The sequence below is a fragment of the Lactuca sativa genome, chromosome 7 (assembly GCF_002870075.4).
Source record: "Lactuca sativa cultivar Salinas chromosome 7, Lsat_Salinas_v11, whole genome shotgun sequence".
Classification (NCBI taxonomy): Eukaryota; Viridiplantae; Streptophyta; class Magnoliopsida; order Asterales; family Asteraceae; genus Lactuca; species Lactuca sativa.
The window spans coordinates 109,447,587-109,519,675 of NC_056629.2; the positions used below are offsets into that span (position 1 = coordinate 109,447,587).

General features: G+C 39.1%; 4 protein-coding genes across 4 annotated transcripts; 2 read left to right on the plus strand and 2 right to left on the minus strand.

The window, feature by feature from the left end:
• The first annotated feature begins 2,548 nt into the window (after nucleotides 1-2,548).
• LOC111887901 (uncharacterized) lies at nucleotides 2,549-5,029 on the plus strand. Its single transcript, XM_023884038.3, has 5 exons — nucleotides 2,549-2,818; nucleotides 3,441-3,716; nucleotides 3,870-4,106; nucleotides 4,189-4,406; nucleotides 4,574-5,029. The coding sequence occupies exons 2-5, from the start codon at nucleotides 3,453-3,455 to the stop codon at nucleotides 4,839-4,841; spliced, it is 987 nt and encodes a 328-aa protein (XP_023739806.1). The 5' UTR covers nucleotides 2,549-2,818; nucleotides 3,441-3,452; the 3' UTR covers nucleotides 4,842-5,029.
• Nucleotides 5,030-12,912: 7,883 nt separating this feature from the next.
• On the minus strand, nucleotides 12,913-13,845 carry LOC111887895 (uncharacterized). Its single transcript, XM_023884033.3, has 2 exons — nucleotides 13,748-13,845; nucleotides 12,913-13,657 (listed from the first exon to the last, which is right to left on the minus strand). The coding sequence occupies exons 1-2, from the start codon at nucleotides 13,839-13,841 to the stop codon at nucleotides 13,104-13,106; spliced, it is 648 nt and encodes a 215-aa protein (XP_023739801.3). The 5' UTR covers nucleotides 13,842-13,845; the 3' UTR covers nucleotides 12,913-13,103.
• A 13-nt stretch (nucleotides 13,846-13,858) lies between these two features.
• On the minus strand, nucleotides 13,859-14,819 carry LOC111887896 (uncharacterized). The gene is made up of 2 exons (XM_052765765.1): nucleotides 13,973-14,819; nucleotides 13,859-13,866 (listed from the first exon to the last, which is right to left on the minus strand). The coding sequence occupies exons 1-2, from the start codon at nucleotides 14,817-14,819 to the stop codon at nucleotides 13,859-13,861; spliced, it is 855 nt and encodes a 284-aa protein (XP_052621725.1).
• A 4,012-nt stretch (nucleotides 14,820-18,831) lies between these two features.
• On the plus strand, nucleotides 18,832-34,884 carry LOC111887894 (uncharacterized). Its single transcript, XM_023884031.3, has 21 exons — nucleotides 18,832-19,284; nucleotides 19,364-19,448; nucleotides 20,932-20,971; nucleotides 21,059-21,307; nucleotides 21,570-21,669; nucleotides 21,752-21,826; nucleotides 23,706-23,804; nucleotides 24,761-24,877; nucleotides 24,989-25,104; nucleotides 25,518-25,617; nucleotides 26,677-27,041; nucleotides 27,542-27,866; nucleotides 28,516-28,730; nucleotides 29,689-29,907; nucleotides 30,278-30,464; nucleotides 31,499-31,752; nucleotides 31,963-32,055; nucleotides 32,126-32,227; nucleotides 32,479-32,851; nucleotides 33,686-33,823; nucleotides 33,970-34,884. Exons 1-21 carry the CDS (start codon nucleotides 19,153-19,155, stop codon nucleotides 34,666-34,668), a joined length of 4,083 nt encoding a protein of 1,360 aa, XP_023739799.1. The 5' UTR covers nucleotides 18,832-19,152; the 3' UTR covers nucleotides 34,669-34,884.
• The last annotated feature ends 37,205 nt before the right edge of the window (nucleotides 34,885-72,089 follow it).

Genomic DNA, 72,089 nt, shown 5'->3' on the forward strand with positions numbered 1-72,089 from the left:
GTTTGGCGGATATTATTTAAAATATTCCAACGGGATTAAATCCGGCTAAAAATGTTTTGGGATAAATTTGGCTAATTTTTGAAGTGCTTATTACGGAGTTAAAACAAACGGAAATTTCGGGTTGTCACACATAGATATAGTGTTGGTTGTTTTATGGAGCTTTTTGAGTCCCAAGGTGCTAGATCTTGAATATGGCAGGTTCCTGACCTTTGAGTTGTCTTTTAGACCCTAGAAGGGCTCTTAAGTCATAAAAATGTGTTCCAAGTGGTTAGTTTTGCTACATGCCTTGTAGAATGTCCTAATGGAATAAGACATTATGTTAAGCAATTATTGGACATGCTAGGTTATAAGGTTGGAGACTTTATGACTCCTAAGAGTATTTCGGCCATTGATCTGAAGTTTAGATGTAAGAGCTTAAGCCATTAAGATCTTAAAATGGATTTTGGGCTTGCGAGGGTACGCTCCACGTACGAGGTCAACCACCCCGATGGTGGTCGACTGCGAAGTTGCGTGTACGCCCATCGTACCTACAGAGTACGCCCCACGTACGCAGTTTATCTTGACTCGGTCGAGTTGGCTCAGTTGGGTTGACTCGACTGGGTTGACTCAGTTGACTTATGGACTTTGACCAAGTTTGACCTCAACTGTATTTTGGGTATTTTGGTATTCTATGATTTTGATGGATATTTGTCACTTGGATGGATAGGTGATTGGTTGGAGCTGAGATTTGGAGTTGGGACCTCATCAACTATGGATCAGATCGAGAGGTGAGTTTTTCGCACTGTACTTTTGGGTCGAAGGCACCAAGGCCGACCCATTGGATTATTATCCTAGTTTATCGTATGCTGGTATGTTGTAGTGATATGTTAGATCTGTATCTTGGTATATAGGATGATGCTATGCTTAGTGATCTGTAAGATCTGTCTAATTTTCTGTTGACTAGTTATATGTCTATATGCGTATATGTCGACGTATTGTGGCTGGGTTGAGATTGTATTACTTAAAGCTGCCAGTCAACAAACCCGGTAATGTTTGTATCAATATGATGTTATGTTATGGTAAGTGTGGATATGTGTTGGTTGTTGGGTTCGGGCGGACCAACTAGGACTAAAGGCAAGAGACCCAGGGTGTCCCAAATAGACTACAGGCCTGAGGGGTGTACTAGTCAGACAGAAGGCCCGGAGAACGTTCCAGATAGGCTGAAGGCCCAGTGAGGCGTTCCAGTCATGTTGAAGGTTCTGTGAGCGTTCCAGATAGTTTGTAGACCAGGGAGGCGTTCCATTCATGCTGAGGGCTATGCGAGCATTCTAGATAATATGTAGGCCAATGCAGCGTTCCAGTCAGGCTAAAGGCTCTATATGCATGTTGTTGTTTGTTATTATGTTTATGTGATGATATTTGGGGGAACTCAAAAAGCCTTGTGCTTACAGTTTTGGTTTTCAGTGGACCATGGTAAGGCGAAGACGTGACCATACACATCCTTGGTTTTCAACTGATTTGATCTTGGGAGACTATGATTTTAAATAATGTTTTAAAAACAATGGTTTTCTAACACTTCTATTAGTAAAAGGGTTATTTTAAAAAGCTTTAAATTTGTTGAATTTTTGGGTTGTTACATAGATCAATCGAAATACATTAAAATAACATATAAGCATAAGTTTTAGTGTTTTACATCAATGCATATACGTCAAATGAAAATATGATATAATACCGTAATAAAATGTAGTTTTAGATGAATACAAATACATCAAAAAACTTTATAACATTTACCATATATTTTTATTTTGAAAAAACTAAGTAAATTTGAAAAAAATCAACAAAATTTATTATGCAAATGGTTATTTCCCATGTGTTTTTATTCGGTTTAACCGGTTTATTTTGATCGGTTCAACCGGATTTTATCTAACAACCAGTCGGTTCAATCCGGTTCAAAAATCGACATAAACCGGTGATAGTTAAACCGTTTTCAACCTTAATTCCCGATCCAACTGGTTCGTCAGTTCAAACCAGTTTTTAAAACATTGATTTTGTTGGAACTTCAAGGAAATCTGAACCAGTTAAAAAGAAATTCCCTCAAAAAAGTGTTGAAACTTCCGTTGGATTACCAAAGAAATTGAAAGAAATCATAATTTGTTTTTTTTTTTTTTTTTTTAAATTAATAGTTAACCGAGAAAATCAAAGCCAGGTAAAATCATTTGTTAATATGTAGAAAGGTCCGAAGAATTTCTGACAAGATGTATATTAAATGCATTTTACTCATTTTCTAAGAATTCCCTCGTAAATACGTAGGATCTTTGGATAAAAAAATATTCCTAAGAAAACTTTTTAGGAACACACATATTTTTCTAGTAGTGAATTAGATAACAATAAAAAAAACCAAAATCAAATAACTAATCCTATGAGTTTAATAATAGTGTATGTAGCATGTAGGACCGTTCCTCTATTATATTCCAATGGTACATGGACAAAACGGTGATGCCGAGAATATTAAAATCCATAAAAGATTTATATTGACGATTATTAGGACTATCGAACGAATACAATTAAATACATATCCTAGGTTCCTAACAACCTAAGTGATGAGTTGTAAAATCAAATTTAAGAATATATTCATCCACGGATTTCATGGGCAGATGTCATTTATAACCAATGCCTGAATTTTTTGTTAGTAACGGCCACAAAAACTGTGTTTATCTGCCATCATCATCCCCAATCATAAATGATTTCTGCAAACCCAAAAAGTAAGCGGAAAGAGAGAGAGGTGAACGTTGCCGGTGTTGATCTCAGGCGACGTTTTCCAATCTCCTGCTGACCGACTGTATGTATCATCAAAACCCTAATCATTTCATTATTTTGCCCAATATATCTTCCCTGAATGTTCTACATTTTTCTTTTTTAACAATTTAATCGAGTCTTTCGTTCAAACATTTGAATTGTTCCATTTCCATCTTTAGCTTTTATTTGTACGTATTTAGCTCCTTTTGTTGTTTGATGATGCTAGACAACAATAGGGTCCCAGTATTATGTCAATTACAAGCTAATTCTTCGGGCCGATATGATTAGCTTTTGTTTCTTCATAGATAAACCATTTGTACAATGCTTATTGCTTTTGTAATCATATTCGTGAAGTTATTAACGGATGTTCCAGAATTGCTTTAGGTCCATGATATATAGGTTCTTGGCCTAACATTCATGTGTAAATGATAAGCCGAGCTAATCACCTTCAAACATAAAAGAATACCAAAATTGTTATCTGCAAGCTGTAGACCATTGATATCAATCAGTTACCCTGTCTATTATCGAATTTGTGCAAGTTGAACTGTAGTATAACGATTTAAACTAGTGAAATCTAATAATTCGTGCAGGGAGTTGTTTTACTGCAATTGAAGATGTTGCACTTTCAATCTGTTAGTTGACCATATATAGGTGATAAATTTCAGGTTCTATTAGCGATGACGCTAGCCTCTGGAGAGATTGCAAAACATGTTGCAAATACTGAGACTGAGCATGTTGCTAGAGAAGACAGTGAATATGAGAGACTGGTTGTATCTAGTGAAGAGAATGTTGAAGGCGATGACATACACCCTCAGCAAATAGAAAGGGAAAGGTGTGGCAGGTCTTGGAAATGGTGGATTAAGGTTATATCATTGTCCATTGTTACTATTGTAGTTTCAATCGTTTCAGTGAAATGGGGAATGCCAATTGTATTTGAGAAGGTAAAATTAAAGCAATCAAACAATTCACTGATAATACTACGTACTATTGTCTATATTTGATTAGAAGTTATACAAAACTAGCTAATACGTATTTACATAATCATAAAAGTACTGTAGCACAATGTAATTTTTCTGATGTTGGTGTAAGTACAGCTTCTAATCCCAATGATGGAATGGGAAGCCACAGAATTTGGTCGTCCAACACTTGCTCTCATACTTGTAGCCTCCTTGGCACTTTTCCCAATCGTCTTCTTGCCATCTGGTCCTTCTATGTGGCTTGCAGGGATGATATTTGGATATGGACTGGGATTTGTAATAATCATGGTTGGAACAACAATCGGAATGGTTTTGCCATATCTGATTGGCCTATGCTTTCGTGATCTCATCCATGTGAGTACCAACGACAGATATTATATAATTTAATTTATAGCTTAAATATTAAGTTGTTAATTTAAAATTAATTAATTTGTAGCAATGGTTGAAGAAATGGCCACGGACAGCTGCAATGATTAGAATGGCTGGAGAAGGAGACTCGTTCCAGCAGTTTCGAGTGGTTGCACTCTTTAGGATTTCACCATTTCCGTACACCATATTCAACTATGCAATAGTAGTGACCAGCATCATGTTCTGGCCCTATTTATTTGGATCCATCGCCGGAATGATTCCTGAAGCCTTCATCTATATTTACAGGTAAGGCCTTCCCATTAATGAAACTCTATATATGTTTACATATTTGCATTCCTGAATTTACTCAATTTAGTTTCATGCTAATATGAATATAGGAAATCATATATATCTTGATTTTTTTAAGAATTGAACATATCTTGTAGCTTTAATGATAATTACTTGTTGTGCAGTGGGAAGTTGTTAAGGACATTTGCGAATGTACAGTATGGAAATCATGAAATGAGTCCACTGGAAATTATATACAATGTTATTTCCTTCATCGTAGCAGCTGTGATGACTGTATGTTTCACAGTTTACGGGAAAAAAGGTCTAACAACACTTGAACATGAAGAGAAGTGTGGGGTCACTGTAGTTCACTTAGGGCATATACAGTTGGATAGACTTTCATTGGAGAGACCAAACCAACATGGCCTTCATCACAGCTTGAGGTCGCCGTAGGTTTAATTTTATAGCTAACCATTGTAGGAAAAACCAGCAGACAGAATAAGGACAAATGAGTTGAGTATTCCAGTAACCATTGTTTATTTTGTAGATGAAGAAGGTTCCTGTACATAAAAACTACAACACCTAATTTCTGGAACTTGTCTGTTCTATATATCAAATGATAGATTTGCCAGCTTCGTTTATTCCATTCTTTATGCATGATTGTCTCGTATATTATTTATGCGTGTTATATTGATTTATCAATCATTCATCCAGTGTTAGTATTATATATCATTTTCATCATTAATGAAAATGTTGATTTTAATTTGATACGACATATGTTGGAAAATTAGTTTTATTAATTTCCGAAAATGAGATTTTTTATCATTTTTGAGCATGAATTTTGGACTCTAAATGTAATCAAAACGGACTATTGGTTATATATCCGTGTTCTCCTCTGTGATATCTTTGTTTTGATATATCACATGTCTAAAACGGATTAAAAATAAATGAGAAATTACTTGTTAAAATATGGTAATTCACTACTAGAAAAATTGGTTTTAACTACCAAAAATTCCGATAAATATATTTTGTTAGTAATTCCCTTCAAATTTCCAACAAATATTCAACAAATGTGGAATCTAACGAAATTCCAACAAAAGACTCGCGAATATAGAAATGACAGAGATTTTGTTGGAAAAACGTCAGAATTTTCCTACAAAAAACCGACAGATTATTAATTAATATTTAAAATTGTAATTTGGTAGGAAAAACGTTGGACACATAAAGAGCCAGGAAAATGAAAATTTTAATAAATCTATTCCCCAATTTTTTGGGCTAGGTTTTAGATTCCCTATATTTTCTCTATTTATAGATCCTTACATCGCTCCTCTTCTCCTTTTATCATGTCGCCTCTCCGCCCGCTCTTCCATATCTATCATCGATTATGTAGTGCCATGTCCATCAACATCATAGATCTGTCATTTTCGTCATGTCGATTTATCAACATAAACCCTAATCACCATCATAGAAGGTAACACTGTTTTCAAGTTGTTGATTTCTTTTACATGTTTTCAAGTTTTCTAAGACAATAAAAGCATGATATCAAGATTTGATTGTTTTTCAGTGCAAAGTAACATTGGATGTCATCGCTAGTCATATCCCTTCCTTACCATTTATCGCCATTTGCTCACATATCACTAATTAACACAAAAGACGTCGCTGCCACCCATTCATCTCATTCCACCACCACAACCACCGACTTTAAACCCCTCTCCTAATTTCGTTTTTTAGGTATAAACCCTAACTCTTTTGTTGGAATAGTTTCATAGCCTTTTTGTTAGATTTTTGTCTTTAGGGTTTGAAATACTGATGAAACCAGCGATTATAAAAATTGGAATTGTTTATTATCTCTTGTGCAGGTTCCTATCTTTTGTGTGTGTGTATATATATATATATATATATATATATATATATATATATATATATATATATATATATAGTACAGGAAGATGGTTCTTTTGCAAGTAGTAATTGTGATTCCTTTGATTTTCATAGAACTAATGGACAATCAAGAGTGTGTGTTTTATAAACCAATAATCAAACAAGTAAGACCCTCAAAATGATCTGGTACAATTCAATATTCATAGATGAAAACAGATGCTAAATGGACTTTCAAATAAGTCCAGTGGATCAAGAAGTTTACCTAATACATTGTATGAAGCACCATTAGTGAATATGATACTCATCTTTGTTATAATTAAGTATTGTTATTATATGTTTTAGTTCAATAAAATAGCTAACTTGTTTTTTTCAACACTTTTCAAACTCAAGGCCTAGAATCCAATGCAGCTAAACTTTATGCTATGTGTATATAAAGAAGTAAGCAAGACAAGTTTTTTATTTGGATTTTCATTTTTGACAATTAATGGGCTAGGTAAATGTAATGAAATTTGTATTTTTATAGGTTAAATGTATTAAATTTGTATTATTATAGGTTTAATGTATTGAATTTTTTTCTTCAATATGGGCAGAGAAAGAATTGGATTTATTAAAACTTTTACTATTTTTTTGTTTTTTTTAATTAAATTGAACATTCCATCGGAAATAGGTTGGAAACTTGTTCTGTTGGTATTTTGTAGGAAAATAGCATGTCAGTACATTTTGTTGGAAAAGTGTTGGAAGTTTCCTACGGAAAAATCCATTGGAAATTTATCAGAAATTTTGTTGGAAGTTTGTAGCAACCATGTTTCCCATGACCCTTTTTCCAACAAACTAATTGCATCGAACTTTGTTGGTAAATGTTGTTTCCTACTAAATACCAACCACATAGCTTGTAGGAAGCCTTCCAATTTTCTTGTAGTGATTGAAGGAGAATAATAAATGAGTCAAGTGGGTTTTAACTCATCCCATATTGGTGGGTAGGCTTGTCGAAAAAACCCGAAACCCATTCTACCCACCCGACCCGTTTCGAATTCGGGTAGAATGGGTTGGGTAGAACGGGTAACGGGTATGAACATTCGGGTAATAGGTTAACCCGATAATAATATAGGTCGGGTTTTAGGTATGAATATTTATTTTCAGGTATACCCGAATACCCGAATTCATTTTTTAAATAATACCAAATATACAATGCAGTCACGTACGCACACTTCAAATAAAATAAAACCCTTTGTTTTCTTCTTATGAACTATGGCTCGACAGTCAACGCAAACTTGCAAAAGGAATACAACGTTGAAGCTGAAGTCCTGAACCGTCATCATAATTCTCAGTTTCTCACTATCGCACGGAATGAAATTAAAAAAGTACATAACATATTATAATGATTTGTATTCTTATTATAAATGTACTTGTTAATTGTATGAAGTATTTTCTGTAACGACCAAAAATTTCAAAACAATTAAAACTTTTCAAAAACAACCCATTTTAATAACGTTGTTACAAAAAGGTTTTCAATACATTATTTAACAGAGTATTTCCCAGGTCCATTTCATAAAACACCAACGCGAGGAACGATACGATCAAGCCTTTGCCTTGCCACAGTCTCCTGAGAACCTGAAAACATAAAACCACAACTGTAAGCCCGAAAGCTTAGTGAGATACCCCCAAAAATACCAACCACATATACGCCCTTCCAGGCCACGACCTTCCGGTCCAAAACACATTGCCTTCCGGCCCATAACATATTGCCTTCCGGCCCATAACACATCGCCTTCCGGCCCATAACATATCGCCTTCCGGCCCTTAACATAAAATGCCCACATAACATAACAGATCATAGAACAGCCATACATACCGGGTCAAACCCCGGACCAAGCAACTGTGCACATAACATATAATCATATAACAGTTCACAGTCAGCGAATCGATCAACCGATCACATAGCATATCATTACCCTAACCAAGATACCAGCCTAGCCGATTACTAGCAAAACTTCACCCTACGTCTTAGCCAAAATACTACTACTTACGCACATACGCCTTTCCAGGCCATGACCTTCCGGTCCACATAATATATAATGCCTTCCGGCCCATATCATAATGCCTTCCGGCCCATATAATAATGCCTTCCGGCCCATATCAAGCAATACCATAACAGACAACTATCCGGATTTCCATCCGATAAAGGGTCGGCCTTGGTGCCGTAGACCCTGTCGATATAGTGAGGATAACTCACCTCGAAACTGCCGACTGAACAGATAACCCAAGCTGCTCCGATCACTGATACGATCTCCACCTCTGGACCGCCACCAATGCACTGAACTCGAACAATAATCAACAATTACCAAAATACCCCTGGAAACCACTAGTCAACCCTTGGTCAAGGACAAGGTCAAAGTCAACCCCTGACTGACCCTACTCGCCGAGTCAACCCGATGACTCGCCGAGTTCCCATACTCAGAGCTCACTCAATCCGCGACCTAACTCGCCGAGTCACCCCGAGACTCGCCGAGTCCCACAACTTCTGAGTCCTCTCGCACACAACTCACCGACACCGAGTCATCCCTTGACTCACCGATTCTCGACTCAACCAGAGAATATTGGAACTCTTCGACAAGACTCGCTGAGTCCAAGAACAGACTCGCCGAGTCTATGGCTATCTTCAACCTACTCGCCGAGTTGTTCATACAACTCGCCGAGTTCCAGGCCATCTTCATCCAACTCGCCGAGTTGTTCTTCCAACTCGTCGAGTCCCAGCTCATCTTCAAACAACTCGTCGAGTACACCCATGTGACTCGTCGAGTACCACCGGCCTGAATCCATTCAGAAGCATTCCAAGCCATGCAATTGCTCCAAAACATAGATCTAGCCTCCTACCACTCATCCATCACGTAAAGTGGCAAACTTTACGTGAATCCTAAGAGATCTAGGCCAATTGCACATTGGTTTAGGGTTTGGGACATGTAAGCTTCACTAAACACTCCAACACAGGGACTTTCATGCTCTCTGATTCTTCTCCATTCCAGATCTGAGGTAGCAACCTCAGATCTAACCTCTAGACTTCCAATTACATCCATAGACAAGTTCCCACAACCCCAAAATGAAGAAACAACATAAAATCAGTCCAAGAACGAGATATTACCTCCAATGGACGCCCCAACTGCAATGTAATTCGAATCCAAGCAAAGCCCCTTGCTCCAAGCCTTCAATCTCTTAAAATTCCTTCAATAATCATCTCCTTCAAGCTCCCAATTGAGATATGATCACTCACACACGAAGGCTAAGGGTTTCTGGACTTGGAGATGAATAAAGAGGCTGAGAGTGGGCTGTTATGTTCTTTATATAGGGCTCGACCCCGGGAATTAGGGTTTTCTCCACTCAGCGCCTACTCGTCGAGTCCTCCTTACTGACTCGCCGAGTCGGCTACTTAACACGCGACCCAGTCGCGACTCTACTCGCCGAGTCCATCCATGGACTCACCGAGTCACTCTTCCACAACTTACTCTTTTAGCCCTTCAACTCTACTCTTGATATTTCGGGATGTTACATTTTCCTACCCGATTCTTTATTAAACCAACCAACATGTAAAAAAATGATCAATAAGTGTCATTTAAAAAATTCTCGGGTATACCCGATAATTACCCAACCCGACCTCAAACCCGAATACCCGAAACCCGAAAACCCGAATTACAATATAGGTCGGGTATCGGGTATTATTTTCTTAAGGAAATACCCGTTCTACCCGAAACCCGAAAATTTTACCCGTTCAACACCCCTATTGGTGGGAGAATGAAAAGGAAATTTGTTTATAGCTACAAAGACTAGTTACTATTGTAAGATTAATAGAAACCAATGTTTTCTCTTTTGCTTGCACGCAGGGGGGGTGCAAATGCAAGCTAATATGGCTTCGGGTCACTAAACTTGTGTGCAAGCGCGCGTCTTGTGGGTACAAATGCACCACCGGTCGACCAGAAAAGTTTGAGAACATTTTTTCAATTATTTTCTTTTTGGTTTACAGTTACAGACCCGAATTAAAGATTATTCATAAGCGATTTCGGTTTTGATCTACCAATTAATCATGCCATTTAATTGATTGTTACGTTTTGATGTATAATGACATCAGTTACGATTTACACTATAAATAGAGCATCTCCTTGTTTGTTTAGATTGCACCGAATGAATCAAAAACAGTCTCATCTTTCTCTTTTGCGTTTCTGCTTCTTCCATCTTTTGTTGCAACCAAGGTATAATTCGTGCCAAGTGAGGGTTCGGGCAATCTAGAAAAATTGCTTCCTATTGTTGTATCCTGGGAAACAAAGACCCATATAGGGTGAAGTTGTTTTAGGGAAACTGTGTCAAACACAGCCGAGTAGGGTCGCGGATGTTCATCCGGGTTTACGTCCGGCGAGTCCATTAGTGGACTCAGGGAGTCCACGCTGTTTAATGAAACCCTAATCCCCCGGGTTTGGAGCCTATTTAAGGGCACTTATAGCCTCCCATTGCGGCTACCAGTCCCTTGAGAGAACCTTAAGTGAGCTAAATCGTTGTGAGGGAGAAAAAGTCACTTTTGATCCTTGTACCTTTGGTGTGGCAAGAAGGAGGTGACCAAAAGCAAAGAGGAGGTGTGATCCTAGCAATTCCAGAGTTCAGATACTTCATTTTGAGGTAATAGTTCGAACCTCCTTCAGTTTTGGTGTTGATCATTAGAGTTAGGGTTTTCTAACCCCTTTGGAGAGTGATTATGTGGAGCAAATGGTCCCTCTTCAAGTTTGTGCCTTGGATCTGGACTCAAAGAGGTTCAGAGACCTTAACCCTTGGAGCTTTATGGACCAGTTTGGGGTTATTGGACTTAGGTTGCCATTTTTGGGACTAAATCTCCTTTTTATGCCTTGTTGTTGTTATACAAGCATCAAGTTTCGGACTTTACATGACATTCATGCTTGGGGAGGCCAGATCTATGGTTTGGGGAAACAGATCTGACCTCAGGAGGTCAGTAGAGATTGTGCATGGCATGAACTCGTCGAGTTGTTCTTGAGACTCGGCGAGTAGGGTTAGGGTTTCACGTAAATTGCTCAGTGAGTAGACTTACTGAGTTGGGGGAGGACTCAGTGAGTCAGGAAGGGGTTAGAGGACTGGAGTTCTAGGCGGTACTCGCCGAGTTGTTCTTGAGACTCGGAGAGTTGAGTCGGGGTGGCCCCACGATTCATGCCTGGTATGACTCGTCGAGCATAGGGAGGGACTCAGTGTGCCAAGCGGGACAAAGAGTTAGAGGACATGTGTGAACTCGCCGAGTTACCAAGGTACACTCGGCGAGTAGGGTCAAAGTGTGACCATTGACTTTTGTTGACTTTTAGGGTTTGGTCAACAATGGAGTACTTGTGTCAAGAGGGGGGTAAAATAGTCTTTTACCCTTCTAAGGGTGCCAATGGCAGGTTGAGTCTAGTCTCGAGGGTTATATTTATAAGAGTATCTATTTATGTGAATAGGCGAAAGCCAGGCAATATTTTCTACCGAGTCATAGATTTACCGAGACGCCTGAGGTGAGTCTTCTCACTATACTTTACCTAGTGTGGTAACAGAGTTATAGAGTACTATAGAGTTATATGCCAGTGTATTTGCATGTTTTTTATGTGTTGTGATTTATTGTGATATGTGATATGCATGATTTAGAGTTACAGAGTTGGGACTTTCGGGTCCATAGAGTTAAGGCCAGAGGGCCCACAGAGAGTTGGGGCTGGAGGGCCCCACTGAGACACATTGACCAGAGGGTCGACAGAGTTACAGCCTCGAGTGGCTATTATGTGTTAGAGTGGTATTTTGGGGAACTCACTAAGCTTATGCTTACAGTGTTACGTGTTATGTGTTTTAGGTACCAGTGATGACCGCGGGAAGGCGCCGACTTGATTCGTACACACACATGGGATTTTATGTATTTTGATCTTGGGAGATGTTTTGTGAAACAAAGACATGATACTATGACATTTTATGAATGAATGAGTTTGTAAGAATGTGTTTGAAAATGCGAAAAGTTGTTTTAATTTTTACGGTGTTACAGTATGATTTGGTGTTCTTGATTAGAAATTTATGATTGAAAGTTACTTGCCCTTTATTAATGTTTGTGTGTCCTAAAAATCCATTTGAAATTTGATGATTATTTATTTATCTCACTATAATTGTGTTTTGTAAATTGTTAGAAAGAACGATTTATGTTTTCTATCATAATATAAATCTTTGAACCATTTTTGATGATCTGCTTTTTTATTTCACTCATCTTCTATTGTCACTCTTTCTCTCTCTCAAATTTTTAGGCATGGTTAAAAATTGGTGGTTGCGTTTTTTTGGGTGTGAAGAGGATTATCGGTAGCATTTGGAGAACATGACGATAAGAAGTAAATGACGACAGTAGGAGTAGTTGAATTTCATGGAAAACATTCTTTAAGAATATCATTATCATAGAATGTCATTCCCACGTATTCTACAAGAATGATTTAGATTATAGGCAAGGTTTAAAAGTACGGAATCGCGCCTTGAGGCGTTTTCCCTCCGCCTCATGAGGCGTAAGCCTCGAGGCGGAGTGAGGCGTAACCCCGAGGCGGAATACAATATATATATATATATATATATATATATATATATATATATATATATATATATATATATATATATATATATATATATACTAAACATGTCCTTTTAAGCTAATTTCACCATCAAATCCATTAATTATAAAAAAACACATTCAAAAACATAAAATAAGTCTAGAACATCAAAGTCTAAAACTCCAAAACAACAGGCACTTAAGAAACACACACAAAAAAGCACAAGTTAGTGAAAAGTTCAAATAAAATAATCAGCATCATTCGCATCATTTTCAAACCGGTCACCCTCGTCATCGTCAATCAAATTCACTTCATCCCCGTCATCCTCGTCAATCAAATTCACTTGAACATTTTTCCTTTTCCTAGTTCCACTCCCTTCCCCAATTGTCCCGCCACCTATAGGTCTTCCAATAGCCCTGCCAGCTCTAGCACTTCCAATTACCCCACCATCTTCCTCCCCTAATATCCCGCCACCTCCAATGTCATCTTCCTCACCATCACTTGGGGCGGCTATCCACTCATCATCCGACAATACATGATCAACAACTAAGGGGTCATCTTCTTTTAATTTAGTCCTCTTAATGAACTTTTGCTTCAACTTTTTATTGTACATGATGTAAACCAAGTTGTTCATTCTTTCGGTGTTTAACCGGTTGCGTCTCTTGGTATGGACTTGATTGAACGTACTCCAATTACGTTCACAAGCCGAAGCAGAACATGTAAGACCCAAAACCTTTATTGCAAAGGACTTGAGCTCTGGAGCATCGTCTCCATATTCACCCCACCATGTAACTATATATGTTTATAAATAACTTAATAAGTAATGTAATTTATATAAAATAAAAACTATAACTATAATAACAAAACTACTTAATAATATACCCGGTGGACGTGTCAGATATGTCGATAAAGAACCTCTATATCCAAATAATCCTCTTTTTTCTTTGTAAGCAACGAGTTGATCTTCAATCTTCATATAAACTGCCGTATCCTTCACGAGCCTTTCCATGACATCATACAATCCTCGCTTAATCTCCGGATGCTCGGAAACATTGGGACTCCAACGATATTGTGGATTTAAGTAGTAGGCAGCAGCATGCAAATCACGATGCATTTGCAACTCCCATTTCTTATCGATAATGTCCCAAATTTCTTTATAAGAAGCGAGGTTGTTATCCAAGTTCTTTGCTATTTTTTCTTTGCATTCGTCCATCGCCCCGTAAATAAATCCCATTGCTGGTGTTTGCTCCCCATCAACGAGCCTTAAAACTTGAACAAGTGGCATTGTGGTTTTCATGGAATAAACCACACTAGGCCAAAAATTTCTTTCATCCATAATTATTTTTTTTATCTCTCTACCATCGGGTTTCTTAGCCCAAGAAGATGCCCCCCATTCGTTTGAAACAAACATTTGTTGTAAGTTTTGTTTCGATTCATAAATGCTTTGTATAGTCAGAAAAGCCGTGGCGAATCTCGTGGCGGCCGGTCGAAGTAGATCTTTCTTTAGAATCTTCCGGGATAAACTTAACACCCACTGATGGTTGTAGATGAAATTGCTAATCTTTCTTGCTTTAAGCAAAGCATTTTTATGTTGAGTCAAATCACCGATTTTTTCAAGCATTAAATCGATGCAGTGAGCTGCACACGGGGTCCAATACAAGTTTTTTCTCTTCTCCATTAACAATGCTCCAGCAGCTTTGTATGCACTAGCATTGTCGGTCACCACTTGAACAACAATATCTTCCCCGATCTCTTCAACAACTTCATCAAGCAACTCAAATATTTTTTGAGCATTTTTTATGCAATCTGATGCATCAATAGTCCTCAAAAATACAGTTCCATATTGATTGTTGACCAAAAAGTTGATCAAACTTCGGTTTCTCATGTCGGACCAACCATCTGATAACAATGACACCCCGGTTGTCTTCCAAGTTGCTTTAATGTCATCTACCATTGTTGTTGTTGTTTTAACTTCTTCTTGAAGGATCCAAGTTCTTAATTCATGCATTGAAGGGGGTTTCAATCCGCGTCCATAGTTTCCAATAGAATGTACCATATTAGTAAATGATGGACTATTGGATACATTGAACGGGATTCCATTCTCATAAAAGAACCTCCCAATATCCAAACAAACTTGGTTTCGATGCTCTTTAGTATTGGATGGGGTAATTTTTATAGGTCCTGGACCATCTATTTCATCCTCCTGTCCACCCACCATCCATCTATCTATTGGTCCTCTAACACCCCTAGAGCTACCAGTTGTAAATGATGGATCAACACTTCCACCTCTGTTGTAGTATGCCCCACTTGCTACGTTTTCTTCGAAGGCTGTTCGAGAAGCTAATTTAGTAGCCTGAAATGCTTTCAAAAACTGAAGCATTTCCTCTTTCACTATCTCTGGAACATTAGGACAAGGCTCTACATCTTGGTGTGTACAAGCAAGATGCTGTTTCACTCTCTGAACCCCTCCCTTAATGATTTTGCTACAATACTTACATTTTAGATATTTGTATGCCTTTTTTTGACCCTCTGCCTCTACCATTACTTCCTCACTGTGACCCCAAGCAGGGTCCGACCTTCCACCTTTACTGGACATCCTCACTGTAAATAGAATGCAGCAAAATCAGATCAGAAGAAGTGCAGAAGAAGTGCAGAACCTAAGTTACACAATTGATAGTCCCAAAGAAATCATTTGCTGAACAAAATAATAATAATAATAATAATAATTACAAAGTGCTTTTGATAGAAGATTAAGAAAATTAACCTTTGAATATTAGCAGACCTTCGATCAGAAGAAGTGCAGGTGAGATGCGATTTTGAGATGAAGAGATGAGCGGCGATTTATATTGAGCGAATGAGGTGATTAGGTCAATATATGAAACGGGTTTTCAGTTTTATTAAAAAACCGGTCAATAAAACAAAGGTATAAACAAAGTCGACGTAAAAAAGTCAAAATAGTCAAACAAAAATTGAAGGCGTACGCATCTGGAAAGCGTTCCGCCTCAATCGAATCGTATGCGCTTCACTGGTATGAGGCGTGCGTACCAAATCTTACCACTGAGGCGGCGCCTCTAGATCGATCAACCTGCGATTCGCCTCAAGGCGCGCCTCAGAGCGTGCGTTTCTCACGTTTTTTTAAACGATGATTATAGGTTTGTTTGTTGAAAATATGTTTATCATTAATGCTCCTGTACACTCTCATAGAATGCAGTTTTCCTTTTTTATATTTTAACATTGAAGCATGTATACATTCTCATAGAATGCAGTTTTCATTTTTTATATTTTAATATTGAAGCATGTATACATATTCCTAGAAGAATTGCATCCTTATTTGTATTACTTTTTATATAATTCTTAAGTGAATATGTGAATATAGCAATAAAAATGATTTTAATATACAAATTGTTATTCCTGATGATATATGTTATAATACATTATATTCTTAAAGAATGTACAAACAATAATCAACAGAACGAAGCAAAAGAATAATGGTAACAAGAATTCTCAAAGAATATAATCTATTGATGATGTTAATTAATTTAATCATGTCAAAAGATAAACATATTAGTAAAGAATTTCAAATATGTAGAATATATCATATCATATTCTTACATAATGAAAAACCAGTAATCATTTATTTAAAAAAATGTAGTAGATAAAAATCGATTACAATAATCATCTTAATGTTATTTAACTAAAATGTAAAAAAAAACTAATTTTGTTATTAAAAATCGAAATTAAATAAAATTCTTTAATACTCTTACTTTCCATAATTTGTAGTTAGCGAATTTGACAAATTTATCCTTACTGTTTATTTTAAAATAGAAAACAATTAATTTTATTCAACTTAATTACAATTATGTCATCCTCATCTTAACTACACATTCTTTAAATCTAATAATCTAGTGGATCAGAATTGGTCATACAATCACACTATATTTGTGATTCATATTTAATCCTAACCCTATATATATATATATATATATATATATATATATATATATAGAGAGAGAGAGAGAGAGAGAGAGAGAGAGAGAGAGAGAGAGAGAGATGAAAAATATAACATATGTATGAGTTTTAATTAATTATCTTTTTGAAACGGTACAATTACAAAACAAAAAAACATATTTAAAATATTTAATTAAATATTTTCGACATCACCCTATATAACATATGATCAATATATTAACGATTAAACCACAATATACAACGACTGTATTACAATAATCCAAAAACGAAGAAAATATAAAAACGAATTAGTATAACAAATTTACAAATTAAAAGCTCTAATATAGTAGCATATCTCCAAAAGTGTATTACATTAATCAAAAAACGAAGAAAATATAAAAACGAATTAGTATAACAAACTTACAAATTAAAAGCTCTAATATAATAGCATATCTCCAAAAGTGGTCATAAGACCTCAACCCAACATAAAAACCTTTAAGTTTGTTTTCTTTCTGAAATTTGTATATGATTTGTATGCATGTATTCCCAAAAGATTGACATTTTTATAGTAAACTTTTCACTAAATGCTAATTAAACATAATATAAGTTATAAAACTTTTGAGTGTTAAATCATAATTAAGTTTTGAGTTGCATTAGTTAAAAAAAAAAGAGTTTCAAATGAATGTGGTTTGAGGAAGTTAAAAAATGAGGTTTCAAATGCATGAGATTTAAGAAAAAATGCTAGTTTTATAAGTATGTATGATGTATGATATATATATTATAAAACATATTAGTCATATCTTGAATTTTAAGAAGTATAAGTTACAAAACTTTTTTTACAAATCAATTATGTATAAATAATTTATTAATACTTGTCAAAAGTTTGAAGATTTAAATGAATGAAAGTACTTAAGAAATTCAATTTGGAACAAGATGAAAATTTTAAAATATTAACTTAATATCTATAAATTAATTTACATTTCTTAAACTAAACATCAATATTAATTAATTCACATCAATAGTATATATAGACAATATAAACATAAGGTATGGACATAAATATTTTATTTAAAAGTGGTAATCTTTTATTACATAATAACTAATAATAAAATCTAATAATTATTTCCTCGTTAGAAACTATTCGCCAAAAAAAGCGATTGATCACTGTCGCTTTGCGCGGGCACACATATACTATACACATATGGCTGAGTTATTGCGAGAACTAAAAAAAATGTGTGGACTTGCGAACTCATAATCAAGTCATTATTTTTCAAAAACCAAAAACACCATTTTTCTTCAAATAGTGCGTCTAAGCCATATCTAGACTAAAAAAAGATTTGATAATATGCGTCAAAGCCATATCTAGACTAAAAAAAAAGATATGACAATTATTATTATTATTATTTTCGAAATTTGTATGTATGTACAATCAGCAGTCATATGGAATGCGAATACGCACAATCAACAACCATATAGACTGCTAAAAGATTTGTAAAAACTCATAATCAACTCATCATTTTTCAACACCAAAAACATGAATTTTTCTCAAAATTGTGCGTCTAAGCTATATCTATGTTCAAAAAAGGATTTGAGGATTTCTTTTTTGATTTTTGTATAGCTGCTGATTGTGTTCATCAACGGTCCATAATTATGCATACATGCAAATTTCGAAAAAAAATAAAAAAAATTGTCAAATCTTTTTGTTGAACTAGATATGACTTAGACGCACATTTAAAAAAGATTGATGTTTTTAGTTTTGAAAAATAATAATTTGATTATGAGTTTCTAATTTCACACGTTTTTTTTAGTTCTCACGGTAACTCATATGTTAGATTTTAAACAATATTTTCTAAAATTGCTTGCATATAAGCCTCGAAGGTTTTCGAGCTTGAGCTTTTTATTTTTAAAACCAAGATAAAATATTAGTAAATCGCTATGAAGTTATAAAAATACTGACATGTTTGGTATGTCCTTTTAAGGCCTTCTACTTTATTTTATTACATATTCGCCACAAATATTGTGATCCAACACACTTATGTCAAGGTGTCACTAACCGAAGGGAAAACTACATCTCGTCGGGCTTTACAGCATACAGTCGCCGTTGATTCACACGGCCATCCAATCGACCAATTTCTCCACAATTTGACCTTCTCTGGAGCCGGGGAGTTCCACGACTTAGTCGCAATTCAGAACCAGACCAAATAATAATCAACAAATTTCATGATCTTATGAGAAACGTGAGTGTTAATCGACAAGAAGGAGCCCTAGATTTTATTTGTTTCTGCTTCTAATTATCAGATCCATAGCTCCAGTGATTCGCAAGTGCAAAGAGGGGTAAAATGCTACGTCTGAAAGCATTTCGGCCTACGAATGACAAGATCGTGAAGATCCAATTGCACCCTACTCATCCGTGGCTTGTCACAGCTGATGCATCGGATCACGTCTCAGTTTGGAACTGGGAGCACCGCCAGGTGATTAGCTTGTCGGCATTTAATTTCATTTAAAATTTTTTAATTTTTTTTTGTTAATTTATACAATTTGAACTGTTAGGTGATATATGAGTTGAAAGCTGGTGGTGTTGATGAACGGCGTTTGGTTGGTGCCAAGTTGGAGAAACTTGCAGAGGGTGAATCAGGTTGGTTTACTATAATTGCGACCTTAGCATACTCATGAACATTCCAATTGAGTTCATATGTCTAATGAGAAATGATTCTACAGTTAACAACTGATGGCGTCTTTCTTTACTACTAAGTAGAAATTAAAGTATCTGAGGAGTTTGAATTTTCTTTTCTGCTGTTTCAAATTTTGAGATGCTCTGTTACATAATGAATTGTTATAGGACATTAGATCCACACGTAATACCAAGTGATTCATTGAGCTTAGATGCTAATAGGATGATAGTTCTGATGTAATGGAGAGAGGCAAGATAGAAAACTTATCTGAGATTTTTGAATATAAAGCCCTGGAGTTGGACTTTAATTAAAATTTTGTAACTAGCAGTAACTAACTGTATTTGAACCCCGACTACTGTAGTGAAGACAGCATTGCCTAGGGATTGATAAGATGCATGTTTCTTATATCTCTATAGCTGGTTATGAAGACCCATTCTATAGTGACACATGTCACATTACTTATTGTTACTATTAGGCATTAGTCTCTAGGGGTCAACCGGAGGCCAGTGACTAGTTGGCTTACCTAAGTTGTAAAGCAATTAATATTAGCAAAATTAGATATGACCAATATCCATAGGAGGACAAGGTTTGATACACATTTTTAAGACATGTTTTTTATGAGATACACATTTTTAAGAACAGCTATATTGTACACTCGTTTTCAATTACAAAAGTCAGATATATCATATTGGAAAAAGTTAATACCAAGTGAAAATTATTATCAAAATTCAGATATAGATATATAAATAGAGAGGTTGGGCATATATCTTAAAAGTCAGTAGTCGCTAGATGCTAGTCGGTCCACCTGTTGGGGACTAGTCGACCACTGGGTACAGTACAGGTGTCATTTTGTGGCTAAAAGTAAAGAATCTTGTTCTTATTTAATAATCCATGAATCATGAAATGAATAGTATATTAACTTAATTTGTTTTGTATAGATGTGACATAGTAAGCAAGAATAATTATAAGAAATTGTATATGTGTAAATGTGGATATTGATAAGTCATAAGTTTTTGATGAATAAACTCTACAATGATGCCTACAAGCAATTTCTAACTTAGTTAAACATATCTATAGAATCATCCTAGTGTACAGGGCTAGTTTGTAGATGAGATGGCGATTTAAGCTTGATTCCAGTTTGAGAATGTGACATGATGAACATTTGTTTCGTGAACCAAACGAAGCCGTATGATGTTGATCATATGATATGATGTCAACCAGTGTGTTAGTAAATTGAATAACAGTGAACCAACCTATTATTATCTCTTTGTGAGTGATCTGTTAGAAAATTTTGCTTGGTGTATATTCTCCTTGCATAATAAATAGGCGTGATTCTAGTTGTGAAAGCCTGAGCTGAAATTATTTAGTTGGGTATAGATAATAGATGTTAGTTGGTTTTTGATTAAACGAAGAAGATGAATCTAGTGTTTTTTTTTTATGTGACAGAGTCTAAAGGGAAACCAACAGAAGCCCTACGTGGAGGGAGGTAAGGGATTTGTGTTTGATTTAGGATTTATGAAATTTGAAGCTAGAAATAGTGAAAAAGTAATAGATATTATGTATGTGATTTCAGTGTACGGCAGGTTAGCTTTTATGATGATGATGTAAGGTATTGGCAGTTGTGGCGTAACCGGTCTGCTGCTGCTGAACCACCATCAGCAGTGAATCAGTTGACTTCAGCCTTCAATTCTCCGGCTCCATCAACAAAAGGAAGACATTTTCTTGTCATCTGCTGTGAAAACAAGGCCATCTTTTTGGATTTGGTCACAATGCGTGGTCGAGATGTGCCAAAGCAGGATCTTGACAACCGCTCACTTGTCTGGCAAGTCACTACTACATCTCTAATGCTTCTTGTATCCTTTTATATAAAACACCAAGGAATTTTTATCGTTCTTATGTATATTCTAGATTTTTTTAGACTTAAATTTAAAACAAATGAAATCCTTTGCATCTCCAAAGTCTTTTTTTTCAAAGGTGGTACTGGTATCTTATATGAGAAGAAGGATTTCATGTGCTTTTGCTGGTTATTAGGAGGCAGGAGATTCAGATATATTAACACATTCTGTTTTGTCTTGCTCTTGCAGTATGGAGTTCCTCTCTAAATCTGGTGGTGGGGATGGCCCTCTCGTGGCTTTCGGTTCATCAGATGGTGTGATTAGAGTCCTTTCAATGATAACATGGAAGGTTTGCTTTGCAACTAAGATCTCTCCTCCCATTGTCTATGATTCTAAACTCTATTTACTTATATACTCCTTCTTGGATGCAGCTTGTAAGAAGGTACACGGGTGGTCACAAAGGTTCCATAGCTTGCTTGATGACCTTCATGGCTTCTTCAGGAGAGGTATGTTTTTATTCAAACTAAAGCATGCTGATGCTGTTTCTTAATTAAATCTTGTAATTGTGTAGATTAAACATAGTTAGTTATATGGATGAGATTCTATCCTTGTCATCCTCCAAAGAAACAGGAAGGGTATGTTGTTTTGTTTTTGTTTTTGTTGGTAATAAATACAACATGGAACCAGTTAGGGTAGTGTTTGGTATGATGGAATCAAGGAACGAATGGAATGGTTCCTTTGTTAATTTTTGTTCCTTAACCTGGGGTATTTTTCATTCATCATGGAATGGAATGAAAAATTGCAATATAACCAATTTTTATTTATGTAACTTTAAGTGACATAGTTTTTTTTTTTTTTTTTTTTTTTTTTAAAATTTTTTTTTTCATTATAATTAATACATTTTTATATTTTTAGAATAAAATAAGATACTATTTTGACCATAATTTATTTGGGCTTAAGTTTTAATGAGCTTATATTATGTTAAACTTTTTATTTCTGTAAACAGTAGTTTGTTAATTGTTACACTTGTCAGTAAGAGGAAATGGGCTGACTGGGGGTATTTGTGTCATATTCTAGTTTGGTCGGTGCTAATCCTAGTATAAACAAGAGGTTGTGGAAAGTTAGTTAGCACTCTGTTCTAGGAAGACAGATGGTCACTTGTAACCTTTTGATTACATATACAGTTAAATCATTCAACTTTAAGTAAGCAACTCTGTTCTAAATACCCAGACTACAACATAATTATATTTAATATAGAGTTGATATAAAAAAATCCATTCCGTTACTATAGGCTAGCCAAACATGATCATACCAATCCTTATTCCTTGGAGACATTTTATTCCACCCAAACAAACGGACTGTCTAAATTCTAATTTAGAACTAAGCCTAATTCATTGTTTACACACACTGTGGAGGCTTCCTAGATATTGCCAATGTGAGTCTTGAACATTAGTGCCAATTATTTCTAGCAGCATTACATGGAAATGAGAGAGAGATTCTTGATTCTTCTCTTCTTCTCTTTGGTTTATATCATATTCAACTCTATGTGAATGTTCGTGTAGCAAACTTGAAATGTGTCACTTGTAATCATTGCCAGAGATATTTTTTAGAGTAAATTACACGAATGGTCCCTAACTTATTTTTTTAACTTGGAAGGTCCCTACAGTTTGTTTTTGTTGTGCGCTTGGTCCCTGTCTTACCTAAAAAGACTATTTTGCCCTTCATTTTTTAAATTTATTTAAATAAGGTGGGTTAGGTAAGGTAAGGTAAGGTGAGGTAGAAGTGGGGTTGGGGGTGTGTTTATTTAAATAAATTAAAAAATCAAGGGCAAAATAGTCTTTTTAGGTAAGACAGGGACCAAACGCGCAACAAAAACAAACAGTAGGGACCTTCCAAGCTAAAAAAATAAGTTAGGGACCAAACGTCCAAATTACCCTAAACCATAGGGACCATTCGTGTAATTTACTCATATTTTTTAAGATTATGTAATTCTACTGAGAGTTTAAGCACAAAAAAGAAAAACAACATTCAAATAGACGCAGCAACATTGGTCACGTGACGTGCTGTTCACAACAAGTCATTCATGTTATGGTGGTACTGTTTTCACATGACAAACAGAGTTTAGAAAATCTGTAAACTAGGGATCATGTTTTCTTCCAGGGATTTGGATTCTTGAACTACCCAGCTTACCCTGTAGTATATATATATTTTTTCTGTCTTTGATTATAGATATAAACGTAGTACTCTTTAAGAACATATTTTTTCTTAGGCTAGCAGTTAGCATGGATAATTTTATTTACAATTGCATCATTTTGTATGATGGTAAATAATTAATATAGTTAAAAGTTTTGTTCTTAATCACCATGCACTTATCTTTGTATACAGGCTCTACTGGTCTCTGGTGGTAGTGATGGTGCACTTGTACTTTGGAGTGCAGACCATGGTCAAGATTCACGAGAACTTGTGCCTAAGCTGAGTTTCAAGGTAACCATACCATGCCAATTTTATTTCTGTCACAAGTCATACAAAAATACTCGAGTAATCCTTAAAGTTATACATGAGTAAAATCGTATTCCTACTTTTATAGACTAAATGCAAGAAACAGCAATGTCCTTTCAACAATTGTTTTAATATAGCGTTGTACTGTCATTTCTTCTTATTACAACATTGTACATTAAAAATCCACCTAATCAGAGCAATGAGGTATCCTGTTTAAAAGGTAGCAAGCTACCTATTACTATAATCGGGCAGATTTTTCAAAGTACAATGTCCTAATAATAAATAATTTAAAGTACAATGCTATAATAAAAAAGGTTTGGAAAAGTATTGCTACTTCTTGCCAAAATGGTTCAAGTATTAAGATTATGGTATGTAATTGGTTTTCAAAGGGTTAATGTTGTTTAATTGTTACATTTAATGTTTTTCCAAATGTTGAAAATTTTGGACTTGTTGAATGTGATTTTTTATTTTTAATTCTTTTTTGTTGTGGAAGTAGCCTAATGGGTAAGAATATGCAAGTGAAAACTGAAAACATAATACTTAGTCTAAAAGTCTGCACCTAGTTTCTTATAACATAGATAACAATCAATGTGCAAGACAAGATGTACTGATATTCTAAACGCAGACATAACAACAAAATCAATTATTGGCGACTTATAGGATAATACTTTGATTTCTTTCTACTACAACATGTTTATTTTGTTATTAGTTTCAACTTTTTTCTTATTAGGACATTAAATTGGCAGTGAAAAGAAAAAAAATTGGTTTGTATCTTTGACTTTTGAGGACATTGAATTGCTATAATTGGGTAGATTTACCAAGGTACAATGATGTAATAGGAAGAATTGAAACAAATTTATGGAAGTTTGGCTTGCATTGAACCCTATTCTAAAAGAAAAGGCTAACTGCTAACATCTGAGATACCATTATTACCATTGAAGGCACATGACGGTGGTGTTGTGGCTGTTGAGTTATCCAGAGTGAGTGGAAGTGCACCTCAGCTCATAACAATAGGTGCGGATAAGACTTTAGCCATCTGGGATACAATGTCATTCAAGGTACACACTGACACTGCACTACTCCTTGGTATTTGGAAGATTGAAAAAACCAATCTCTACTTTTCAACTGATTGATTGATTGGTCTTGTCATCTATGTCATGTGTTTGCAGGAATTACGGCGTATTAAGCCTGTCCCTAAAATGGCTTGTCATAGTGTGGCATCTTGGTGCCATCCTCGAGCACCCAACCTTGATATATTAACTTGTGTCAAAGATTCACACATATGGTATTTATTATCTCTTCTCTTTTACTACTAGATCTGTGGAAGTATCAGATATTTTAGGACTCCACACCAATTGGCTAGGGTTAGGGTTAAATATTTCCAGTGATCTGCTTATTATAATAGATTTTTGAAAAATCCACCCAATTATAGCAATGTCATCCGAATTCAAAACAATTTTCACTGGATATATTTCTGTAATACGAAATTTTTTTGAAGTACAATGCCTTAATAATAAAGAACATGGTAAACCACACCATCTGAGCCGCCCAAGGCCCACATGGAACAAAAAAAAGTCAAGTATAATAATGCTGCCTGCACAAATAAATGAAAGTAGATTGCTATTTCTTGCATATAGCTCTTAATATTTTGCTGCTTTCTGGTTAAGTAATTATTTTTCTCTTTGTAAAAATTTGCAGGGCAATTGAGCACCCCACTTATTCTGCTCTAACAAGGCCATTATGTGAACTTTCTTCTCTTGTTCCTCCACAAGTACTTGCGTCTCATAAAAAGCTTAGGGTATGTATGTATGTGGCTTTTGTAAATTTTGCTTGTTGAAAGCTTAGCTTAATGAGAAGCTATATTTACATTGATGCATGTGTTGCTAAACAAATGGCCAAATTGTGGGGAATAGCAATGTGCTTTGTTCTTGTTAGTGTATTTTATTTTTTACCCATAATAGCAACATATAACCTGAAAGTTGTAAAAGGCTTACAAGCTTCATTGTTACATACATATTGCTATTAGCAGTAAAGTAGTGTAAGCATGTTGCTGTTATGGGTAAAAAGTGTAGTTCATTTCTAAGTTTCAGGTTACATATTGCTGCTATGGGTAAAGAAATATGTAAGCACGTATTTTTGTTATTGGTACACCTTGTGTTCATTATTTCATAAATGTGTGCATACACTAAAGACATGAAATTAAACACAAGTTACACATAAAATGACACAAGCAACATAAAATGAAAAACTAGGTGACCTTTTTATATCCTTCTAAGCTCAAAATTCACATTGAACTCTTTGTTTAGGGATTAACATAAACTCATACAAAGCCTCAAATAACCTCTAAACACTGCATTCATTGTCCCTACCCAGCCTCATCTGTCTGATTGTGAGAGAGAGGTGTCCAAATACAGTGATAAGGAAACTAGGTGTCAAATCAAGGGATGAATATGATACTGAGCGATATATGCAAGAATAGCAACGTACTTCTGTTGACTTGCTTGTTAAAGCACCCTTCTTCCTTTTTTATTACATCATTGCACTTTGAAAATCCATCCAATTATAGCAATATCATCCAAAAAAAGCATTTTTCACTGCTATGAATAGGTAGATTTTCCAAAGAAAAAACATTTTTCAAAATCCAATGGCTTAATAAGAGATAGGTTAGAGGTACAATGCTGTAAGTGTAACATAAAGAAAGGAAAATGGGATGCTGTATAAAACAAATAAATGAATGTTCGTTGCTATTTCTTGCATTTAGATGGGTATGGGTATATTTTACTTATTTATTTATGTGTGTAAATATTTGTTTAGTTTGGGTGGATGGTGATGATGATGCAATTAATTATATTTATAGGTATATTCGATGGTGGCACATCCCTTACAGCCACATATTGTTGCAACTGGAACAAATATAGGCGTGATACTGAGTGAATTTGATCCAAGGTCTCTCCCTGCTGTTGCTCCTCTACCATCACCACCAGAAAGCCGTGAACATGCAGCAGTTTATGTAGTCGAAAGGGAACTGAAGCTCATACAGTTTCAATTATCCAACACACCAAATCCTTCACTTGGAAGTAATGGATCCTTGACTGATGCAGGGAAATTAAGGGGAGGAGATTCTTCTTCTGAGCAGCTCAATGTGAAACAGATCAAAAAGCATATCAGCACTCCCGTTCCACATGATTCCTATTCCGTTCTATCAGTAAGCAGTTCTGGAAAGTAAGGCTCTCTTCTCTTCTCTGTTTGGATATGGATAATATTTGAGAAAATGATTGCATACTTTGGGAAATGGAAGGAAAAATAAATAAATGAGGGCGGCTTTCTTTGTTAAGTTGTTTTTCGATTTGTTCAGTCCAATAACATTAAGGGTGTCGTGAAATTTCAAATTCCATGATGGATGGAGGAAATTCTTTTCTATTTAAGAGACCAAAATGCCCTCATTATATATGGTATATTGAATTAATTTATTTATTGATATATATATATATATATATATATATATATATATATATATATATATATGTTACTAAATGAATTTCATTCATTGCCTGCTAACCTAACACATGAAATGATACATCCTTGATATTCCAATTCCTTTGACAGATTAGATTCCATTCTAACGAACGGAGCACCTCCAAGAAGGGCATGAATAAAAGAAAGATGATTGTGTGTGTGTGAATTATAATAATAAGTAAGTGAAAGTGCATTTGTGGTTGCAGGTATGTTGCAATCGTATGGCCTGATATTCCGTACTTCTCGATCTACAAGGTGAGTGACTGGTCGATTGTTGATTCAGGCAGCGCGAGACTCCTGGCGTGGGATACTTGTCGGGACAGATTTGCACTGTTGGAATCTGCAGTAGCTCCGAGGATGCCCATATTGCCAAAAGGGGGTTCATCCAGAAAGGCAAAAGAGGCTGCTGCCATTGCTGCAGCTCAAGCGGCTGCAGCAGCTGCTTCTTCCGCAACTGTTCAAGTTCGTATCTTGTTGGATGATGGGACTTCCAACATATTAATGAGGTCCGTTGGTGCCCGAACTGAACCGGTATGTATGAATTTCCTCTCCCATTTTCTTCTTGTGTTGTGTCATGTCATGTCATGTGTAACAAATGGGACGGGGCCCAACTGTTTTGCATTTTTGAAAATGTTCTCTACTTCAATTCAAAACTGATGCCAGTATTTCTTTTTCCTGAATTAAATCCAGGCCAGGGATACTGAATATTTATCCTAAAATTGTACCTCACCCTCCCTCATCCCATGCTCTTTCATAAGTTTGTAGATTTGCCCAAGATTCGAATCCAGTTCCATTTAAATCCCGTGCCGTGTTTGGTTGCAAATGCAAATTAGTACGGAATTGAATTTCATTGCACAAAATGTATTTTAACATTCCATCCAGTTCCTATCTAGCTTCTTCTTCTTGGTAAAACAATACTCAAATACTCTTTTAACCGTAGAATTCCACAAGCAAACAATTCTCGTGTCTCCATCTGCCTCAGGGATTCCATTCCATTTCCATTTCCTGCAACCAAATTCCAGTTCCTTCCTAAACATTTTGCAAACCAAGCGCCCCTAAGAGATCTTTCTGATTATAGTAATAGAAAGTCTATCCCACTACTTAGTACTAATGCATATTCCTCACAGATAGAGTGACCTTAATGGTTTATGTGGTGAATGCTAAGACTTTTTCTTTCTAGGTAATTGGACTGCATGGAGGGACACTACTTGGCATTGCCTACCGGACATCAAGAAGGGTTAGCCCTGTTGCTGCCACCTCTATTTCATCAATCCAGTCAATGCCCTTGTCAGGCTTTGGCAGCAGTGCGCTTTCTTCATTCAGCACCATGGATGATGGCTTTTCTTCTCAAAGAACTCCTGCTGAAGCAGCACCTCAGAACTTTCAGCTATACAGGTAAACTTGCACCTTCTTTTTCATCATCACTTGAACGCGGCTTTGGTCAAACTAGTGGTGATGTTATATATGCTAAATATGCTTTTAGAAGCTCACAATTGTCATTTATTTAATCTTTTTCCGTTGTTTTATATATCAAGCATGTCTATGTCTATGTATTACATGCTAAAAACACTCAAAAACCGAAAACCTGTAGCCAAAAAACTGAGTTGTTTTGAAAAACAAATGGTTTGTTTTTGTATCTTATAAAAATTGGTATTTTGTTACAAGACCAGAAAAGGATCCTACAGAAAAACTAAAAACGATGTTGTTTTATGTATAAGTTCAATTGATTAGTTCTTTAAAATTAAACTGTTTGTCTGGTTTCCAATTTCCATTCCACTTTTCTGGGAAACTTCCCTAATTCTCATTCAAAACAAATGAAATTGCAGCACATACTAGAGTATGAATAGTAGTTGATTGAGTCGAATCAAATAGTTTAGAATCACACAAGCTTCTTACTCTAGCATACAGACACTAAAAAACCAAAAAGACTGTGAAACACCCCAAAAACTGATTCTATGGAAAAACCCGAAAAGCAGCTAGAAACTGACTTTTTCAATTTTAGGAAAAAAACTGAGCTGAACCGAACCATGCTCACCCCCTACATTAGTTTACTTGATATTAAGGCATTGTACTTTGAAAATCTACCCAGGTATTTTAATTTCTTTTTCTTACTAAGACATCTATCTAACTATAGCAGTGAGACTTGCTTTGTATTTGCATAACATTGGTATAATTTGGTAGATTTTAGAAAGTAGAATGGTGTAATGGGATATGAAAAGATGGAAGTGGAATGCTATAATAAAGAAATAAATAAAAGTAGGTAGGTATTTCTAGCATATGAACCTAATTATATGATGTTTGTTGCAAGTATGCATATGATTGAGTAATTATTTATGCATATATATTTTTGTAGTTGGGAAAGCTTTCAACCCGTGGGGGGAATGCTGCCTCAGCCAGAATGGACAGCCTGGGACCAAACTGTTGAGTATTGTGCTTTTGCATATCAGCAGTACATCGCCATATCTTCCTTGCGACCTCAGTACCGATACTTGGGAGATGTGGCCATTCCTCATGCCACTGGTGCAGTTTGGCATCGCAGGCAACTGTTTGTGGCTACACCAACAACAATTGAGTAAGTTACGTTTATATAATGATAGATTTTCATCCCTCCTTAGCAGTCTTTCTTGAGAGTTATTCCCCGACATGTTCAATCTTTAGATTAGGATGGATATTGGCTGCATTTTTTTACACAGGACTGGACAAGCTTTCTATGATTGTTTTTGATGACAAGGACAATTTATGTCTTTTGCACCCTATCCCAAACTTTTTGGATGGGGAAAAGAAGTGCAATTTTTATCCCATTGGCATCAGTCTAATGTCTAATGGTAGTAGAAGGATCAGCCTAAAAGTAAAAATCATCCCTATGAGGGTCTCTTACACATACATATACATCTTCATTGGTTTATAGTCACTAAGCATTTATGGTGGTTGGCTGGTGTTAGGTGTGTTTTTGTGGATGCTGGTGTTGCACCTATTGACATCGAAACAAAACGGAGAAAAGAAGAGATGAAACAGAGGGAGGCACAGGCACGGGCAGTCGCTGAGCATGGAGAGCTAGCACTAATTGCAGTTGATACTCCTCAAACTGCTGCACAGGAGAGGATTTCATTGAGACCACCAATGCTACAGGTACTTTACTCATTTGGATTATATTATTTTCATATCATAAAATCGGCTAAATGCAACCCTCCCTTTTTTATTTCTGTATTGTAGCATCCTACTTCCGTAACAATTTTTTTTCTCTTATTAGGGCATTGTAAATTCGAAAATACACACCCGATTATTGTATCGTGTTTTCATTTTTATACTCATTAGGACATCATACTTTGAAATCTCTACCCAATTATAGCAGCGATAATTGCTTTGTATTTGGATGGGATTGCTTTTTAATTGGGTAGATTTTTCAATAAACAATGCTATAACAGAAATAAAAGTAACGTGGATGCTATAATAAACAAATCAATGAAAAAGATGTTACTATCTATGGCATTTTAGCCTTTTAACATGATGTCCAAGACAATAGCACAACTTATAACTTGATTACCTGCTGTTTGGCTGGCATAACTGGCATATTGTGCTACAGTACATAGTGAATATTATAGGCCAAGTCCAGTAGGCAAGAAGACATCAAATTTAGTTGGTGTAAAATAAGGCATGGGCTTTTGCTAGTCGCACTTTGATTTTTTTATAAGTAAATACTAAATAGGGAAATGTGGCTATTATATACCCAAGCTTAGGTGTAGAACAACTACGACTTGATTTAGTGATCACAGCAGGTGTTTTTTGATGGAATTATTATTTGCCGTAGTATTGGGCATTGGTGGGTTTTCTGGAAACCAATCAGTCGTGAAAAAATCAAGAGGGTGATTTTTTTTACTCAAAACTATGTTGTTTTGAGTGATTTTTAACAATCACATGTTTACACCTTACTTTACCTAGGCTTTTTATATAGGTAATAAAGAAGGTAAGGTATGATGATTTGTTTGCATTTTTACTCTTTAGTTTGGCTTCTGTCGAGATGATACGCGTTGTACCTATACTATACAATAACAGTTTTCAGTTGATGTGCTTGGTATTTATTGTTATCACACCTACATTGACGGATACTTGAGTAGAATATTTAAATTGAAAAAAATGTCTTATGTTGTTGAAACTTCAAACAGGTTGTGCGACTAGCTTCTTTCCAGCATGCACCGTCTATTCCTCCTTTCTTGACATTGCCTAAACAAAGTAGAGGTGATGGTGGTGATGATGCCGGGTTGCAAAAGTTTGCCGAGGGTAAAAGAGCTGATGAGATAGCTGTTGGTGGTGGAGGAGTGGCGGTTGCTGTCACTCGGTTTCCAGCGGAGCAAAAGCGACCTATTGGACCTCTAGTTGTTGTGGGTGTCAAAGATGGTGTTTTATGGCTAATTGATAGGTACTTCTTGCAAGCAAATCATCATTTTTAATAAATATTTATAAACATATCTTAAAGTAAGTATGCTCCTGAGTGTGGGGTCAGAGAGAGAGATCTCATTTGGTTAGATTAAAATATGAGATCAATTCTAAACTCTTTCACCTCTGTCTGAACCAACATGAAAGCGTATATCGTATAATTCCCTAGTATCTGCCTGTCTGTTTGTGATAGGTACATGTTTGCTCATGCAATATCCCTCAGCCATCCTGGAATACGTTGCCGCTGTCTTGCCGCCTATGGGGATGCTATTAGTGCAGTAAAATGGTACATTTCTATATCTTTTATTAATTCTCATCATCTGCACTCTTACTCTTTTTCTTTTTCTTTTTTCTAGGGCAAGTAGGCTTGGTAGAGAGCACCATGATGATTTGGCTCAATTTTTGCTTGGCATGGGTTATGCTACCGAAGCCCTTCATTTACCTGGAATATCTAAGAGGTTTGCATTGTCTCACTTTACTTTGTCCCCACAAAACATGTGACAACCTTGTACTGTGTTTGGCATGGGATTGAGACTGATGCAGTCCTCATTGTCACTGTTATTATATAAAAAAAAAGTACAATGCTGTGATTGGGTAGATTCTCCAGAGAGAGTGTAACATAAAAAGAAATGAAATTAGGATGTTAAGGTAATATGAAAGTAGTAGGTAGACTGGGTAATTTTTTTTTTCCTTTTGTGTGGTTGTTCAGGTTGGAGTTTGATTTGGCGATGCAAAGCAATGATCTGAAAAGAGCCCTCCAATGTCTTCTGACGATGAGTAACAGCAGGAACATAGGTCAGGATGCTGTGGGACTGGACTTAAATGACATAATGTCTTTGAGTATGACTACTGCAAATACTAAAAAGGAAGACATTGTGGATGCTGTGGATGGGGTGGTGAAATTTGCACAAGAATTTTTGGGAATTATCGATGCAGCAGATGCCACTGGACAAGGTGAGGTGGCTCGGGAAGCTCTTAAGAGATTAGCAGCTGCTGGTGCAGTGAAGGGAGCTTTACAGGGTCATGAATTACGAGGACTGGCTTTACGCCTTGCAAACCATGGAGAGTTGACACGACTTGGTGTATGTTCCATTTCCATTTCCAAAATCCAGTTCATATTCTTCTCTCTACTTATTTTCTTGCATTCACCTTTACTTTAGACCCTGTGGCTGTTTGCTCTTAGAACAGATGGTCTTGTAATGCGATTCATACTTCTAATAATGTCAATGGGACAGAAACTGCTGTTTTTTGTCCCGCCCCATCCACCCAAAAGGCGTTGTAACAATGACTTTCTCTCGATCAATTGTCTGTGCAAAAGATGTGACATGAATGCTCTCCTCTTTTCGTCCTCGTCATCGAAATAGCCCTAGAAACTAAAGTTTGTTCAGTCCGGTGTTTCAAATTGGACATGCTTATAGATACTGATATTATTATAAGGGAAAATGACTAAGAAAGGCAACTAAGTATTAAAATTGTACAAAAACTACTATTGAACCTTTTTTTTGGTACACGTATTACTTACCAATGATAGCTTTTGTACATGTATAATCATTAAACTTTATCTTTTGTTCAAAAAATACCATTGCGTTACCGGTAATAGTAGGTCACCAGCCACGTGGGATACCACATGGCCACTGCCGTGTAAGTTTGCTGTTTATTATGTACACATTACCAGTATCGCAATGGTGTTTTTTTGAAAAAAAGGTAAAGTTTAATGGTCGTACGTGTACAAAAGTTATAGTTGGTTGGTAGTACGTGTACACAAAAAAGGCCCAATGGTATTTTTTGTACAGTTGTGATACTTTGTTGCTCTTTTAAGTAATTTTCTTTTCTCTTATTGTAAATAATTGTCCTGTCCATGACTACTACTCTGATGTTTCTTTGCTAAAGTAAAGGTGTTATATTTTTTTTGGTAGGGGTTGGTGAACAATTTGATATCAGTGGGGTTCGGGCGGGAGGCTGCATTTGCAGCTGCACTTTTGGGGGACAATGCTCTTATGGAGAAATCATGGCAAGATACAGGAATGCTAGCTGAAGCCGTGCTTCATGCCCATGTAAGAAAAAACAAACGACTCACACTGACTATGCATTTCCATTTCTACACTAGTGTGTTAATGGGACAAACCTTTACACAAAATTGTGGAACAATACCAGAAAAGTATGACTTGTAACATTTTTTTTTTCTTTGTTCTTGGGTCAGGCACATGGACGGACAACGCTGAGGAGTTTAGTTCAGTCATGGAACAAAACACTGCAAAAGGAGATGGAACATGGGGCTTCCACAAAGACAGACGCAGCCAGTGCATTTCTGGCTTCTCTCGAGGAACCCAAACTCACAAGTCTTGCCGATGCCGCCAAAAAGCCACCCATCGAGATTCTTCCCCCTGGAATGCCCTCCATAGATGCCCCTCTTCCTGGAATTCAGAAAAAACCACAACCACAACCACAACCACAACCAGCTAAACCTTTGCAAATAGGAGGGCCTCCATCTGAATCAGTTGCTGCTGCTGCTGCTGCAGACGCACCTGCACCTACACCAGAACCTGGGGTTCCAGTCCCACCATCGGAATCAGAAGTTGCAGCAGCTACTACAGTCACAGATACAGAGTCTGGTGCTCCTACAACAGAAATGGAACCTCAACCCAGTGGTGATGCTTTGGTTGAGCCAACCGAATCGACTACTACTGCTGATGTAGCTTTGGAAAATCCAACTCCCGACTCATCCCTTCCGGATCCAGTAGTTGCTGTAGCGGGAAAGGATATTATTGCATCTGTTGATTCTTCACTCACTGCACCTCTAACTCCAATGGACCCGCCACCTTCTCAGAAACCAGAACCTTCAATTCCAAGGCCAACTGGTGTCCGTCAGGAACTACCCATGATGGATTGGACTATGTAATACTCTCTACTCCACAATTTTCTTCTTTCTTTCTTTTCTCCCAATATAACATCCTCCTTAGGCCTGTGTGTAGGTTGCATACTTCATTATTACATTACTTCCTCTCTATGTTTTTGTTGCTTTAATTCTCAACACTAGAATCACATATTTTTACTTGTTTGTTGATCGTGTAACCCTCTGTTTTTATTTTTATAAGCTATTTCACATTTTGAGACCCTTGCTTGATTCATGATTACTTGCAACGGTTCCATCCATTTTACTTCTTGTAGTGAGAATAAGTAACAACACTAAAAGGATGTCTCAAGTTCAAACCTTACACTTTCAATCAAGAGATTATCAGGATAAAGGGTGATTAATATCATCGCTACAGCGAGCCATCTCCCCCATACTTCACATAATTGGAGTTGCAATGGGCTATTCGCAACCCATTTTTGTGTAGTAATATGTATTTGTGAAATAATATTTTTCAACATATTATATGATATTATTGGTAAAATGTGTACAAAAAGTTTAATGGTAAAATATATACAAATCTGGTTTTTATGGTATATATGTCCATAATAAACAGTAAAAATCCATGTCTACAACCAAGTGACATGCTATGTAGCTGGCGATTTACTATTACCGATAAAACAATACTTTTTTTGAACAAAAGGTAAAGTTTAATAGTTGTACGTGGCGATTTACTATTATCGATAAAACAGTATTTTTTTTGAACAAAATGTAAAGTTTAATATTTTTTTTGAACAAAAGGTAAAGTTTAATAGTTCAAAATTTTAAGTCTTTCGTTGCCATAATTTTCAAGTTTATGAAACTATTTTTGAACTAAAACCCAACAACTAGTTTATAATTGACCGTGGCTATGTTTAATAAAATGAAGTTTTTTTTGGAATCTAAAGAACCTTATACAAGAGATATGATTTTTACAAAATGTACATGAATTGTTGGATGCATGTAATATTCACGAGACTATGTTTTGATAACTATATTTTTAAAACATATATAAAACCTTTTTTTAGAAAAGTTGGACATGACTGGTGAGTACGATGGGCGTACAAATAAGTCATCAATGGTGATATCAAAGCTTTCTTCAATGAGACATGTTCTTCTATTCAGGACCCTGTATGTGACGCCTCGGGTGGAATACCCCAGAAAGATGGCCGCATCACATTTTAGTTGAAATTTACACAAATGATATTTGTTATTCAAGATGAAACACCTGCAACCAAAAATGTGAAAGAATTTAACATTAGATTTCTCACCATTGAGTTCTTGATACGACGTGCATTTGAGTCTCTTGTTGATAATGCTTCAGTTCTGAACAAAGCAGGCAGTGGCTATAGCATCGGACCAGAAATGTAACAGAAGATTTGCAAAGTAGATCATGGATCTAGCTAATTCAATGAAGGTTCGTGTAACATCTTGATTCCCAGGTATGAATTTAAGCTTTATAAATTTATATTTCCAAGGCAACTCGACGAGTTGGAAGGCTCCAACTAGTCGTGTAGAGTTTTAATGACCACATATATTTTAATGTCTACTCGACAAGTTGGAAGGCCCTAACTCGACGAGTTGAAGGTTGAACATGAAACCCTAATTTTTAGGGTTTTGCACCCTATTTAAAGGCCTTAAGCCTCACTACTGGCCTCCCTTATCACCTCCTTGCCTAGAGAAACCCTAGTTAGAGCCTTATACCTTTTTGTGTGTGTGTGTGTGTGTGAGCCTTGTAGAGTAATTTTGGTGTTGTTGTGAAGGAACTTCGAGCTCGAAGAGGTTGGATTGAAAATAGAAGCTATAGATCTGGAACTTGCTATGATGTTGCATTTTTAGCTTGTTCTTGGGTCATTCTCAGAGTTGAGCATGTTTTAAAGCTATGACTTCAGGTCTGGACATTTTAGGGCCTCCATGGACATAAACTTGCTAACTTTATCTAGTCTTGGCCCTCCTCCATGCCCTAATTCCCTTATTAAGATATGTTTGAGTGTTTTAGCCCTTTGATGCCATGCATGGAGTTAAAGTTAGTAACTTTACGTGGTATCTCAGCCCTAGGGGACCAGATCTATAATTTGGGGCTTTAGATTCGACTGGAAAAGTGGCCGAATATGTTAATACTGGAAAACTCGATGAGTTTTCCTGACAACTCGACGAGTTGGATCGGGTTTTCCCTTCTTTCTAGATACTGAGTGAACTCGGCGAGTTGGCTAGGGTTTTTCCCAGTTTTCTGAACACTGAAGGAACTCGACGAGTTGCTAAGATGCACTTGGCGAGTTGGGTCAACATGGACTGTTGACCTTGACTTTGACCAAATTTGGCTTTAAGGGTATTTTGGTAATTCGGGATTGTGATGGAGTTAGTTTCATGGTGGTTGTAGGCAGTTGAGCTTGGAGTTGTGCTTTGGGGAGTTGGACCTTATCATTTAGTGCTAATTGTGATGTGAGTTCTTCTCACTATACCAACAGGGTCCAAGGCACCAAGGCCGATCCTTTGGATTGTATCCTGATTATTGTATGATGTTATGTGTAGTGACCTGTTAGATCTGTATCCTAGTGTATACGATGATGCTATGTTTGATGATCTGTTAGATCTATATCCTAGTGTATAGGATGATGTTATGATTGAGGATCTGTTAGTCATGTATGATTACTGTATGTGATAGCTAACGTTTGATATCTATGTGATGGTTGTGTTATTGGGTGTGGGTTGAGGTGGTCTTGCTTTGTGCTCAAGGATAACATACCCAGGGCGGCCCGAATAGACTGAAGGCCCAACGGGGTGTACCAGTCAGACCGAAGGCCCGGAGAGTGGTCCAGACAGGCTGAAGGCACGATAGGGCTGACTAGACATGCTGAAGGTTCTGAGAGTGGGCCATATAGATTGAAGGCCCGGTGTGGCGGTCGAGTCATGTTGAAGACTCTATATGCATACTTTTGTTTATGATATTGTTCTATTGTATGGCGTTGGTATTTTAGGGGAACTCACTAAGCTTCAGGCTTACAGTTTTGGAATTTGTTTTAGGTACTTCGGATGATCGTGGGAAGGCGAAGGCCTGATCGTTCACCTCTTCACTTTTTAGATTATGATTTCTGGGATACTCTGATGTTTAAACTATTTTGAAAAAAATTTGTAATAAATGGTGGTTTTTGAATATCTTTAAAAGTTAAAAAAAAATTAGTGAGTTTTACGGGTGTTACAAGTTCGTATCAGAGCCTTGGTTTGAGTGAATTGGAGGAACACTTGTGTAAATCCAGTCTCAAACTAAGGAAAAGGTTTTCAAAATGATTTTCAAATGGTTTTCAAAATACTAAAAGAGGATGTGAAGTGTACGATCAGTCGGAGCCGGTAAGTAGACCCCAAAATACCATGTTATTATTTGATATTGCGATTTGTTAGAACAATATGCTAGTGATAGGCTAGGATCTTCAGGAATTGCATGATAGAATTGTCTGATTGTGTAATGTCTGATAGCCTAGGATCTTTACCTTTATGAAATCGACATCATTACAATAGTTGCTTAGTGTATGCATCATGGTTGTATATAACAAAGATCTTATAGCCTTAGAATGTTTGGTTTGGCCTTATTTATTGTTCTTGTTTGATGAAGGGCTTAGGGTAGGATCAGATATTCGAATGTCTATAGGGTCGATCGTTATGTATGTATGGCTAGCATACACAAGCGCTGCAGGGTTGCTGGAAGTTTCATGGATGAGTTGTATGGGGTCAGTCGGCCAGTTGAGAAATGTTTAGCCTTCCTCTAGGAGTGAGGATTGAGCGCTCGCCTATGCTTATGTATATTGTTAGGGTGTTGTGATGATCCTTGAGACAAATATGGGTAGGTGCGGAAGGTAGTATGGGCTCGTACTACTGAAAGCACAGGACCCATACGCGTAGCAAGGAAGTCACAACCCCTAGGGATTTCTTGGGAGTTGGTTCCCCGTTATTATATGGAATGTGTGATATCTTTTTGGTGTATTTTCAATATGGTGGTTACAAGACGATTTGAGACCGGACCTGGGTCAGGATCGGGAGCTTGCAGTCAAGATAGGCCAACAATGATGGAGGATCGCGTCAGGGAGATCATCCGTGAAGAGGTGGTTGAGATTGTCCGGGGTCAGATCCAAAAGATATTCGGGTCTATCAAGACCGCAATGATGGAATACTTTGATGACAGATACGCAGCCATTGTTGAGACTGCTGCTGTTGCAGCCTCTGCAGCCGTGGCGGCTGCGGGTAGCGGGGCTGGTCGAGCTTTCCAGTATCGGGACTTCGATAATACGAAGCCCCCGACCTATGATGGAGTTCAGGACCCGATTATAGCCATGAGGTGGCTATCTGACGTGGAGGGATGCTTTTTCACGTGTTCATGCCCTGCTGACCAGAAGATCAGCTGAGCTCTGAACCTGCTGAGGTCTGGAGCGAAGGATTAGTGGAGATTTATCAAAGGATCATATTCTGATGATCAGAGGGCTACGGTATCTTGGGATCAGTTAAGAGAGATGTTTCCTTACTTTCTACATTCCACGAGTTGAGTAGATGAGGCTGGCACAAGAGTTTTTGGATTTGAGATAGGGATCAGAGTCGGTGACGGAGATCACCCGGATGTTTACCGAGAGGGCGATGTTTTGCCCTAAGTTTGCTTTTGAGCAGGCTCAGATGACTCGTTATATGAGCATGCTCAAGAAAGATATCAGACAGTTTGTTTCGACTCAGAGATGTGATACTTTGTTGGAGCTACAGGAGGCCACGAGGCGGGGTGACCTTGAGATAGAGCTTCAGTTGAGAGAGCAGATTCAGGCCCCGACATAGGCACAGCCGACGCGGAAGCGGTTCAAGGCCGCTGATTCTAGGTCTGGAGGTCAGCGTGGCCGCACTTGTGGGATGTGCGGGAAGGTTCATGTTGGATCTTGTCGATCCGGTGGTGTGTGCCACAAATGTGGAAAGGAGGGGCACTTTGCGAGGGATTTCCGCCAGTTAGCCCCGGTTCAGAGTATGAAGACTTGTTACCATTGTGATCAGATTGGCCACGTGAGGACCAACTATCCATTGCTTGCCGCTAAGCCGGCATAGGCTCCCGCGCCACCTACCTTGAGGATTACTGACGAGAGTTACGGTAGGGTAGAGCCCCCAAGGGCTCGGTGAAGTGCTTTCCAACTCACTGTCGAGGAGGCCAGGACAACACCAGATGTGGTGGCTGGTATGTTTCTATCCTTTATCTTATTGATTATATTTATTTTATGCTCATATGTTTGTACCTATGTTAGGTACGTTCTTAGTGAACTCCCTGCCTGCTCTTGTATTGTTTGACTCGGGAGCAAGTTGGCCGTTTGTCTCCCGATCTTTTAATGGGGAGTTTGGTTTGCCTTTAGGAGAGCTAGAGTGTCCGTTGCGAGTCTCCATCGCTAACGAGAACGGGATTTCTGCTTCTTCAGTCTATCGGGGTTGCGCTTTAGAGATTTTCGATGTATCCTTCCCGATTGACTTGATTTTGATTCCCATGGGAGGTGTTTGTGTGATTGTGGGTATGAACTGGTTGAGTCATTTCGGTGCCATGATCAACTACAAGGGTCAGCGTGTGGTAGTTCGAACCCGAAGTGGGGGAGAGCTGGTTATTTATGGAGAGGGCACCAAGATGGGTTCAGGGTTTTGCTCAGCAGCCAGGGCTCGACAGTATATTCAGCACAGTTGTGTGGATTATTTGGCTTATGTGGTGGATACACATGTCAGGGATCAGGTCTCAGTTTCAGACATTCTAGTCATCAGAGAGTTGTTGGATTAGATGTCTAAGCCTATAACTATTATTGGTATGTACTCGACCCGAGAGTAGCATGGTCCATTTGGGTTGCATATCATCAGGACAATTTGTGAGGATAGAGTTTTGAGAGAAGAGGTTATATATGATTTATTAATATATTATAAGTTATAATATATTAATATGAAATCATATGAGTTAATTAATATTGATCAAGAATTAATTTGGAATTAATTTAGTGATCAAAAGAGACTAATTAAATCTATGGGGACTAATTATGTTAATTAGTTATATTTATATGTGTTGGGCTTATGATCTGTGACATCCCCATTTTCACAGCCAGAAAAGACCGATTTTGTTTATGCTTTATAAAAATCAGAGTACTTCATTTTATAAAAATGTTGCGGAATTTGTTCCCAGAAAAACACGATAAATACGTTATTAAAACATTTTCGAAGAAACGTATTTAATTCATTTTAAAACGTTTGGGATGTCATTGTTAATACAGAAACATAAGCATAAACAGAACTTACAATTATTTACACTAGTGATCTACATCTCTTTTAAATCTCTCAGTGTAATGTCACTTCACTTCGTCACCTGTGATATACATAAACTGAGTGGGTCAGGTTGGGAAACCTGGTGAGTACATAGGGTTTTCAACCCACAATAATATAATTGTTATGTTTAATCATCAAACAATTAACCCCATTACCCATCCCCGTTATCTTCTTTACTCTTAAGGATTTAACCTAAGAGTCGTCTATCCTGCATTTGTTTATTCCGAAGTCCCTTACTTCCAGGGTTATAGGACTGGCACTAAATCCATAGCTGCCAATGTTCGTTCATAAAGCACTAATTCCATAGCTGCTATAGTCTATTCATCGGGTACTAAATCCATAACTACCAGTCTTTATCTAATAGGTACTAAGTCCATAGCTACCAATGTTCAACAGGTACTAAATCCTTAGCTACCAGCGTCTAACTAATAGGTACTAAGTCCATAGCTACCAATTCCCAACAGGTACCAACGTCTAAAAGGTACTAAGTCCATAGCTACCGGTGTTCGTCTCATAGGCACTAAGTCTATAGCTGCCAATATATACTCACGTCATCTTCTATCTCTCATCATTCATCTACCCATCTCGTACCCAACATATTCGTATATATAAAATACGTATACAGTTTAAATCCTTTAAAACATGTATAAAACGTTCATCCAACATAGACAACAAGTATTCAGATAATATGCACACATAGCACGTAGTTTATATAAAATACTTCATATCTATGTGTAAGATGAAAGGGACTATGCACTCACCTGAGTAGGTGGTGACTCAGCACTCGGACAGCGCTTCGATACTCTCAAAACGATATTCCTTCGATAAAACCTAGTATCGATACCACTAGGGTTTAGTTTAACGATAACCGCGACAAATTAATTAGTCCGAGTATTATTAAGCGTTAATAATACTCGATATAACTCATAATAATAGCCCAAATAATTATTTTAAGGACCTAATAACATTCCTATAATTATTTGAAAGCTATATTACAAATTGCGTAAGCGTAGCACACTTACAGCGAATTTTATCGAAAACCGGAACTTAATTGGAGCAGCGTTTCGAAACCGAAAAACTCCTTTTTCTCGGGACTCCGGGAGCCTCGGGGCTTCCCTAGGGTGCTAAGGGGGTTTTCTAGGGTTTAGGGGGGGTTTGGGGTTGTAGAGAGAGAAAGAAATTAGAGAGAGAAAGGATTTTGGTGTGAAAAATGAGGGCAGCCTCGGCCTCCTTTTATAGCCGCGAGGGCCTCGCTACGCTGGGCGTTCAGAAGCTCTACACGGGGCGTAGCTTCGGATAAGGTAGACAGGCGCGTTCCAGCTGGCTCGCACTCGGACGGACCCGGATAAGACCGAAGGTACGCAGGGCGTACCGAACCTCGTATGAGGGGCGTAATGCGAAGGCTTCGTGGCATGATCCGAAGCGCGCTCTGTTGATCGACGATGGACGGCTGCGATGAGGCCACGTCATCTATCTCGCATCAGATTTCGCAAATTGCTTGCTCATCTTTAAAAATTCACAACTTTCGCGTACGACCTCCGTTTTCGACGTTCTTTATATCCACGCGAAGGTGGGAACGTACTCTACAACTTTCTTTTAGACTTCGTCAGCTAATTTTGGCTCGATTTTAAATTTTATATTATTAACGGGCCGAGACACGATTGGTCCGTTAAATCCTCATAACTTCTTCATCCGACATCCGTTTTCGCCCATCTTTTTCTCGTTACGCTACTCTCAACGAGATCTTCGATTCTCGTTTAGGTCGTGTCGGCTAAAAACCGCTCGATCTAATATTCGAATTTCGGGCTGTACACTGCTAGTCCGAAACTTCGAAAAATCATAACTTCTTCATACGAAGTCAGATTTGGACGTTCTTTTTATCGATGTTTTTAGTTTAACATATTCTACGACTTTCATTTAGATCGCTAAGGCTAAATCTCGCTCTATCGTAAATTCACTATTTACGCTTCCCGGTGCCGTGCCGGTTTTGCCGTAAAACTTCGACGGGCCATAACTTCTTCGTTATAACTCGGATTTCGGCGTTCTTTATATGTACGGAAACCTTGTGACGTATTCCACAACTTGGTTAAGATTATTTATTCTAAATAATCTTTTGTCGAAAAGTCGTTTTCGACCCCTATTGCCTCTAATTTGACTAGCCCGGATCTACGGACGTTACAATTATCTCCCCCTTAGGATGATTACGTCCCGGAATCATCAACGAAACATGGTCATATAATGACTCCATACGTCGTCTCTTCATCCTAGGTAATAATTATAACTTCTACCTTCCTTCAAGTCTATCTCTCAGACTTATTGACTGTATGTAGTACTCGATCGTGCACCTGCTCTCTTCCTCAGGCTAGACTCCAAATTATGATCTTCAAGTCAAAATCTCGATCCTTACTGGATACGAATTTTGAGATGACTTCTTTTATTACTACTATGGATCGATGTGTCATATTCTAATGACCTATCATCGTATGTTGCAACACTTAGACTTAGGTCTCTTAGAGTTAAATTCTAAAACAGACTATGCCTTCCTTCATGTTCTAATGTGATATAATCACACTTTAACATTAGGCATTTCTAGCTACCAACTTCTTTAACAACGAGCGCGATATTTCTATTGATCGCTTTGATTTCAATCGTTTGGTTTAAGTCGGACGCTACATCAAACTTGGTTCTCTGAACCACACAACATACTCATCGTAGTCGGACTCGATTCGATATGGCCACTAGGGTCGGAATATCAACAATCTTCTTAGTCATTACCGAAACGATGGTAACAACACACTTGAATAAAACGAAATCAATTACTAGCTTCTTGGTAACCTTGTGACTTTCCCTGATCCAAGTGTGAGTCCTGTGCTTCCGGTAGTATAGGCCTCTACTACCATTCACACCTACTCATACTCGTCCCAAGCATTGTCTCGCAGTTTCCCAAGTCACCATGCAGCGAATCAACTTAACACATCAGATAACGAAACAAAGGTTTTATATTATTTCTTGAAATGATTACATAGGTGTTCAAGTTCACCCTAGGCTATGCCTCTAATAAGCTACATCATACAATACTATGGCTACTGCATAACTTGATCTTCGGATATGAAGTCCTCATCCTTGATTCCTCGCACGGTTTTCTGCTTCGTCGAGGATCATGTGAAATGCCCTTGGCCTTGGTGGCGTTTCTGGTCTTACTGCTTTATTTTTCTTTGGGCAGTTTCTGGACATATGCCCCTTGCCTCCACATCCGTAGCATACTTTATCATCATGTGTGCAGTCTTTGGAATAGTGACCAGTCCTCCCACACTTGTAACAAGTCACTTCTTCATTGCACTTCCCACCATGCTTCTTCTTGCATCTATCACACCATCTTGCTTCACCTCCATCTCCTCCTCCAAGCTTTGAGAATTTGCTTTCCTTGTTCGACCTCGAAGATCCTTCAAACTTCCGCTTCTCTCCTGCCTTATCTTTTTCTAGACCTTTTTCTCTTATCTGGGCCTCTACGTTCTTAGCTGCCCTAACAACTGCTTTCAAGGTAGTTGCCATCTTGACCATTGGGCCAAAGTTAGTGGGCAGTCCGTTAGCAAACCTATCAATCTTGGAGAGTTCAGTAGGCACCAAGTAGGGAAATAGCTTCATCCTCTCGGTAAATGCGGTGGCATACTCATCAACACTCATCTTCCCTTTCTTCAGGTTCTGAAACTCGTTGTTTAGGTCTATCAGATCTACCTCCGAGCAGTACTGCATTTTCAACTGTTCCAAAAACTCTTCCCACGACATCCTTAAGGCTTCTCCTCGTGGCATCGTATCTGCGCTTCCACCAGCTCAAGACTCCAGTTTTCAGTTGTCTTACTGTGAAGACAGTCTTCTGTTTCTCGTTACAGCTGCAGCTCTCAAACACCATCTCCATCTCAGAGATCCAATCCATAATCTCAACCGACTTCGGGCTTCCTGAGAGACTTGGCGGTTTCGCACCCAAGAAATTCTTGTACATCCGCCCATCCTTGTTGTTTCTCCCTTTTGGGCCATCCCTTTGCTCACCTTGAGTCCCTACTTGACTCACTTGGCGGCTGTAGTTCCCTTCCTCAGATTGCTCGGGAACTGGCTTCGTCGGTTCAACATGTACGGTAGGTTCGTCCCTATTCAACATCCGTCTCATTTCTTCCCTTTGTTCAGCCAACATAGCCCGAATCATGGCTTGAACCCCAGCCATGGTGACTGGCTCAGGCGCAACTTCTTCTACAACAGGTATTTGCTGAATCACTGGGGGTTGGTTCCTGTTCCTATTTGCGTTTACGTTTCCGCTACGAGTCCTTACCATCTCGATCTATACACCGAATAAGGTGAATTTAGACCTTTACTTGATGTCTAAATCATCCTTATCACTCCGCAACGTTTACATGCTAGTTCTAATACCGTAGTCGTACGTTTAGAATCCTAAACACATAAGGTTTCCAGATCCGGTCGGCAACAGACCATAGATCCGAACAATTAACAACATATCATGCACAAAGCATTTAGCACATAAAAGCAATTTAGGCATCATTCCTAAAATAAGCTAGTGCTCACACCTCACAATCATCGCTTAGCATTCTAAGTTTAAGTCTAGAAATAAATCCATATTCCTAGTTCGCTTAAACTAATGCTCTGATACCAACTGTGACATCCCCATTTTCACGGCCAGAAAAGACCGATTTTGTTTATGCTTTATAAAAATCAGAGTACTTCATTTTATAAAAATGTTGCGGAATTTGTTCCCAGAAAAACACGATAAATACGTTATTAAAACATTTTCGAAGAAACGTATTTATTTCATTTTAAAACGTTTGGGATGTCATTGTTAATACAGAAACATAAGCATAAACAGAACTTACAATTATTTACACTAGTGATCTACATCTCTTTTAAATCTCTCAGTGTAATGTCACTTCACTTCGTCACCTGTGATATACATAAACTGAGTGGGTCAGGTTGGGAAACCTGGTGAGTACATAGGGTTTTCAACCCACAATAATATAATTGTTATGTTTAATCATCAAACAATTAACCCCATTACCCATCCCCGTTATCTTCTTTACTCTTAAGGATTTAACCTAAGAGTCGTCTATCCTGCATTTGTTTATTCCGAAGTCCCTTACTTCCAGGGTTATAGGACTGGCACTAAATCCATAGCTGCCAATGTTCGTTCATAAAGCACTAATTCCATAGCTGCTATAGTCTATTCATCGGGTACTAAATCCATAACTACCAGTCTTTATCTAATAGGTACTAAGTCCATAGCTACCAATGTTCAACAGGTACTAAATCCTTAGCTACCAGCGTCTAACTAATAGGTACTAAGTCCATAGCTACCAATTCCCAACAGGTACTAAATCCATAGCTACCAACGTCTAAAAGGTACTAAGTCCATAGCTACCGGTGTTCGTCTCATAGGCACTAAGTCTATAGCTGCCAATATATACTCACGTCATCTTCTATCTCTCATCATTCATCTACCCATCTCGTACCCAACATATTCGTATATATAAAATACGTATACAGTTTAAATCCTTTAAAACATGTATAAAATGTTCATCCAACATAGACTGCAAGTATTCAGATAATATGCACACATAGCACGTAGTTTATATAAAATACTTCATATCTATGTGTAAGATGAAAGGGACTATGCACTCACCTGAGTAGGTGGTGACTCAGCACTCGGACAGCGCTTCGATACTCTCAAAACGATATTCCTTCGATAAAACCTAGTATCGATACCACTAGGGTTTAGTTTAACGATAACCGCGACAAATTAATTAGTCCGAGTATTATTAAGCGTTAATAATACTCGATATAACTCATAATAATAGCCCAAATAATTATTTTAAGGACCTAATAACATTCCTATAATTATTTGAAAGCTATATTAAAAATTGCGTAAGCGTAGCACACTTACAGCGAATTTTATCGAAAACCGGAACTTAATTGGAGCAGCGTTTCGAAACCGAAAAACTCCTTTTTCTCGGGACTCCGGGAGCCTCGGGGCTTCCCTAGGGTGCTAAGGGGGTTTTCTAGGGTTTAGGGGGGGTTTGGGGTTGTAGAGAGAGAAAGAAATTAGAGAGAGAAAGGATTTTGGTGTGAAAAATGAGGGCAGCCTCGGCCTCCTTTTATAGCCGCGAGGGCCTCGCTACGCTGGGCGTTCAGAAGCTCTACACGGGGCGTAGCTTCGGATAAGGTAGACAGGCGCGTTCCAGCTGGCTCGCACTCGGACGGACCCGGATAAGACCGAAGGTACGCAGGGCGTACCGAACCTCGTATGAGGGGCGTAATGCGAAGGCTTCGTGGCATGATCCGAAGCGCGCTCTGTTGATCGACGATGGACGGCTGCGATGAGGCCACGTCATCTATCTCGCATCAGATTTCGCAAATTGCTTGCTCATCTTTAAAAATTCACAACTTTCGCGTACGACCTCCGTTTTCGACGTTCTTTATATCCACGCGAAGGTGGGAACGTACTCTACAACTTTCTTTTAGACTTCGTCGGCTAAAAACCGCTCGATCTAATATTCGAATTTCGGGCTGTACACTGCTAGTCCGAAACTTCGAAAAATCATAACTTCTTCATACGAAGTCAGATTTGGACGTTCTTTTTATCGATGTTCTTAGTTTAACATATTCTACGACTTTCATTTAGATCGCTAAGGCTAAATCTCGCTCTATCGTAAACTCACTATTTACGCTTCCCAGTGCCGTGCCGGTTTTGCCGTAAAACTTCGACGGGCCATAACTTCTTCGTTATAACTCGGATTTCGGCGTTCTTTATATGTACGGAAACCTTGTGACGTATTCCACAACTTGGTTAAGATTATTTATTCTAAATAATCTTTTGTCGAAAAGTCGTTTTCGACCCCTATTGCCTCTAATTTGACTAGCCCGGATCTACGGGCGTTACATGATCCATGTTGGACCAAGTTTATGTATGGATACATAAAGAGTTGGGCCACATGAACCATGGATCATAAAATCCATGGGTATGGATTTGGGTTATATCCATGACCTTTGAAATCCCACATATAAATACATACTCCTTTGCCCTAAATCGCAACTAGAGTATTCTTGTAGTTGGTGGTGTTTTTGTGTGCATAGGAATTCTCTCTCAAGTTTCTCCTTTGTCCATGACGTGTTGTGATTCCACTTGAGGCTTCCACACTATTGGGGCTAAGCTCTTTAAGGCCAAATACATCAAGACCTCAAGCTCCATCAAAAGGTATGTTATCTTAACTAGTATTTTATATGGTTTATATCAAATGCATGCTAGTTGTAGGTTTAATACCTTGGAAACCATTTGCATGTATAATTAGTGGTATCAGAGCCAGGTTGTTTTCAATTATACTTGATGCAACTAGCTGGAAAAAACCGAATTTTTGCTGTCTGGACAGCAGACTCGACGAGTCCAGTATGTGACTCGACAAGTCCATGAACAAGTGCATCCAACTCGTCGAGTTTGTTCATGTACTTGACGAGTTGGACCCCCTGACAACATATATTCATATTTTTTGGCATGTTTTGGATTAGAATCATTACCACAAAGTGTTTTTGTTCATAAAATTTGTTTTTGTTACAATGGTAATGTTTATTCTCATCCAAATAAAGGATAATTGTCAAAGTTTCAAGAGTTATGTTAATTTTTATGATTAGCTAAGTTGTTGAAAAATGTAGATATGGATTGTTTTTACTTATGAGTTTGATCTTGTTCATAGAAAACTTACTTGATTAATGTGTAAATAGGTAATTTGATCTTAATGTTTTTTATGAACTCCATAACTTGTCCTCAAGTTATGGAAAATGAAGAGTTTTTCATTTAAAAGCACATTAAGTCTCATAGGTTATGAAAATGGAAGAGTCTCTATTTTTAATGTCATCATAAAATGATTTTATGTCTTACATAACTTGTCCTCAAGTTATGGAACTTGAAAAGTTTTTCATTAAACCATAATTAAACTCATAAGTTATGAAAATCCAAGAGTTTTGAAAAGTTTCAAAACTTGCCCTCAAGTTTTGGAATTTGTAAAGTCACCCCCCATGTACACTTTAATTCCGAACCCTAGAATTTTAAAAGTTTAAATTCAAACTTTATGGACTTCATTAAATTAATTAAAGTGTTTAATTAAAGGAGTTAATAATTCCATAAAGACATGGTTTAAGTTTAATTAAATTAAGAGTATAGTTTAATTAATAAGATTAAACCACCAAGTATTTTAAATGTGTAAAATACACCCTTATACTATTATAATATTAAAAGTTAATACTTATATATATATATATATATATATATATATATATATATATATATATATATATATATATATATATATATATATAAGAACAAAGTTAGTCTTCCGTTAGTAGGCCTCATTCACGAAGCCAGTCTATAAGAGGGGTATAAGGTTACTGCCTATAAAATGGCAATTTAATGGGTGTCCACCCTCACCCACTGCTTCCTTGACTGGTGGAAGGTCGTTAGCCGAACGGGTAGGAAAGGATTATAATTCTCCCTTCACTAAAAGTATAATGATAAATACTAAGTAACTAAACACTTATAAATTCCCAATCTTAGTTACTTAAGAAAATGTGAATTTGGTGCTAACCCATGAAATTACACTTTGCACCTTGTTAAGTCGTTAATGGAGCGTGTGTTGTTAACTGACACACTAACATGGGATTGACAATGTGTGGCAAAGGGTGACTTAAGTTTTATCATAGATCGATGGAGTGCGTGTGGTTAACTGGCACATCGATTGAGTGATAAAATTAAGGGTACCAAGTCAATTTGCATGGTTATTCACACCTTGTTTGTGATCCTCGGCATCCCAGTCACAAACTTGAGAGGGCGCAATCGAGATTTAAACATGCCATTGAAAGTTCAATGAATCTCAAAAGACCTAGGAATTTCAAATCCAATTAAAACTTAATAATTTATTTTGTTTTTCATGGTGGAAATTGGTAAATCGTCATTTACCTACCTTCAAATATTTTGTAGCTTGGATTACGACATCCCTCTTCTAAGTTATAAAATAGTTTGTTGGGTCCTAGCCTTAATATTTTATATTAGGTGTTATGTTAAGGACTTAAATCAACTGAAGCTTGAATTTCTCCTTATAGATGTCTAAGTTCAGACAACTATGGTCTTCCTCATCCTTTTGGATAGAGCTTTCCTAAAGAAGATGATATCCCAAATGGCAATCAAGGTGAAAGATCAATCCCTTTGTTGTGCATTAATAGTCATGGAAATCATACTTCACATCCTCCACCTCTTCCAATTATTCTCCTAACCCACAAGTTCTTGAATAGTTCAAAGTCACTCAAGCCCTATTGGCAAGCAAGGTCTATGTGTGCTCACATCTTGGAGATGAAGTCACATATTAACAAGCTGGTAGAGTTGGGTGTCAAAGTCTTGAGAAAGTTGGTTGTTCAATCACTTTCTAAGTCACATAGTGAGTTTCCTTTGGGACTACTATGAAACAGACTATGACATGACCCTTAATGATCTTATCTATTTGCTTGGTGCTGCTGAATTAGCAATGATTTGGAGGACTGATAAAGCAAATTTGATTAGAAGATCAACTTCCCAAACCTATTTGGACATTGACAATGGTGACATTAAAAGTTCAGAAAACCTGGTCATAAGGATGGTAAAGTAAAAAAGGTTTGACTTTATGTAACACCCCGAGTTCAGAAGTACAAGTTCAGGGTTCTTAGTGTAAATAAGGAAGATCGACTCGGCGAGTCGAGTCGCGGTTCTGGTCGTATGTTAAAGTGACCAACTCGGCGAGTCGGCGGCTGGACTCGGCGAGTTGGTGTTGGAATGAGAAAAAACCCTAATCTTCGGGATTGCCCCCTATTTAAAGGACTTTATGTCCTTCACCTAGACCCCTAATCCCCCAAAGAGTTCCAAAAGCCCTAATATCCGAGAGTGTGAGCTTGGAGAAGTGTCTGGAGCTTTGAGGAGTGAACTTTGTGAAGAGGACTTGTAGATCAAGAGGCTAGCACCAAGGATTTTGTGTGAATCAAGAACCCACTCCAGTTTGGACACGTTTTGGGAGGTAATAAGCTGTCATCTTAACCTTTTCTTCTAGAATCATTCATATGTGGAGGCTAGGGCTTTCCTTGGTTAAGGAATTTTATTATGGAAGCTAGATTTGAAGCTGAAACTTCAGATCTAAACCTCTTTTGAGTCCTATGCCCATAAAGTTTCCAGTTCTTGCAAGGATGAGACTCTCCTAAGGTGTAAAGCTCCATTGGAAGCCTAGTTTGGTCATTTAGAGCCCCTAGAGCCTTGCATACACGTAAAGTTTGCAACTTTACGTGATAATCATGCCCTAGAAGCTTGGATCTACAATATGGAGTTGTTTCATGGCGTAGAAAGCCACTGTATGGATGAAGAACTGAAGCGACTCGACGAGTCACATGGGTGGACTCGGCGAGTTGTATGAATATGTGCATGGACTTGACGAGTTGGAAGAACAACTCGGCGAGTTTGTTGAAGATTTCCTTGGACTCGGCGAGTCTGTTCTCAGACTCGGCGAGTCTGGTCGAGAAGTCCTAACCTTTTTGGTTGAGCTATGAATCGGTGAGTCGAGGGACGACTCAGTGACTTGAGTAGGAAGGGACTCAGAGCTTGTTGGACTCGACGAGTCTTGGGGCGACTCGGCGAGTTGAGTTGTGGCATGGGTGTTTCTGAGCATAGGAACTCGACGAGTCAATGGGTTGACTCGGCGAGTAGGGTCAACCAGGATGGTTGACTTTGACTGAGGACTTTGACCTTGACCAAGGGTTGACCAGTTGACTTCCAAGGGTATTTTGGTAATTATTGGTGTTAATTGGTTTTGGTTATTTGGTAATGATCAGTGGTGGAGTTCGTGCTGGTGGTCGGAGCAGTGTGGCCTTATTTCTTCAAGTCGACAGTTGCAGGTGAGTTATCCTCGCTATATCGACAGGGTCTAAGGCACCAAGGCCAACCCTTTATCGGATGGGAATCCGGGTAGTTGTTTGTTATGTTATTGCTTGGCCATGTATGCATCCGGGTAGTTAGGATGATATATATTAGAGACCTGGTTAAGGTTGGTATCCTGGTATAGAGGATGATGCTATGCTAGTGACCGGTTAGGTCGGTATCTTGGTTAGGATGTTGCTATGTTATGTGACCTACTAGATCAGTTGATTAGTTGTGAATTGCTATATGACTATATGTTTATGTGCACATGGTTGTTGGACTGGGGTTGGGTTGAGGCGGGTCCTGCTTCGTGCCGTAGGCCAACATACCCAGGGCGGACCAGTTAGACCGAAGGCCAGACGAGCGGTCCGGATAGGCTGAAGGCCCCAAGAGGGCGGACCAGACGTGCCGAGGCTAGGATAGTGGACCAGACAGACTGAAGGTCCGGTGCGGGCAGACCAGTCACACTGTAGACTTCATATGCATGGTTGTTCTGTTTATGTTATGATATGATATGTGTATGGTATTGTGGTTGGTATTTTGGGGGTAACTCACTAAGCTTTCGGGCTTACAGTTTCAGTGTATTGTTTCAGGTACTTCAGGAGACTGTGGAAAGGCGAAGGCATGACCGTATCGCACCTCATCCTTATATTATGATTTTTTGGACACTCTGATGGAAAATGATTTGAAAACATTTTGTAAACAATGCTATGTGGCTTTTAATTATGATTGAAAAAGTTTAAATTTGGTATGAATTTTATGGATGTTACAAGTTGGTATCAGAGCCTTGGTTTGAGTGAATTGGAGGAACACTCGTGTGAATCCAGTCTCAAATCAAGGAGATTTTCGGAAATAAGTTTTAAAATGGTTTTCAAAATAAAGGATGGAGGATGCAGAGGGTACGATCAGCCGGAGCCTGTAAGTAAACCCGAAAATACCATGCAGTTATTTGATATTATGATATGTTAGAATAACATGCTAGTGCTAGGCTTGGGATCTTCAGGAATCACATGATAGATTTGCCTGATTGCATGATACCTATTAGCCTAGGGTTTCTTGTATGTGGAATTGACATCATAACTGTGGATGTTTAGTGTATGCATCACGGTTGTGCATAATAAAGACCTTATAGCCTAAGAATGTTGATTTGGCCTTTGGGTAGGATCGGATATTCGAAAGCCTATTGGGTCCAACGTTATGTGCAGCTAGCATGCATTAGCGCTGCAAGGGATGATGGAAGTTTCATGGATGTGAGAGTCGTGATAAATGGTGAGTCTAGATGCGAGGTATTTGGTATTCCCCTAGAATGAGGGTTGAACGCCTTTCCTATGTTGGTGATATTGTTAGGGCTTTGTGGTGATACTTGAGACAAATATGGGTAGGTGTGGAAGGTAGTATGGGCCCGTACTACTGAAAGCACAGGACCCATACGCGTATCAAGGAAGTCACAACCCCTAGGGTTTTGTTGGGAGCTAGTTCTCGGGGTTATCATGAGGAATGCCTAATGTCCTGTGGTGTATTTTCTGTATGGAGATTACGAGACGTATCGGGGCAGGATCCGGTTCGGGATCGAGATCAGGAGAGGGTGATCAGGGTGGATCGGTACCACCTGGGGCCATTGGTCAGATGAGTACGGACGAGTTGGATGCTAGGATTCGTGAGATCCTACATGATGAGATTGCTGCTATGTTCCGGGCTGAGTTGCCGGAGATGTTGGGTCGATCAAGACCGCCATGGTTGAGTACCTTGATGAGCGCTATGTAGCTCTTTCGGAGGCGGCTGTTGCGGCAGCTACAACGGCAAGGGGGATGAACCGGTCAAGGTTTCCAGTATCGGGACTTCGATAATACAAAGCCCCCTATTTTTGATGGAGTTCAGGATCCGATCATTGCTATGAGGTGGTTGTCAGATGTGGAGGGTTGTTTCTTCACGTGTTCATGCCCCGCTGATCAGAGGGTGAGGTGTGCTCTGAACCTTTTGAGGCTCGGGGTGAAGGGTTGGTGGAGGTTGACTACGGGATCTTATTCGGATGCGTAGCGGGCCGCGGTTACTTGGGATCAGTTTCGGGAAATGTTCAGCACTCGATATGTTCCGAGGGTTGAGAGAGAAAGGTTGACTCAAGAGTTCTTGGAACTGAAGCAGGATTCAGAGTCGGTGACGGAGATCACCAGGATGTTCACTGAGAGGGCGATGTTTTGCCCTGAGTTTACTTCGGAGCAGGATCAGATGTCCCGATATCTGAGTATGCTCAAGAGGGATATCAGACAGTTTGTGTCTACGCAGAGGTGCGAGACCTTGCTGGAGTTGTAGGAGGTCGCTCGGCGGCGTGAATTGGAGATTGAGTTACAGTTGCGAGAGCAGAGGCAGGCCCCAGTGCAGTCACAGCCGGCGCCGAAACGGTCCAAGACCGTTGATTCCAGGTTGGGAAGCCAGAGCAGCCGCACTTGTGAGAAGTGCGGGAAGGGTCACACCGGAGTTTGTAGGTCCGGTGGTGCGTGCCGCAAGTGTGGGAAAGAGGGGCATTATGCGAGGGATTGCCGTCAGTCAGCCCCGATTCAGGATTTGAGGATCTGTTATCACTGTCATCAGATTGGACACTTGAGGGTCAACTGTCCACAGCTCGTTGCAAGACCGGTGCAGGCTCCAGCACCGACCACTTTGAGGACTACGGGAGGAGGTCAGGGTGGAGCGGAACCTCAACGGGCTCAAGGACACTGGAAAGGAGTGATGACTATGTTCAGCTGGGGTTTTGCAGCTGAAAGTGAAATGACTAATTGATGAATTGGATTGATGTTTGGTAGGGAAATGACTGTTCCCTCTCAGTTTCTCGAGCTCGAAGGAGTGAGCAGACTAGTGAATCGGGGGCAGGTTGTTCTCCAACATTGGGGCCAGTTGGTTGCAGAGGTTTGCAACATTATTCGAGCGCCGATAAGTGCAGGTGGGTCGACTTGGCATAAGTAAATGTGGAGTCCGGTTTGCCTTGGATCTCTTGCATCGGACGGTATGGATTGATTGTACAATCTATTATACATTGGGAGTGTAGATTATGTCTTGGGAGTAGTTGTATCCCAGTTTAGGGCAGAGGTTGTTTCAGCTGTTGCAGTTCAGCTATGGACATTTGAGCTGATAATTGGGTCAGGGTGCGAACCCTGAAGAGACTGATTCTAGTGCCTGGGAGCGGGAAGTTTATTGGAACACCTTTGGAAAAAGGGGTATTATGGGGGAAGTCCGCAGGTAGGGTTTCTCAGAATGGTCCTTTAGCATTGTCGGGACTCAGTGGTATTAGCAACCGTTCGTGATCGATGGACGGAAGCGCCAACGAAAAGGGGTTTTTTGGCAAGGTATTAGTTGGAGCATTTATCTCTTGGCCTTCAGGGCATGGGTGTGGGGTCGCTTAAGCATTAGTGGGTGACGGGTTCTCTGGAGTTCAGCAAGTTCTCATCTGGTTCTTGGAGGTGTGTGATCAATTGGTATCAGAGCAGGATTCAAACTGCATTGATCCGATTTTCGTTTTAGAATCATTTGCTTTTTGAGTAGTGATTTTACTCAAAACATTTCTGCGCATTTTGGTTCTGAAAATCTCTCTTGATCTTCAGATTTGAATCGATTCTGCATTTGAATTGTTTAATTGAGTGATCAATTAGAAATCGGTGATCAATTCATTTGACCAATTCACAAATTCATCAAGTTTTTCAAGTTTTTCTGAAAAATTCTCGTGTTCATCAATGGCGAACTTCAACATGAATACCATGACTTCTTTCTCTCACTTGCTTGGTTCTTTAACCAAAATTCCAATGTTAATCCCTGAGTACTATGATCAGTGGGCTAATAGGATGGAGGATTACTTAAATGGAATTGATGAAGAGCTCTAGAATTGTATCAATGGAACAGTTCTACCCCCTGTAAATGTTCAATCAATTGGAGCATCTGCTTCTTCAAACGATGTTACTAAACAACAAAATCGCCTGAAGAAGAATGAGAAATGATGTATGAGGGAGCTAAGAGGTGCACTACCTCCTGTGGTTTACAATTACATTCGTAGTTGTAAAACAGCCAAGGAGATTTGGATCACTTTGAAAGAGAAGTATCAAGTAAGTGAGAAGACAAAGATCAATTCAGTTAAGCAATGTCTTGTTGAGCTTAAGGAATTCAGACAAAAGGATGCTGAAACAATTGAATACTACTATGATCGTCTGAATGAGCTTGTTTATCGTTGCAGCAGGTATGGAATCACAAGATATCTCATGGAATTCAATCTGACATTCATCATGGGCCTTCACAAGGAGTGGCGTAGTGTGAGTATGATGATAAAGAACCAACAAAGTTTTGATACTTCCACCTTGAATGATCTCTAGAACCAGCTGAAAACACATGAAAGTGAAGTTACAGAAATGTTTGAAGAATCGAAAAAGAGTCTAGGAGGTCCATTGGCTTTAGTTTCGAAGGTTACTGAAATTGATGCTGGTGAGAAGGAAGAATCAGACAATGAAGGTTTCTTAATGAATTCGGATGATGAAGCAGTTGCTTTTTATTCAAACAACAGAGTTAAGAAATTTTTCAAAAATCCTTTCAATCCAAAAGGAAAGCAAACTGATGCAAAAAGTGGTTTCATAAGAGCTGGAGGTGAGGAGAAGAAGAAATTTGAGAAGGTTGAAGAAAAGCATAAAGATGCGAAAGTAGAGAAGAAACTAAAAGGTGACTCTGGAATTAATTGTCATTACTGCAATGGTGCGAATCATTTTGCAGCTGATTGCATGTTAAGGAAGAAAGAGGAGAAGAAGAGCAAAATCAAAGACGAAGCCTACTACTCAGAGAAGCTTGAGGAGGTGCGTGCAAAGGCGAAATGATTGTCTTTGGTTACGAAAGGAGAGTCTGATGAAGAAGAAAGTTGAACTTATCAGATCTGGTCATCAGGATCTGATGATGAAGAGACGAGGCACCCAACTCATGGTGCAATGTTCGCAAGTTATGAAGAAAATTGCGAAGAGAATGTTTCTGGACGATGCTTTGTGTCCAAGTCCACCGATAAATCTCCAATGACCACTAAGGTACGTGCTATTCTTGAATCCTTTAATATTCCTTTGTCTGCTTATGATGCCAAAATAACTTCATTTGATGATACTCTTGCTTATTTTGATGCTGTTATTGTGTCTGCTAGTACTGAAGCACAAAATCTAAATTCGCAACTAGTTGAGACAAGAAGATAATTAGAAATAAAACAAAGCAGAGTAGATAAACTTGAATTACAAATGAAAAATGTAAATTCTGATAGGGACAATCTTGATAAAGAAGTTAGGTTGTTACTAGCACAACTTTACATCATTCATCTGAGATAAGCAAAGAACAACATAGGAAACTTCTACCTTTTCTTGAATTTGAACGCGAAAAAGTTGATGTTGTTTCTTATGACTGCGAGAATACAATTGCTCAATTTGACAAAATACCTGATGATAGATTTGCATATGGTATTGTCAAAATTAATGAATTTTTGAATGCGAATGAATTGGTTAATATTGTTAATGAAAGTTTAACAATGAATGAACAAGTGAAAATCTTAAAGAAAACTGAAACTTCAACTCTTGATTCTCAACACAATTATGCTGATGTCGATGACAATTCAGATAATGTGAGTGAAATCAGTGAGATTGAAGAAGAAGAAGATGTTGATTGTTCTCAATTGTCTATAATTAATATAACATCTAAGGTCAAAGGTAAAGAAATTATAGTTGATTCGATAGTGAAGGATGAAAATGATAAACCCTCTACTTTGCAAACTTGTGACTTTGACAATGTGGAAGTTGAAAGCTGTAAATCAGATGACACTGATGAAGACGAAGAAGAAGTGAAAGATTCGCATGAATCACCTCAACGTGTTGTTGTTAATCAAGTGTTTGGTGATACAAAAGAATTCGACAAAGTTCTTAATGACAAAGGTGCACATTATTTGGAAACCAACACTGTGGTCTATCCGAATTTTACATGCACTGATAACACGATTTTTCCAAATTAAGTCTTCGTCATAGCTGGAAATGTTGAGAAAATCAAGCTTGAATTCAACAAAATGGTTGAAAATGACAACCAAAGGTCAACTACCGAAGGTTTCTTTGCAAATCAAAATACGGTAGAAAACAATTTAACTCAAAACTCTTATGTTTTTCAAAGTCAAAAATCATCACAAAAATGGATGGTTAAAAGTGAAAAAGAAAACAAAGTTTTTGAAAAAGATGAAAAACCAAAGATGGAAGTGAAATTGAATTCTCATGAATTTAAGTTGATGGTTGGAAAGTATTCAAAAGAAAACAATGTTTCAAAAAAAAAGCAAGAAAAGCAATCTTTTGGCAAGTTGTGTCTAATGATAAACCTAAAGTTGTAAAAGCACAAATTCCAAGAACAAAACCATCAAAATTTCAGAGAACAAACAAACAAAAGGATACAAGTTTTCACAAACCAATATATTCTGTTGACAAAATTTCAATGAAAAATAAAGATGAATCTATTCGAAAATTTGACAACATTAGAAAATTTGAGACTTCGCAAAATTTTGTGAATGATCGTAAGTTTCAAAATGTTAGAAAATTAACGAATAATTCACCAACTTTGAATGTCAAAAATCAAACAAAACCAAAATTTTCACCCAAACAACCAAAATTTCCAAATCCTTCGATCACAAAACCGACCAAAGTTTCGTATACAAAAGGAAAATCTGATGTATATACGATCAACAATTGGCTTGAAGGGCATGGAAAACTATACCAAAATGGAAAGTTTTCAAAGCAACAAATAAAGATTGCATTCGACAAGTTTGTGAATGAGTTTTCTACTGGTAGTTCATCATCTCATGATTCGCAAGTTCTAGTACAAAAGTGGAAACCAGTTGTGAAAGTTGAGAAAGTTATGAAGGATGAGGTGAAAGTCAATGGAAATCCAAAACTATCGAACAACTATATTTCAATATTTAGATATGATGATGTTGATTTAATCGATAGTGTCACAGACAAAGTGAAAACGTGGCTTTTTAAATTCAAAGAATTTGTTCAATACTACTAATGAAGGACCCAACAAGTGTTGGGTTCCTAAATTCTTTCATTAAATGCAGGTGATATGTGACGAGCAATACGATGTGAAATGGTATATTGATAGTGGTTGTTCTCATCACATGAATGGAAGAAAGGAAAACTTGTGAGATTATAGAAGCTTGGAAAATGCTGGAGTAGTCAAATTTGGAAACAATCACAAGTGTCAAGTGAAAGGTTATGGAAAAGTCACAAATGGACAATTCACAGTTAACCAGGTTTCTTATGTCGAAGGTCTTCAACATAACTTGATTAGTGTTTCACAACTTGTTGTGGGTACTGGAAATCAGGTTGTGTTCAATGAAGAAGGAAGTATCATTTCGAAAGTAGAGAAAAATGAAGTACTTCTCAAATCCAAAAGATATGGAGACATGTTCACACTCGACATCAAACCGATTGTGGGCAAACCTACAGTGTGTCTATTGTCAAAGGCCTCTAATGATGTTAGCTGGCTTTGGCATAGAAGATTGTCTCATTTGAACTTTCGCAATATTAACAAGCTTGTTACTAAAGATTTGGTTCGAGGTTTACCTGTATTGAAATTTGATAATGATACTTTGTGTGCAGCTTGCGAACAAGGAAAACAACATAGAAAAGGTCATCCAATTGTGATAGATTCAAAAATCGTAGAACCGTTGGAACTTCTTCACATTAACTTATGTGGACCGTCGACTATTGCTACAATCAATAAAAAGCGGTACATTTTAGTTATTGTTGATGATTTTTCTCGATTTATATGGGTATTCTTTCTCAGGTTAAAATCTGAAGTTACTCAGACGATGATTGATTTTATCAAAAAGATTGAGAAGAGTCCTAAAAAGAATGTTTGCAGAATTAAAAGTGACAATGGTTCCGAGTTTAAAAATCAAACGCTGGATTCATATCTCACAGCCAAAGGCATTTCACATAATTTCTCATCACCATATACTCCACAAAAAAATGGTGTTGTTGAAAGAAGAAATAGGTCTCTATGCGAAGCGGCAAGGACCATGCTAACATATGCGAACTTACCTCAATATCTTTGGGCTGAAGCTGTGTCGACTGCATGTTTTACTCAGAATCGTTCATTCATTCATCGAAGATTCAATATTACTCCATATGAAATACTCAACAATCGAAAACCTAATGTAAATTTTTTTCATGTTTTTGGTTGCAGGTGTTTTATAATGAATCTAAAATATAATTTGACCAAGTTCCAAGCGAAAGCTGATGAAGACATATTCTTAGGATATTCGCAAAATTCAGTTGCATACAGGGTGTTAAACAAGCGAACAAGAAAAGTTGAAGAAACTTTCAACTTAACCTTCGATGATTATTATTTTAAACAAACGGATAGTAAATTTGAAAATAAATCAATTCTTGTTGATTCAGATACTCAAATTGAAAATTCAGATATCAATGATTTTGATTATGACTTAATTTTTGGAATTCCTGACAGGGTAATTGATGCGGAAGTTCATGCTCCTGATAATCAAACATCAGAATCCTCAAAACATACTGATGATTCAACAATTACTACGAATTCAATATCTTGCGAAAGTGTGCCTAAAGTTCATATGGAAGGGGAGCATACGACCAAAAGTATACAGGGAGGGAAAACTTTCGAGGGGGAGAATGAGACTATGAGTCATCAAGTTGAGGGGGAGCATTCACAATTACCTTTAAATGATCAACATGAACATCATTTTGAAGGGGAGCATCAAGACGAACAGCATGTTGAGGGGGAGCATGATGAAACAGAGACAATTAATCTTGATGAAAATGATGAATTTCTGTAACATCCCAAAATTCAAGAATAAAAATTTCTTTTAATTAAAACATTACGTTAAGCAAATTCATCATTTCAAAACATAAACAAAGTATTAGTTTCCAAAATACATATTCGTTATCAGAGTAAACATTCCCAGGCTGTCTAAACTATGGTGTGTGCTATGCGATCACCCCGAGCTCTTCCCTCCGCTACCAGAAGTACTTGAAAACAAAACTGAAAACCGTAAGCACGAAGCTTAGTGAGTTCCCCACCCTACCACATACCATGCATAACCACATACTGCACATACCGGGCCATGCCCGCTATCCTGGGCCTCGCCCCCTACCTCGGGCCTCGCCCGCTACGACGGCCCCGCCGCCCCAGGCCCCGCCTGGCTTCAAGCCCCGCTCGGATACATATCTGTTTTACTTAGGCCTCGCCTGTCACAGGGCCCCGCCCAATAACATATAATAGCACATACACATATCACATAACATCACATAAGTTAAACATATACTAACGGCTCTTGTTCTAAGGCCTCGCCTATCTCTGGGCCCCGCCCTTGTCTTGCTACTGATGAGTCATGGAACCCCGTCCATACTCCTGATGATAGTGAGGTACGGGCCCAGCCCACCCTCACTCCTTCCCTAACTCGGGCCTCGCCCCTGCTCTGCTGCTACTGAGATGTGGAACACCATCCACACTCTGCTATTGGTGAGATACGGGACCTCGCCCACACTCACCTCCCTACCAGGCACATACAAGTATCACATAGACAACAAGTATAAACTACCACATAAACCATTCCTTGGGCACCCGCCTTTTATCATTGGACTTCGTCCCGAATATCATACTAGCATACTGGGCCTAGGGCTAACCCCTTGGTCTTCTACTCATAACTACATGGGCCGACATTGTGGCCGTAGACCCATTCATACACAGGGAAACTCACCTGATACTGCTGAACTGTTGCTGCTAATCCCTTTGACCGCTACCTGACCACTGACTCCGAACTGCTGCTCCACTAGCTCCCCGAGCTACCAATATCAATACAACACTGAGTCAAACTGACCCCTGATAGACAACCAAGTCAACTCTGGTCAAGTCAAAGTCCTGGTCAAAGTCAACCTTCCAGGTCAACCCTACTCGCCGAGTCCGCTTACTGACTCGCCGAGTCCCTATGCTCAAAGTCCTTCCAATCACGACTTGACTCGCCGAGTCTACTGATTCCCGAATCCTGTCCTGTCCAACTCACTGAGTCCTTGCTCGACTCGCCGACTCGAGTCTTAACTCGAAGGGTTTGGGACTACGCGACCTGACTTGCCGAGTCTAAGAACAGACTCGCCGAGCACAAGGCAATCTTCATCCAACTCGCCGAGCTGTTCATCCAACTCGTCGAGTTCATGCCCATCTTCAACCGACTCGACGAGCTGTTCATCCCACTTGTCGAGTTCCTCCTCATCTTCAAGCTACTCGCCGAGTCCACTCGAAGGACTCGCCGAGTCCATTCAGATCTACATACATGCAGAGGAATTTTGAGTCATGCATGGACTCCAAACTGTAGATCTACCCTTCCCAAGCCTATCCCCCACGTAAAGTTGCAAACTTTACGTGTAGAGAGGGAGATCTAGGCAAAAAGCACCATAAACTAGGGTTTAAGGCCAAGGGGCTTCAAAATCGACTCAAGGGCTGATACTTTATGCTTCTCCAGTCCATAACACACTTGGATCTGAAGTAGCAACTCCAGATCCGGCTCCTAACTCAAAATAATATCATTATGGCTAAAGAGCCTCAACAACCACACATAAATCTAGATGCAAAAAGGGTCCAGGAACTAGTTTATACCTCCAAAAGCTCAGAAATGACTTCCAAATCCCGGATCTATAGCCCCCTTCTTGCACTCTCAAGATTCTTCTTCTTTCTCCAAGCTTAATGCACTCTTGAAGACAATAAATGGCTCAAATAGAGGATATGGCGGCTAGGGTTTGATATCCAGGGCTTAAGAGGCAGTAAGGAACCCTAGGATGGAGATTAAGACGTTTATATAGGCTCCAAGCCCCAAATTTAGGGTTTTCCACGCACAGACCAGACTCGCCGAGTCCACTTGGCCGACTCGCCGAGTTGGTCACTTACTCCTCGACCCGGATCCCGCTCCGACTCGCCGAGTCGACCCCTAAACTTAGGGTTTTCTTCCCTTTCTTGGTCTTCAAAACTTTGGGTGTTACAACTCTACCCCACTTAAACAAAACTTCGTCCTCGAAGTTTGCTATGGCCCACCGCCTGCGATCTGCCTGCAATACCCAACCAATTATCCCAACACTAGCTGCCTTCCTTTGCTGACTTACCACCCGATCATTCTGACTAGCATCAAACCTTGCGGATAATTACCTCAGGTCAACCCTGACCCCGAACATTCTGGAAACACGAATTACTCAACCGATAATCCACCTGGTACTCACCGAGTACTGCGCTGAACCTATAGGGGTTCACCCCTTCTTCCTTGCACAATTCCTTGCCTTCCCGAGGCAAAACCCTATAACCAACTATTCCTTCTATCACTGTGAAGGCCCTATCCTTCACCAACTCCATCACCCCCGCTTACCAGTACGGGTCATTATCACCAGTATCCACTGGGCATTTCTTTCTACTATGGTTTGGTGAAGAGCACCCCACGATCAACTAGCTGAATTCCACCATACACTGCTTACCCGCAGTACTGCTGACTGAATAAAATTCTGCTATTCATTGTCTGCCTTCCGGATGAAATGAGACCACCCTGGTCCCTACCAACCTATCGATGTCTGGATTACCGGTAGCTAGTCCCAACACCACCACTAGTCGCTCCCAGCGACTTCCAAAGAACTTCGATCACCTATAACTGCTCAATCTACTCTGCCATTCAGGCACTACAAACCTGGGATTCTCGATCCCCTAACTTGACACTAAGGTCCCTACCAGGTCCCACCTGTGCTGCTAAAATTCACGAAACTCGCCCACAGGTCCGACCCGCATCTATCCTTCTATTCCCACTAGTCTAATCACTCTCGCTCGGGCCTCGCCCACGGGTCTCACCCAACCATACTACTGAGCAACCCTGCTCCCAGGTCTCATCTACACTGCTAATCTCATACGGGCCTCGCCCATGGGTCTCACCCAACTATATCCTGGAGAGGCCTCTCCCAAGGTCTCACCTCTCTAGGGCTATACAGGCAAACTCCATATCATTCTCGACCACTACCCATTCCTGATCCCTATCTGATCACTAGGAGATAAGGGCCTCGCCCCAACTCCGCTAACAAAACTACTAAGGAATGCTACGGCTTACCCGTAGTCTTACATCACCATCCATTGCTGACTGCAAGAACGAAGGCACCCATGTGCCATTAGCTCTCAAGATCCTCATTCCGACTCCCCCGAGTCCTACGGGCGATCCACAACCTGAATTCTCAACCATAACTAACCATTACCGACACACGCACTAGCTGATGGGGAGTTTCTCAAACTCCCAACCCTGAAATCCTCAATCCATGAAACGATGAACTACTTCTCTTCTTTCTCGGAGGTCACATACTCATTCTGGGTCTGCATGCTCCTCTCTGGGCACACCTGGAGGATTCTCCCCCACTTCGATCCTGCTTACCCCTTGCTGCTCAATACTCAAAAGAGATCCCGATCTTTGCTACCATTCCATAACCCATCTACTGAGGAACCCAAGCCCACCATAGCTAGGGATTTAGCCAATCCATCACAATCGTTGTACCACTCCGAACTTAGCGAGACGTACCTAATCTCTCCCAAGCATGCTACAGTTACTGCATCCCTCGAAACCTTCTTCAATAGAGCACATCCCCTAACTACCATACAAATATCCAAGGTATGCAGATGGCATATAACTCGATCACAATCAACCACTCAAAATAAAATACTTTTACTGATAATGATGCAGAACCATAACAATAAAATCATGCACAAATAAAAGAACTGAAAAGGGGAAATTGCATACCTGCAACGTCCGGCGTTGCTCGCGTCTCCAAGGTCGTCATCTGAAAAGCCTTGCCCCTTGCCGCAGGTGCCTCTACTCGGCCCTGACGGCCATCCGTGATCCTCAAAGTTGCAGGGGCGGGTGCCATCACCCGTCCTGCTGAAAACAAACTGGGACACTGGGCCTTCTTGTGGCCCCGCTGGTTGCAGTGAAAACATATCAAGTCTGATCCCTGCACGGCGGTAACAGTACAATCCCTGCTGAAATGACCAGTCCGACCGCACTTGAAACAGCCAGACTCACCACCGCTACCACTCCTGCACGCGCCCCCATGCGCCCTGCCACACTTTCCGCACCGACTGCGGTCCTGTTGGTCCCTCGATCTCGAATTCGATCCCTTGGGCCTTTTGCCCGAACCCGCAGCTACCTGAACCTCATCCGGCTTCCTCTTCCGGATTTGCTCCAAATCAATTTCCCTTTCACTAGCCTGAGAAATCATATCTTCCAGCGTCTTACAGCTGGATCTGCTCACGAACTCCCTGATGTCATCCCTCAATATCTCATGGTACCGGGCCTTCTTCATCTCCTCATCCGCGGCATACTGCTGTACAAGAAGAGCCCTCTCCCGGAACTTGGCGGTGATCTCCGCCACAGTCTCAGTAGTTTGCGTCAAATCCTGAAACTCTCGTGCCAGCTGCTGCACCTCAATAATCGGCGAAAACTCCGCCCTAAACCTGGCCGAGAAATCGCTCCAAGTCATCGCGTCCAACGCCGCATCATCCCCCAAAGCATGACCGATCTCCTCCCACCAATCCCTCGCTCTGTCCTTCAGAAGACAGGAGGCGAGTCTAACCTTGTCCCCCTCAGGACACTTGCTCGTACGAAAAGCGTTGGCAACATCAGCCAACCATCTGCTGCTAGCAATGGGGTCCCTAGCCCCATGATAATCTGGTGCCAACTTAGGCTTACGAAATCCTTGAGGTTATAAGTAATACCAACTTAGGCTGAAGATTTCGCAAGACTGGTAAATGACTTCGTTTAAAATCCCTTGAACGAAAGAGCCCAACCTCGATACCGAAGGGTCTTCATTCACATAGCTGTACTCACGAACGGTTTCCAGTAACCGTTGGCCCTAGTCTACTCTATTTTTGGAAACGGTTCATCTTTGGGATTAACATATAAAAGGGATAATCTTTTCTGAGAATCATTACGCGATTCAAAATTCTCAGACGAACAAAAATCCCTAATCTTTCTTTCAAGAAATTTCTCAGATTAACAATGGCTGCTACTCAATCAAACATAGAAGAAGTTATTTCACAGTCTCTCATGAAGATTCAAAGCACAAATTTCCAAGTTGATCCCAATGTCTCATCTTACCCAGAAGAATTGAAGATGTGATCGTTGCACTGAAAAGATCAGCATTGTCAACTGCTATGTTCAGTTCATTCCCAGTTCCTATGACTTGGTTGTCAATGGCGGCATCAACTGCATCATACAACTATGCAACAGATGTGATAACCTTCAACCTGGTGAATAACAAGAGGGAAGAACATGTTCATCGACTTCTTGAACATTCCTCATAACCCACCGTTCTTTAAGCCAACCAACTCACAAATTATCTTCATGTTCAATGAGATGGGACATCAACCCACTCTTGAAAAGATAAGTGATTTCAGGAAATCAAGCTTACCATGTATTTGGAACTTCTTGTTTGGAGTCTTTTTAAGATGCTTGACCGGAAGGAGTGTCGGTCTAGACAGGGGAAGAATGGAGGTTTATGCAATGGTTATGGGACTTTACTATGATCTAAGTGTTGATTATGGAACTCAGCTTTGGAAGGAGTTCAACAAAAGCTTAGAAAACACTAGTGCTGATAAGGGGATTTCTTGTGCAAGGTACTGGAGTTTGATTTTGGAAAATATATATGTGAAAGAAGGAATTCAAGTTCCTGAAAGAGGAGATGTCGCAGAGTTCCCTTTGTACCAATTTCCCAAATCTATTGAAGATGATGCGAATATCTTCACAAGTGTTGCAAGAATTCCTGATGCAATGCTTCGCAAAGTGTCCTCTACTCACAAGGTGTTAGTTCGATACATGAAGACTTTTGATCCTAATGTGCGAACTGGAGTGCTACTTGAACTCAGTGGTGAGTCATCCAAGAAGAAGAAGAGGACTCAAAAAGAGGAAAAACGCGAATCTCCAAAAGTATCAAAGGCTGAAGAGGTTGAGAAAGTTGAGTCTTCTACCAAACCTGCGAAGGAGATCATACTGACTAAGTCAGGGGTCTTAAAGAAGCTTCGCAAGTTGTCACATAAGAAGACTGCCTCTCCTACTATTCACAAAACTCAAGTGAGTAGTAAGGGGGCTATGTTTAGAGAAATTTCGGCTCCTATGTCAAAGAAAAGAAGAGCTCAAGATGTTGCGCAACACATCACTAAGAAGCTGTACAAGAAAAGGAAGATGATTATTCGCAATGAGTCATCAAAAGATGAAGTGGTTCCTGAGACTCCACCTATTTCAACTGCACCAATGGTAAACATATCTCTTCCCATTACTTCGCAAATTTCCATTACAACAACCATTCCACTCGAAGTAGTCACTACCAAATCAGTTCATGAGGAGGTACCTACTTCTGATATGGTTGTTAACGTATCTGATACGGGGGCACCTATCATGAGTGTCGAAACTACAATGCCAATCATTTTATGTACTTTATTACCGATATCATTTGAGAATTTATCTACTTCATTACCACCATTCATTCTCCCGAATACAAATATAACCACATCATCCATCTTTGATCATCCTTTACAACATCCCTTCATTACATTGTTTCCATCCCAATCCACTGCAACACCACAACCTATATCTTCGCAAGCTCAGTCTGATGAAGAAACCGAAGGAGGAGGTTTTGGAGGAACATTTGAAGCTTTACACATTGATTCAGAGGAGGAGGAAATCCCTAATCATATGCTTATGTCAGGTAAGCAATTTAAAATCCTGAATCGAAAGTTGAATGCAATCCTTCAATCACAAGCTGATTCTGGTACAAAGTCTTCTGTATCGGGTTTGGAGGTTGAAACAATGATCAAAGCTGCAGAGAAAAGAATAGCTGCGAAAGTTGATGAATCTGATAAGAATAATGAGCTTCGCATTCAAGCTCAAGGGAAATCTTTTGATGGTGCTGTAAAAGATCTGACAACTGTTACAAAAGAATGATATGTTCTTTTTGTACAAGATGTGAAGAAGGTCAGGGAAGATGTCAACTTCAAGGTTGAGGAGTTAAAGAAGGAGATTGCAAAAGAGCTTCAAGATCTTAATTCGCAAAACTTGGAAGTGCAAAAACGTGTTGATGTTGTTGCTGAAGCACTTACTAAGATTTTCACTGATTATCAGTCACCTGCTCCAATTATCGAAGCCAAGCACAAAGAAGATAAGGAGCAGTTCGCAAAACTAATTCAGTTGGTGACTGAATTAAAAAATTGTGTTTTGAAGCCTTCTCAACAATCAATTCTTACTCCGGAATTCTTAACGCTTAAAGTCAATACGTTGGAGCAAGCTATTCAAAAGGCATTGGCCCTAATCACAAATTTATTTCCGTTTTACCGAAGAATGCCCCACCTGCTTTCACAGGGGTGCAAGGGGGAGAAAGAAAAGGAAGTAAAGGGGATGATGCGAAAACCATTGGAAAGCTACATTCGACTCAGCTTAAAATAACTTTGCCTGTACTCACGAAACAAATTCCTTCAACAATAGTAACAACAAATCCATTTACAAAGCCAATTCCTATGGGAATTATAATTGGTTCAACAGAAGGAGGGAGTTCGAGTGCGAAACCTCAAATAGTGAATACTGGAAAAGGTAAAGAGGTGGCTTATGAAAAGTCGAAAGAAGAAAAGAAAGCAGAGGCTGAAGTTGAAATGGAAAAACAAAGACAGATTCAGAGCATTCTAAGGCAAAGAGCAAATGATCCACCAACTTTGAACAAGGGTGATCCTACAAAGTTGTACTCATTCAAAACCATCGAATCTAAAGTCTTGGGAAATCACTTGTATGATTTTGAGAAAAATCCTAGAAGAAGTTGTGATGTTGCGAATTCAGACAGATGCCAACTTGACTTCCCGATAAACGAAATGATATTTATCACAGCGCAGTACAAGATCACTGAAAAGTTTGAAAATGCTGATGAATACACCTACATGAAAATCTGATTTCATGCTGTACTTTCGAAGGATCAAGAGGAAGTTTGGTCTCTGATGAAGATAAAGAAAGTGCTAACTATCAAGAAGGATGAAATGTTTGAAAACATGCTTCAAAATTTTTGATACTTCGTTGTCCGAGCAGATAACAAGCCTTTCGATTTTACCGTTGCTGACTTTCCCTTAATGAATCTAAATGATCTTATTCAAGTGGCTCTTATCCTAAAAGACATGGAAGAAAACAAGCTCAAAGGATATGATACTGATGTGTTCAGATTTGGTTACGCACATATCAAGATATTCATAGATAACTACTATGATTGCTTGGCGTTAACTGATGAAGAACTCACATCAGGTCTTGTAAGAAAAGTCACAGTTCCTTGGGAATCAACATTGCCTCAACCGGAATTGAAGAAGTTTGTAGAAGGGGAGATATGCCTTAAACCTTTTGGCATGGTTTTCGCAGGCAAAGACACTAAGGGGAAGCCTAAAAGATTTTTGTTTCAAGTCTCAAAGATTGAAAGATACACCACTTCGCAATATATGAATTTCATTGTTCGTATGAATAATTGCACGAAGAATAATGAAGGAGACAGGAAGGAACATAAAAAGATCATCACTTGGTATTCAAAAATCCGAAGAACAATGCACTCAGTTGTTCAGAATCTCACAAACTGAATAGCTTCGACTATTTACAAAGGGGGAGAATGTAGAGTCTAGAAATTGTAAAAGTCGAAGTGTCGCATGTTAATTATTTTACTAAGTCTTCATTTGTGCAAAGCATATTGTTAAGGACTTAGTATATTTTCTGTACACTCATGTTTCCTATAAATAGGGACTAAGGTTAGAAGTAGAGGATGGAGTGAAAAAACGAGTGATTCACTAGTCATTCGCATGTTTCTCTGCTTAAGTTTGTAATCAGTTTCTTCATCAATATAAGATCTGATTAATATTTACTCCTTGTGTTCTTACTTATCATTCATATAATCATGATTGCTTTCTAAATCTCGATTACAATTCTCTTCAGGAACACTAGTGGGAAAGAGTTGGTCGGCCTTGGATCGGTCGTCGGGAAGTGAGAAGGATTGAGAATCCTCTAGTTTCCATGTATTATGAAGGCTTAGTCGAATCTAAGTGGGGGAGTGGTACCCTGTGATGTGGATGTGGGAAGGGTTTTGAAACGGGGATAAGTTTCGTAACCCGATAGGGAGAATGGAGGCCCTAGTAGCTGCTTGGTTCAGGGTTGTCTGAGTCAGGGGTTCGGTAAGGCTCCCCATTATGTGTATCACGTCTTCTCAGTAACTGACAACAAAATTTGGGGATTCGGGTTAGAAGTCTGGTTATGATTGAGTTAAGTTCGAGTATTCGCTTGAGGGTGTGCTCAACTCTGAGGGTTTTGGATTGATAGATTGAAGGTTTTGTTAGCTGCCAGGGCTCGGCAGCATTGCAACACGGGTATGCGGGTTTTTTAGTGTATGTGATAGACACATTGGGCAGGGAGCAGACCATGGGTTCAGATGAGGTAGTTGATCGATGTGAGGCCTGCGTTTAGGCCGGGGAAAAATTCAAGGGATGGATTCGGAGTTCGTAACCCCTAGAGGGCTAGAACAGACTGCATGGGAGAGTTTCCCGGGAAGAATGGTTCAGGGTGGCGTACGACAGTTTTGAGCGATCCAGATATACTGAAGGCCGGAAGGCGTACCAGTCAGGCCGAAGGCTCGGGGAATGGTCCAGACAGGCTGAAGGCCCAGGAGGACGGTCCAGACATGCGGAAGGTTCCGAGAGTGGTCCAGATAGGCTTAAGGCCTGGAAGGGAGGTCCACTCATGCTGAAGACTCTATATGTGTTATTGGATCGGTATAAGGAGTATAAGGGAATAGGCCGCCATGAGATGGCAATCGATATGGTCTGGCCCCAAGTATTGATCATGATGATGGAGTTGGCTGGAGGCCGCACGTGGGCCTAGTTAGTATGTGATTGGATTCTGATTGTATGGGAGTTCGAGAATAGCAGTTGCTCTACATGGATAGTGTAGAGTGGAGTTTAGCACAGTGGCACTTGCAAGTGTGGCAAGGATTGTTGAGTAGATTCCCTGGAAGGGGAAGGTATATAGCTCTAAAAGGATGTGGGTCCTCTGAAAGGAAAACAGTAATGGGAATGGGTGATCGAAAGTACTTCAGATATTGATAGTAAGCACTGGGGTTGTACCAAATATATGGGAGCACTTACAGGTGGGATGCCCGTTGAGGTTGTAGCAATGTTGGATAATGCGCAAACATGTTTCTAGTATCCTTGGGAGAGGAGGAGGATAATGGTTCCAGATTGGAGGTTTGGACGAAGGAAGGTGGGACAGCAGGTTAACAGACTCGGGAGCAGTCTGGACCGGTGCTGAGGACTGTACGAGGATATTACAGTCGGAGATCAAGGACCTAGAGGTCGTGATAGGGAGGTGTGAGTGGGTTACACTCCGTTGAGTAGAACCGAGGAGTTCAGAAGGGATGCAAGGATGAAGCCTTGGATTTTTAGTGTGGTTGTGATCAGGAGGTTATGTATGTAGCGGTAAATCATCCAAGGGATGTCTGGAGGTATCATTAGTGTGTCGGGTTTTCCAGCCCGAGGATGTTAGAGCAGGTTCAGCATGCGTGTGTGATTGCAGAGGAGAGCTCATGGGAGTTGCTCAGGAGTTGAAGGATGTGTTATCCTGTCAGCTCGGAAAGAAACGAGTTGGATTCGGGAAGGAAAGCGGGATAAGTCCCAGAAGTGAATTCGATAAAGGATACGCCAGTCGAGGAAAGGGGTAGCAGCTTGGTACCGGGTCAGGACCCGGTGGTTCAAGGTGATATCTAGCTTTGTAAGAGTCAAGTGATTGTTGCGATCTGGAGTGATGAAAGTATCATCGGGGGATCATTGGTTAATAAGGGGTTGTTATTAGAGAAAGAAGCTGGTGACCGGCTTGAATCAGTTGTCGTAACTCTGAGAGGGAAGAGTTGGACTTTATAGAGGTTAAATAAGCAGTGTTTGGAGGAACCTGGGTCGATTGATACAAGGAGGTACATTGTGGGAGTGTTATCTGGAATGGTGTGCTGCAACAGGCTTCGAGGACGAAGCCTAATTTAAGCGGGGGAGAATT

Coding starts and splice junctions, on each gene's coding strand:
- LOC111887901 (XM_023884038.3), top strand. CDS start 3,453: ATGACGCTAGCCTCTGGAGAGATTGCAAAACATGTTGCAAATACTGAG. Junction 3,717..3,869: donor TGCCAATTGTATTTGAGAAG/GTAAAATTAAAG, acceptor GTGTAAGTACAG/CTTCTAATCCCAATGATGGA. Junction 4,107..4,188: donor GCTTTCGTGATCTCATCCAT/GTGAGTACCAAC, acceptor ATTAATTTGTAG/CAATGGTTGAAGAAATGGCC.
- LOC111887895 (XM_023884033.3), bottom strand. CDS start 13,841: ATGAAGATTGAAGATCAACTCGTTGCTTACAAAGAAAAAAGAGGATTA. Junction 13,658..13,747: donor ATATCTGACACGTCCACCGG/GTATATTATTAA, acceptor AAACATATATAG/TTACATGGTGGGGTGAATAT.
- LOC111887896 (XM_052765765.1), bottom strand. CDS start 14,819: ATGGTAGATGACATTAAAGCAACTTGGAAGACAACCGGGGTGTCATTG.
- LOC111887894 (XM_023884031.3), top strand. CDS start 19,153: ATGCTACGTCTGAAAGCATTTCGGCCTACGAATGACAAGATCGTGAAG. Junction 32,852..33,685: donor GAGAGTTGACACGACTTGGT/GTATGTTCCATT, acceptor TTTTTTTGGTAG/GGGTTGGTGAACAATTTGAT. Junction 33,824..33,969: donor AAGCCGTGCTTCATGCCCAT/GTAAGAAAAAAC, acceptor TTCTTGGGTCAG/GCACATGGACGGACAACGCT.